Source organism: Pinus tabuliformis, chromosome 6 (genome assembly GCF_031772625.1).
Source record: "Pinus tabuliformis cultivar Carrire ecotype Pingquan chromosome 6, CPIR1, whole genome shotgun sequence".
In the NCBI taxonomy this organism is placed as follows: domain Eukaryota; kingdom Viridiplantae; phylum Streptophyta; class Pinopsida; order Pinales; family Pinaceae; genus Pinus; species Pinus tabuliformis.
Genome location: NC_142292.1, coordinates 1,396,060,984 through 1,396,133,072, shown reverse-complemented (window position 1 = coordinate 1,396,133,072; position 72,089 = coordinate 1,396,060,984). Strand labels below are relative to the sequence as shown.

The 72,089-nt window shown below is 38.1% G+C and overlaps 3 pseudogenes; all 3 read left to right on the top strand.

Moving 5' to 3' along the window:
- Nucleotides 1–32,916: 32,916 nt before the first annotated feature.
- LOC149263863 (DExH-box ATP-dependent RNA helicase DExH10 pseudogene) lies at nucleotides 32,917–33,357 on the top strand (annotated as a pseudogene).
- Nucleotides 33,358–33,516: 159 nt separating this feature from the next.
- Nucleotides 33,517–35,297, top strand: LOC149263862 (putative potassium transporter 2 pseudogene; annotated as a pseudogene).
- A 4,276-nt stretch (nucleotides 35,298–39,573) lies between these two features.
- Nucleotides 39,574–42,207, top strand: LOC149263861 (potassium transporter 7 pseudogene; annotated as a pseudogene).
- Nucleotides 42,208–72,089: the final 29,882 nt, after the last annotated feature.

Genomic DNA, 72,089 nt, shown 5'->3' with positions numbered 1-72,089 from the left:
TCAGATTTTAGTACACCCAGATGATCAAGACAAAACTACTTTTACAACACCTTTGGGAACCTTCAAATATGTGAAAATGCCTTTTGGGCTTAAAAATGCAGGGGCCACTTTTCAAAGAGCAATGGACATAGCCTTTGCCAAAGAAATTCATGATTTCCTAGTATTCTACCTTGATGATCTTACTGCCTTTTCAAAATCAGACCAAGAACACTTAGAACATTTGAGGCAAGTTTTCCTAATTTGCAGAAAATATGGCATATTATTGAATCCAAAGAAATCACTGTTTGGCCTAGAGGAAGGCAAGATCCTAGGTCATATCATTTCAAAAGATGGCATTAGGATCAACCCGGATAGAATTCAAGCTATCCTTCAAGTGCCTCATCCAAGAAACATCAAAGAACTACAAGCTTTTCTAGGGAAGATTAACTTTTTGAGAAGATTCATTCCTAATTTGGCCGAGCTCATAAGACTGTTAAACAATATGCTGAAGAAAGATTCTAAAGTCAAGTGGACTATGGAAGCCAAACAAGCCTTTGAGGACATCAAAAGAGCTTTGAAAAATACACCAGTCCTCACAAGTCCCAGGTTTGATAAAGACTTCATCATTCTTTCCTTTGCCTCTGAGCATACAATTGCTACTGTCCTATAGCAGAAAGATGACCAAGGGTGTGAGAAGCCCATTGCCTTTTTCAGCAAAGCTCTTAGAGATGTTACCTTAAAATATCAGATCATTGAAAAACAAGCTTATGCCCTGGTAAAGGCCATCAAGGATTTCAGAATTTACATTCTATACTCTCATGTGATTGCCTATGTCCCAAACGCTATGGTTAAAGACATCTTAACTCAAGAAGGAATTGAAGGCAAAAGGGGCAAATGGATTGCCAATATCTTAGAATATGACATTGAAATCAAGCCTACGAAACTGATAAAAGGACAAGGGCTAGCCAAACTGATGACGGAAACCAATTTCCAAGCCCTTGATATCAATGAACTGGACAACGAACAGGAGATGGCGACTCCACAGATCAATCAAGCCTTTTTACAATCCCCTTGGTATGCTGATATATGTTTTGTATTGCTAAACCTGCAAGCTTCTCCAGGGTTGTCCAGAACTAAGAAATGATTCCTAAAAATGAAAGCATCAAAGTTTTGTATCATAGACAATGTTTTGTTTTGGAAAAATCATGAAGGGATTTTACTCAATTGCCTAAAATTGGATGAAACTGACAATGTCATCAAGGAATTTCATGCAAGTGACTGTGGAGGACACTTATACCGGAAATCAATAGCTGATAAGATATTAAGGGCTAAATTTTATTGGCCCTCCCTGTTTGCTGATGTGAAAAAATTTGTAATGTCTTGCCAGAAATGTCATATCTTTGAAGGCAAGAGAAAGATGTTACCTTTACCACTCAAACCTATTTGAACTGAAATACCATTTCAGCAATGGGGTTTAGACTTCATTGGAGAAATGCACCCTTCATCCTCTGGCCAACATAGGTGGATTTTGACTGCCATAGACTACTTTACCAAATGGATAGAAGCCATCCCTTGTAGGCAAGCCAATGACTCAATCATTATGCAATTTTTAGAAACCAACATCTTGTCAAGGTTTGGCTGTCCAGAAAAGATCATTACAGACAATGTTGCTACTTTCAAATCCAAAAGAATGATCAGCTTTTGCCACAAGTACCACATTACCTTGGGCCATTCCACAGCCTATTACCCTCAAGGCAATGGCCTAGCTGAGTCCTCCAACAAAAGCCTCATCAACATCATCAAAAAGGTCTATGAGGAGAAGAAAAAGAATTGGCATAAGAAGCTGGTAAATGCACTATGGGTAGACAGATTGACCACCAAAAGATCCATTAGCACAAGTCCATATGAACTAGTATATGGTCTAGAAGCTGTTTTCCCTTCATCTTTGGGAATCCCTATGATCAAGTTGCTGCAAGAAATACAGGCAGAGCCCAATGATATTCAAAGAAGGATCAATCAAACCATCCACTTGCAGCAAACAAGAGAAGAAGTATATCAGAGAACCCAACTCCTACAAGATAAACTCAAGAAGATATTTGACAAAAGAACCAAGGCTGAAGATTTATTCATAGGAAACAAAGTGTTGAGATGGGATTCTAGGAGAGAGGACAAAGGGAAACATGGCAAATTTGATTTCCTATGGAAGGGACCTTATGTCATTCATGTTGTACAAGGTAATAACACATATTTTCTGAGGAGTTTGGATGGCACAAATACTGAGGAAGGCCCAGTCAATGGGAGAATTCTCAAGAATTATTTTGATTCCATGCAATCAGCATAACACCACTGTGTACTTTACATAAATATTTGGATTTCCAACAGTTTTTTATTTTTTCGGCAATTAAATAAGGAACAAAATGTAGCAAATTTTGAAGAGGAATCAGGAGACTGCACCATTTTTTGATATATATTTTGATTCTATCATAAGAAATCAAGAAAGCACTTGGGAACTATGAAGATGATGATAAATAATCAGAGAAACCAGAAAATACAGAGCTGTAATTTCACAGCAGATCAGCTCATAAGGACTATATACATGATACAAAGGTTCAGATCATTGATATTCAAGAGAAGGAAATTTCAGGCTACAGCAATAGTCGAAAAACAAGGCAATCAGACCTGTTGTTCATGGCCTTTCACAAGGAAAGGCCATCCCCAAGTGTAGCCACTATTAGGTTCCTATACCAATAGCTTTCATTTTTCATGATTGACCTAGGAAGTGCCAAATATGTTCATCTTTTCGTGCTGCAAAAGGTTCCATATTTTATAAAAAAGCATTAGAGGAAAGTTAAAGAATGTAAATAGGGTATGCCCTAAAAGAAAAATCAAAGGGCAAGAAAAAGAGTGAATTGGTCAAGAAAAAAGTAATAAAAATGAACCCCAAAGAAAGACCAAGAAAGTGGCTAGCCAAAATGCCACTGCTAGCTTGATGGATGGCCCAAACAGTTTAATCTGGACCATGCCATATCTTAAATTGCTTGTTATGGACGAGAGAATGAATATCTGTACAAACAGTTCAAGCTTGGCAGATCACTAGCTAGGTAGAGAAATTAAGGAGCCCAGCTGCTTAATCTGGGCCCTTGGAAGAAATAAGGGTAGATTTAGATAGGAGGGCAGTCAAAAGAAAAGAGGATAATTAGGTTCTGCAAGCCTAAGTGCACCCATTCAAAAGGAAGAAAAAATTTTTAGGTGTAATAGGTCGGGTAAGTAGTTTGAGGTTGCAGAAGCAAAGTTTTGATCACCTCATGTATTGTCAATCAGAGCTCATCTCACCAATGAAAGAAATGTCAAAGAAGTTGTTTGATGGCAGAACTATGGAAGCATGTCTAACTCCCTTTCACACCCCCCCCCCCCCAAAGTTTCTTACTAACACCCCTTAAGGACCTTGGGATCTGCCCAACAAGTCCTTCTCTCACTTCATTTTTGTCAAATACTAAGTCAAGTTTTGGGTTTTCTTAAGGAAAAGAAGCCACATTTCTTGTGTAAAATCCTCATTCCTGATTCCATTCATTTCTTTTATCTAAGTTTTCCTTCATAAACTTAGCTTAATACCCCTACACTTTCACTTCACAAGGTCATATTAACTTCTAACTCTATTATCTAGCTCCCTAGATCACTTCCTTACCCCTATTATACAAAAAACTATATAAAATTCCAAAAATATTACATAACCCACCCCATGGCATTATAGCCACATAATGTAGTCTTCGGAGATATTAGTCCATTTGGGACTAATATAAACCCTTCCACGTCTTAACCTGGAGTTAATGTAACCCCTAGTTAAATTAACAATCGTTTCCCACCTCTCCTCTCATTAAACTTTGTTACTATACCCTCCACATTCATTTTTAAAAGTTTGGTGTTTAAAAGTTTATTAAACATTAAACCCCTCCAGCGCGTATAATGCATATAAACAACTTTCCAAAGTTTTGAACCCCCGCCACATAAATAAATCAATATAATATATAGTGGGCCCTCGTACATTAACCTACCGCCAGCTTCGTGCTCCGTCGGCCCTCCGATACGCTCTCCCAGATCTGATGGCTATCGTCGATATCGGAGCGCCCTCGACATATGGGAGTTAGCATCCGATGGAGGGTGGTTTTGCCACCGTACGCGGGGACACATAGCCCGTTTTGATTACATCACGCTTGCGCTGACACTTACCACCCCCGTACCAAAGGCGGTCTGATAAAAACCACTTACTGCTTTCTGTCCGTACGCCACGTCCCCGTGACGTCACCTCCGCGTCAACCCACTGCTGCTCCGTCTCACTGCCACCGCATTTGCCTGCATCCCTACCCTGCCACCGTGTCCTCTGCCACGTTGTCACCCCAGTCAACTGCCACGTCACCGTGTCGTACCCAGGACCCGCCTATGACATCATGCTGACGTCATCGCAAAAAAGTGCCAAAATGCCGCAAAAACCCAAATTTGCGTTAAAACTCGCGAAAATGTCATTTTTGTTTGTTTTTTGTGCAACCAAACGGCGCAAGCTCTTGCATGCAACTTACATCCAGTTCGCGTTCGACGTTCCCATCAGCCACCCAGGCCTACTTGACCTGCAACCCGACCTCTTCCGCCTCCACTTAGAACTCTTCACCACAACACTCTCTCGAAATAACAGGTATTTACCCGAAAAAACACCCGTAACCCTGTTTTTCATAATATCTCTACAAAATTTGCCAATACACCTAAAAATTCACTAGAAACATGTTGGCACCTGTGACCTTCTCCCCTCTGCCCCATTGTATAACTTGATTTGTGGCCAAAACCCGGCATCTCTGTCCCCTCTGATAAAATTTCCATTTCTAGCTCGAATTCCAGCTCCAATTTGCCCGCGGAACCACTAAAGACAATTTGCTTAAGCCCTTTATTTTTCTCCCTTTCCAGTGTACTTATTACAGAGCCCTCCATACTCTTCATTCCCCTTAAGTTTTACTCCTCAATAACATCTCTGCACAGAACTTAAAACTATGAGTTCCTTGCCCAGAAAGTCATCATCAGAACTTTTTCCCTTGCTGAAATATAGGCCTAATCCAACTGTAATCACAGTCAAAACATGGAGGCCCCAGTTGCCCTCAATATTGCACCACTAAATGCACCGCATAGATAGTTAGAATGGATTCCACTGGCAGATAGAGACTATCAAATTGCTGATATGGAAGGAGACAAGCGTCATCTTCAAGATTTCTGTGGAGTAAGGAGTAAATTCAGAAACAAAACTGATCCATTGAGAATATGGGAGTCCAACATGCCCATGTACTACTTGCCCTCAGTAAATGTCCTTCCTGACCTCATCCATCAGTGTTGTCCAATTATGATCCTTCTCAAAGAGCAGTGATGGGCCCTGCTGGTAAAGTCCTCTTCTACATTACTCCTCAGTCTATCAATGAGATGTTGCAATTCAAACCAACTTAGCCTTTGGTCCCCCTTTCCATGAAAAATCTGCTAGATCAAGCCTCAAAGTTTCCCTCTGCAGAGATTGATCGAATTACTAAGTTGTTCATGCCACCAGACTGTTACTCCAGATTCACAATCCCCTATCTCCATGTTCCATTTACTGAGGAGGGAAAAATGCTCATAGATATGATCTCCTACATCCTGGGATTCAAAACAAGTGAAATTGTGGACAACACTGTCTTTGCCTTGATGTCTATCTTCACTCCAGGACATCCCCTGCTGTCCAGTATGATTATGCTACCTTCATAGCTGATAAGATTCATGAGCAATTCATGAACCTAGAAAGGGAAAGGGTATTAAAATACACCTCATACATCTATCATTTGCTGCTATATTATCAGTCTGAAAGTTTCCCAGTCGTCCTCAAAAAATTGGATGCTAGGGGGGAGAGGAGGTCAGTCATATTTTTGTCATCAGTATTCCATCATGTTAGTTACTCCCCATACACATATTGTGAGTTCATTGACCTTTTTGTTTATCTAGCTACCTACTTATTATCAACAGATCCTCCTCCTAGACTCACTGATGAGATGCAAAAGATTCTACAGCTTTCCAAAAGCTACAACATTGATGACTAGTATTTCTACCAAAACCACACAGTAATCAGGGTTTGTCGCTATGAATTAGCCCCCTACCAATTGCCAAAATATGTCCCTATGAGACTCTTTGCCTTAGAATACTTTCGGCAATTTGGTAATGCAGACATGATTCATTCCATGGCAAAAGAAAAAAGGCACAGCTGAAAATCAGACATCAATTGGGCCCCTTTATTTTCAATAAGAGAGAAGAAGCGTGGAAGGATGCTGACCAGATTCTGGAAGAGAAACTTAAGCTCAAACTAAGTTTCATCTGGTCACCATATGATCCCAATCACTTTATAAGCCTTAGAAGAATCAAATATAGGCATGCAGGATATGTACATTGCAATATCCCTCAAATTGAACAATATGCCAATCAACAAGAATGGGTAGAAGGCACCCTAATGGAAGATCTCACTAAAGAAGAAATAACAGAAAAATCAATCAAGAATCTGGAAAAATCTGTTGACTTGGAATCTTTTGGACAGGTCTTTTTTATAGCTCCTCGGCACCTTGGAGAAGGCACCTCATCTACCACGGCCCCCCATCAACCTGCCCAAGTAAGTGCCCCACCTACAGCAACAGATAAAGGAAAAGTGGTGCAGCATTCAGAAGAACAAGTGCACAATTTGGGACAGCAAGAAACAATGGCAGATCGGTCGGTTTCTATAGGTGGACAAAGTCAAGGGCAAGACCCTTTGACTCAAGCAAAAGTGACTGAAATTCTTGTATTGCAGACACCTCTTAATGAGGAAAGGGAAAAGAAGAGGGACAGACAGGAAGAGACCCCTCCAGGGACATCCACAGAGCAGCAAGGAGAAAAGACACAAAGGGTAAATCCTTTTTCGGAGGAAGAAATTCTAGAGGAGCCCACAGAACAACAAATTCCCCCAAGCATGGAGACATCGGCCAGCTCATTTCAGCAGGAGCAAGTGAGACAACAGGGGGTGGAGGTAACATCCACCAGGCAACAGGGCTGACAGGGCTCTGACATTAAAAAAGCATTCACTGATATCAAAGTTAGGAATGAGCCAGTAAGATTACAACTGCACAACCAGCTAATAAGGATGGCCCCTACCAATCAGCAAAGGCTAATGGCAGCCTATGACATCCAGGAAGGGAGAATGACCCTCGGTCACTTCAGGTCTACAACTCAGCAACCCCAATCAGTTGTTGACTACATTAGAACCAATCTAGAAGTGTTCACCAAGGATATCCATCCGATGGACTAGATTGAATTGCACAAGTAGACTGGGGAGATGGTATATTCTACTTTAGCAGATACAACATTGTTAGCCCACATATTGCAAAACTATTTGCACAATACTGTTGCTCAACTAGAGTTGGAGAAAGCTTCTTCACAGGCCAAGGACAATAGAATCAAGTCCTTGGAGGAGATCATCATAGAGCTGGGACATGATCCCACTGATCCCAAGGGTGTGCAAGCTTTGATAAAAAAGAAAGATGAAGACATAGCTGCCCTTAGAAGACAAATCAAGCTGTCACCCACATTGCATCCTCAAACTACAGAGGTGGCACAACAAAAGGAAGAGCAGGATGTCGTAGCTTTGCTTACAACCTTACATAAAAGGTTGGTAGAGACAGAGAGTGCCTTGGAGGCATCATTACAGGGAAGACAAGGAGAGTTGGCCTCTCAGCCAATTCAAACAGCTCAGATTCTCACAGCTGCTCCTCCTACGGCCACCACAACAGTCCCTCCCACTGTTACAACATCAGAAGCAGGTGCCTCAAGCTCAGCACCAATTACAGCAACTACTTCAGCACCTACAGAGCAAGGGACTAGCTTGAGAATGGACAATATGATGAAAGAAATAGAAGCCTTGGAATTGCAGATGGCAGAATTGAAAGAAACCAAGGAAAATCTGGCTAGAATTGAGGAAAAATATGACAAGTCAAAGCAGGAAGTAGTTGAGAAGACAAGGGAAGTGAAAGCCCTGGAAAGAAGAATAAAGGAGCTGGAGAAAGAGCTCACTTTTGATAAAACTCTAGCAGATATCAAGAAAATTTTGCGGGCCAAGATTAGCCAATCCATTACAGACCAATGGCAATCCATTGAAACCATTCATGAGCAAATGGATTTGCTAAGCTTGGCTTAGTTTGAAAACTAGAAGGCTAGAGCATCTTTAGGAAACATGCCCGAGCAAGCTAATAGAATGATCCAATTCCTGAATACTCGCACCAAAGGGCAGTTGGCATCATTAGGAATTAGAAACAGGACTGAAACAATCTTGCTAATAAAAAGGGTGCTAACCCTGAGGAATTTTGTGCAGACATTGGAAAGAAAATGCCAAGAGATGCAAGCAGAGGTGGATTAGTTCATAATAAAGATCACAACATTACAGAGCAGAGGGCTACCTAGCCTAGTAACCAGTGCTGGAAGACTGTTGTCACATGAGCATTATGCCAACAGGGTGAACAATTATGCTTCCAATCAAATCACAGCTTCCTCAAGCACATCAGAAGAGACAGGGCCTCCATCTGGACAGAGTGTCTTTGATAAATTAGAAAATCTATTCTACATTGCACATGAGATAAGCCATCTCTTTGAAGACTAGCCAAACTTTTACAGATACATAGAAGCTGATGAAACACTGATAAATATACAAAGGCAACAGCTACCTACAGAAGATTGGTGGAGAGGAATGATGGAGACGTCGCTCAGGTGATTTTGGTTATTAATTCTTTTTGTAAACTACAGTTCAGCATATACAGATGGCACGGTCCACCTGTCAAAGGATTAAAGTAGTGTAAAGCAGAATTGGAATGTTAACTACAGCTCATTAAATGTAAAGAAACCTAGCACCAAGGATGAAGACCAAGAAAACAACAGGCAGCGTACCAGCATCAGAAAAGCACACGCAGAATAAATGCGCAGCAGGTAGCCAACTCATTCAGCCCAAAAAGTCAAAATTTTCTGACAAAATAGACAACTACCAAGCCAATATTAATTGCAGTGTTTAATTCTTCATTTACTCCCTTGGAAGAGTTGGTGATGTAATTTATTACATGAAGACTCATCATCTAGATATTTTGTATCTTATTTTTGTATATATACCTCCCCATAGAACGTATTTGGGGTTGGTTGGTGATTCTCTCTAAGATCTAGGCTGTAAATTTTCAGACTTTTAATACAAATTGCTGGTGAAGTTGATGCTCTCTGTGCTGTCTGGATGTGAAATGAACTGCGTTCTGCTACAAAATTCCTGTGTCGTTTAATGGAACAATAAGTTATTCTAAACCGTGTTTTGTCTTTTTGTGTTTGAAAATTTCACATATGTTTCATGATCTTAGTAATAGAGAAGAAAGAATAGCTCAGGACTTGTTTGAATACACCCTCTGCTCAATCTCTATTTCTAACTGTGTTTTCTTCATAATTAGTCATAAATATGAATTCTTAGTTGCTCATGTTTGAACTGATTCTCTCATTATGGATGCTGTTTAGGAATTCTTAACTGCTCCTAGATAATATTCTCACACTTTCCCTCTATCAGCATAGTGAAAGATCCTTGACTGCCTTTCATTCCCTGATTTCATGCCATCGATTCCCAGATTTGAAGAATTGTTCCATAGGTGCCTGTCTGGCTCTGTAGCATTACCCTTTCCACAAGAAACACTTACAGTAGTATCCCATCATTGACTCCATTTCCCAATAGTCTAGACTGTTCTGAAACTGCATCCCAGTTTTGCCTGAACTCATCATCCAACCAAATTTAAAGAAAAACCATGTACATCATAACTAGCCTAAAATTACTCCACAACAAAGCTAAAATATAAAGAGAGAGCCCTCTCTGGTTGCAAGTAGGCTAGGACTTGCAGCTAAAAGATTGGTTAGTGGTTACCTCGGCCGTATTCCCTTAGGAGCCAGGGAACAACCTGAGTGATAACAACTGGTAGAACCTGTTGAACCAAAAGGTGACCCTTGTGGTCCAGAAAAACTTGGAGTTTGACCAACCCCAACTGATAAACCTCTGTAACTGGCAAAGTTTCCCCTAACGAATTATTGTAAGAGGCTGAAAACCTTTGGTAGGGGTTCCAAGAATTAGCTAATGGTGGAAAACTTTGAAATGAATTAATCGAGGAGTATGGCACATTTCCTTTTGGCCGAAAAACTGATTCCTATTTCCGATCCCACTAACCGCAGGGTTAGTCCAACTCTGAAAAGGATTAGTACCTTGACCTGTGAAAGGAAAAAGCTTAGACCCTACCATCAGATTAGAATGTGGTATATGACCACTTCCAAAAGGAAAACCTTGAAAAGATGTTGATCCACTCATCATGGATGTGGAGGCGGTTAATGGTACGCTCAATGAAACTAAAGGAGTACATTGAGAGGGCATTCCAAAAGGGAAGAATCAAAAACTAGATGGATGTGCTTTGAAACTTCCACTCATCGATGGAATGGAAGTAGACCCAAACAAGGATGTGTTGGCAGTAGGTCCAAATAATGATGTAGATGGGGACGGGAATAGTTCCTCCCCCTTGCACTGATATAGGAGTCTGCATACTCATAGCACTCGCGGTGGATTCCATGCTTCCAACAATGGTCATTGAAGGGATGCATGTGTGTGGACCTGGGCTTGAAGGTCTATGTGTTGGAGTTCTGACATATAACAATTTGTCCGGATGGTCAGAAGGGAGAGGTGAATTCAGAGCTGCAATTGACTCTAAGAGCTATTCTACCTCAATATTACCTTCCGACTGGAAGAGTACACGAGAAAGGACTATGTGTTCCTCTCTGACTCTTTGGTAGTACCAGGTCTACCTTGTACACTGATGCCCCCAAGTAGAGGATCAACCTCCGATGCGCGAGTTGCCACTGGTTGAAAACCACTGGCAGAATTGCTCCTACGCCTTCTAGGAGAAGGCTCTGGACTCACAGGTGAAAGCCCATGAAGTCTACGGGACCATCTAAGTGATCAGTCAACCACTTGAATTATATTAATAAGATCTACTTAAAGACTTAGGAAAATTGAAAGCTAGGCCTATTAGGAGCACAGAACAAACACTCAAACATGTCCCTAAAGAATTCAACAGTCAAACAAATTTCAAGTATTTCCGCTTCGAGTGATTAGGATCGGACACCAAAATACAAGAAAGTGAATATAAGGGCCTTTCAAAAATAGATTGGGGTAGTTACACCCCAAGTCTACTAGCGAAGGTATCAGAGGTAGTTATTCTGACCTCCAGACAATAGCCTTTTCCAGTGCAAGCCCCCAAGCTTCGCAAGGGTGCCCTCTAGAAGTACCATTGAATGTGATGCAATGTCAACCTCAGGTGCCTTGAGATCGCCCTCTGCAGCCACTTGTGTAGATCCCTAGGATTGGAAACTAAAGACACCAACTCATATCAGAAGCCAGGCGGAACAGTCGTGAGGTAAGATCCGACAAGTAAGAGAGGGGGTATCTCTCGTCCTTATCTTCACAAACCCTCGTGCTTAACTCCAAGTTACGGAGCTTTCCCGGTCTCCCTAATGCTATTGGATTTCACTCTTTATTCAAACTTCTATGTTTCAAAATTTAGAGTGGCCTTGGAGAGTTTACTCTCCTCTCGCCTAATCCAAGGCCCTAAATAACCTAAAACTTGTTGGTGTAACTGATTGACAATATAAAAAGTTCTAGTTTATTTTATTAAGCACTTGATTTTAAGTGGTTGTTCTTTTTAAGTCAAAGGGACAATATAGAAGTGAAACTGATGGTGTTCTTATGATGCAAAAGAAATTAATGAAAAACTAACTTATATGCAATGCACTTGTTTGTTCTTCGATCCAAAGCAACTTCTACTTGGGTTTTAAGAAACTTCTATTAAAGTAATAAACTTTTTCCTTTTCTTTTCTTGTAACAGATTTCACACTCACAAAAACTAAAAACTATTGATGCTTTAATAATGTGAAACTACCCTAATGCAAGGAGTACATGATAATGCAAAAATTATAGATTACTTTAAAAAAGAAATGAAAGCAATTTGTTTATAAGCCAACTTAAGTGCTTGAAAGGAATAAGAATTTTGAACACAAAATCTTTCCCAAAACAAGAAGGACTAATTAAAAAAAATCCCAAATTCCTCTCAAAAACCAAAAGAAACCAAACTCAAATTCAGCAAAGAAAGAAAAAACAATGTTTTTGAAGGACTTTTTTTTTTCAAAAAAGCAATAAAAACAACTTTTCAAAAGTACTCAAAATGATACCAAAGACTCAAAGACCGAAAGCAGATGACAAGGAAACTTTGCAAGTTGTGAATTCAACACGAATGAAAACTTAACAAAATAGGTGTTTCAAGATGCGCTAAATGATCCAAAAGCAGCAAAAAGAGGTTTGAGACACTAATCAAGAAATCAGGAAAGGCACACTTTCAAACTTGCCAAAAAAAACATTCGAAAAGCAAGAGGAAGTGAATGGCCACAAAATTGAAGGGAATCCAGGCAAGCAAACCATAAAAATGAAGTTTGACACAAAGATTGCAGGGAATCTTCTATTCTAGAATACCAGAACAATCAATAACCTCTACAATAAGCCTTGTGTTTTCAAACACAAATGATAAAACTCACTGTAAAGCAAATCGAGACCAAAAACTCTTCGAAGCAGGAGAGAACTCGAAATAGTAAACTCACTGAAAAACTAAAATATGAAAACAGAAACTGACTACTCAAGATTCACTCAAGCTAAGAAACAAATATTTTCAGATAAAAAGACTTGAAAAAATCATGCAAAACAAATGTATACGTGACTGTGTCTCTACACAGCTGTGTGTACATGCACTTTAGCCAAAAGAAACTCTCGTATATGTGGTTTCAGTTCAGAGAAATTAGCATGTATACACTTCTGCAACCCAACAAAGGTGTGTATATAAAGTTTCCAAGAAAAAACAAAAATTGAGACCTAATGAAAAGGCTCAGACTTGAAGTCTAACTTCCTACAGGAGCAGACAACACAGACACAATAAGCAAACTGAAAGTTGAGTCCTGATTGGCACTAAATAACCCAAACTAGGAACAACAAGATTGTTGTCCCCAGTGGAGTCACCAATTCTATTAAGGGATAAAGTTTCCTAGGGCTTTGGGTCAGAACCCTAGTAGAGTATAAGTAATCTATAGCAAGAAACAAGCATATAACTCAGGCAAAATGTTTAAATGAACAAACTATGCGAGGATGTACATACCCAGGGGTCCTTTGTTTGGGTAGTTCCAACCGGGGTCCAAATCCTCTGCAACTCCTCACGATCTTTGAACCTACAAAGAAACCAATTCAAAGACGCACAAAAACATATAGATAAAGCATTATAGTGAAATCAACTTTATAACATATAAGTAGATGGTTAGCTATAAATTGAAATAGTCATTTATATATAAACCATAACAATAAAATTAGATGCATGAACAAAGTTGATATCAGGAACAAGACATTGTTTCTTTTTATTGCAGATAACTATAATAAAAGATGGAAAGCGTTCACCTAAGTCTTCCTCTTCTGGCTCCAAGCGGAATCGTCCTCCAAGTCCATCTAGTCCTAGTCTTGAACAGGCTCCTTCCACAACCAATACCGTGATCTCTCAATGCATATGAGAGAACATCAAAACTCAAGGAAACAAGGGTTTCCTGCACTTGGGGAAGTGCTTGAAGCATAGGGATTCTTCAGACTTGATCAAGGGATAATCTCAGTATAGTAATTCTATAATTTCTCTCCTCAAGGCCTTCCCTTTGAAGTCTTTTTATACTTCTCCCAAAGTACTTTTTTAGTTGGGAATAGTTGGGCCATGGGCACTAATAGGTAATCAACAGGTAAAACCCATGATCTCTGCCCATAATTAAAGAAATTTAACTTTTTTAAGTGTTTTAAGACATATACGCGGTTTGGGTATATACTGACCCGCGTGTACACGCATTTAATACAGGGCAAAGTCGCATACAGGGAGTAAAACACTGTTTTTTAAATATTTGGACCAAGTCTGGAAGGAGGGGTTGCCCTAGGCCATAAACCAAGCATCAAAAATACCAAGGGTGACATTTGGAGCTATAACAGTATCCTTTTGTATTTGATGGTTGAGCGGATGTCTTTTGGCATACTTTGATGTCGTGTTTTGGTTATGTCTATATATGCATATGTATGTTGTAAATACCGCATCAAACTATGTTATAAAGCTCCAATAAGCAGTATGGTGTTCATGACATGTTGGTTATGTTTTAGCAAATGGATATGATTTAAATTTTGTATCGAGATATGCTATAAATATCCATAGGAAACTTGTGTTTACTAATTTATAATTGTCAATGAACACCAAGGATGACGTTCCCTCAAGGGGGAGGGTTCTGTAACAACTAAGGTTAAAAATCCATGTAATAATAGAAAAATCAGACCAAGGTCATGGGATACATATTCCAAGATTAATGTTGGGAAAAAACATAGAGATGTGGATCACTTGTGATTAATAAATGACTATGGAAATTGGAAAAGGAAAAGGCAAAGGAAAAGACCCATTAATTGGAATTTTATTTATGAAGTAATGGAAAATAGGAGAAAAGGAAAGTGAAAAGTCACAAAATTACATGTGAGGAAAATTTCAGGAAAATTAAAAGAAAATGAAGAAAGTAGAGGCCTTAATAATAAAAAGGCTTATGAGGATCAGTTCATAGTTTTTGTCAGCTCAATATTTGACATTCTCATTCTATTCTCTCTCTCCTTCATACTCTTGCACACTTAGATTTCTTTGGAGCACTCTTGGAGGATTTTGGCATACTTTGGATTTGGAGAAAGAAGGAAAATGAAAAGTAGGAAAACACAAGAGGACAGTGGGATCAACAAATACAACATGTTTCTTTGCAGGTGCCAAGTTATTATGGTTATGGGTTGAGTTATTAGTTCTCGGTTCCTTGGTTGGAAAAATGCTCTGGAAGCCCTAAAACAACTTGGGTTGAGTTACTAGTCTTGGAAGCCTTGGTTAGATAAACACTCTGGAGCCCTTCGTGGGTTGAGTAAGTAGTCCTAGAGCCTTGGTTGTACAAATTCTATAGAGTCATACATCAACTATGGGTTAACTTATTAGTCCTAATTCCAAGTTGGAACAAACACTTTGGAGCCCTATAAAACTTGGGTAGAGACTGATCTGGTGATGTTAGGGATGTTCGACCATGAGGTGGAATCACTAGTTGATAGTTGAGGTGGCTTGGCCTCTAGAATCCCTGGTTTGTTTTTTCTTGCTTTATTCCATGATATCCCACATTCATTCTTGGAATATGGCACAAGGGTGATTTTCTAAAAAATAGAATTTTGTTCACCCCAATCTATGGTTGGGTGGTACGTGGAAGTCGCCGACTTGGTTAGATTTTGCATATGTTAATAAGAGCTCGTTCATGTTACTAAGAGCTCCTTTCCTATTCTATGTTATGAGTAAATGTGCTAGCTATGATGTGGCTTTGATGGTTTCTTTATGGATGTTATTATTATGGTTATATGTTATTATAAGCATGGTTTTATGACATATTCTAGTTATGGCTCTTAACATATTTTGATTAAATGGATGGTTATTGAACGCATGACCTAATATATGTATTTGTAGTTATTATGAAATGGAAATAGACCTTATTGTTGATTCTGAGATAAGTATGATACTCCTAAGTTAAAAATGTATGTTTAAAATGTATGTGACAAAATTTTATCATGGTTAGGATGGGTTAGGTTGAGTCCTTGATCAAACTTCGAATTAAATGCTTTGCATTTGTGTCATTTATCATTTCTAAGAGTTTCATCAAGTTATGGGTAGAGGTCTAGATCGTAGCCTAAAATAGTCGCTTAGATCGCAGGGTTTCTAGCACCAAATTGAGTAATTTAGCCTGTAGTCACTCTAAAACAGGTTTATGGTAGCCACTAGAGGATTACAATCACTCGCTTGCCTTGTCATGGGAGCGACTAGGAGTCTAGGTCAGCGAAAAGGATACATAACTCAGGGCTTGGGAACCTGGAGTGCTTTTTTGGCTCCTGGGGGTCTTGTAGCTCCCACAAAAGGTTAGTATGGTTTTATTCCATTGATTTCACTTCCTTAATTGTACTTAGGAGGTTAAGGCACATCATAGTACCTCTTCGTCACATATTTACCCCAGTGGACTGGTAAACTAGGTAAGTGTGGGAGGAGGGTGTTACACATTCTCCTTATCTTATGCATCCTTATCTCGTCCTCGCTTATTAACCCTCCTTTAGTCTTCCCATTTACTTTCCAATCCTGCTTAGGCTCATAATTACACTTAGACTATTCATAACAATGCTTCAACTTCCCAATTACTTCCTCCAATGTCCGAGACTCATAATACTCTATCTGATCTTTAAATTCTAAAGGAAGTCCACTAATGAACCTTTCAAATTTCACCTTCTCATCCTTAACATATGGAACATACCTCAAAAACTTCAAAATCTTGTTCGTATACTTTTCATTTGTCATAGAACCCATGTTAAGCTCATATAACTCCTTAGCCTTTCCATCGTAATATCTCTTCGACAAGTACTTCTTTTTGAAGAGTATTTTAAAATCATGCCAACTAAACTTCATTGCCTTCATGCCTCTGACATGATTCACATATTTCCACCATGTATCCACTTTTCCCTTGAGACTGAACATAACTATCATGGCTTTCGTATCCTTTTTACATTAATGCAATTCGAAGAACTTCTTCATCCCAAGTAGCCATGCTTCTGCATCTTCTAGTTTCTTCATCTCTCCATCAAATGTAGGAGGATAAACTTTGTTGAACTCATATAGTAATTACTCATTCTCACTCGTCCTATAAAGATGATAGCAGTGATGACCATGATGTCTGTCTAAACTAGAACTAGAATAGAACCCATAAGCACTACCTATCTTGTTATGTGTATCCAACCATTTTTCATCTCTCACTCTATAATCCCTATCAAACCTTCATCCTAATTGAGACCTGCTACCGCATGCCACATTAGTCCTTTCCTATTTTCCATGACTAATTCTTGGTTGTCCCTGTCTCTGCAAATATGATAATATTTGAATGATCACTTCATTAACATTTACTTTATTTTCCTGAGCTCTCAAAAATCTTTCATGTGACTTATTTATCATGTCATTATGTGCCTTACAAATTCTTATTTATACCTTCAAATTTCTTACTATATCTTCTATATCAGGAGAGTTCTCATCTCCTTGCTTCTCAGTCAATCTACAAGGAGATTTACATGAATTGGAATCCACCATTTTCCTCGTCATCTCTAATCTTGTTCTTCTTGCAAACATGCCATGTTAGACAAACCAAATATAGACATAAAAATAATACCTTTGTGAAGTTTAGGGGAGGTTATCCCATCCACACAAATCAATCCAGATTAGCATGATATACATGTATATACATATAATGACATTAGTCTATCAACATCTCACATCATGCATAATAACACAAAATGTAATGGCAACTTGTTGTAGCAATTTCCAAACCCTGCAAAAAAAATTCTTACATCCAATTTCGGAGCCTTCCTTAATTTTTCCTTGATGATTGCAAACACTTGGGCTAATCCCATGAGCTCTTGTCAAGTCTTTACACTCTCTTTGCTTGACCGATCACTGGTTTTTTTTAGCATGTTGTTTGTAATTTCATGCTTGTGGCGTTGTTCTACCTATGTTGAAGGTCTGTCTTTGTGTGTATGAGTTGTGTTTTCTATGTAAATATTTTTTGTGCTCACACACAAACTTTTAAACAATGTCACACAAGTGTCATCACGGTTGTTCAATGATCTATCTCAAGTGTTGCACTTGTCTCTTTCACCATTTATTCAGTCACAGTAAGCATATGTTGTCTTCTGGTTTGAGGTGTGTTGTCGTCAAATCATGTTGAGTGTGTGTTCACAAAGTCATGTATACACGAGTTCACTCACTCACACACTTAACCATTTTTTCTTAAGATCTATTTATCGGACCACCCTCCATCATCCAGAACTCCACTAAGCTGCACTACGCAGTCTTAGCCCTCAGTGACCAGGCATTGTTGCCCAGAAATACGCAGAGCTTGACGTTTCCCTCCAAGCTATCTACACTGCACAATTATAGAATCAACTTGGCTGACTGTCACCTTGAACAATGCAGAAGTTTCCCAAGAAGCCATCTCAGTCCATGCTCCTCGCAAGCCTATCCATCACGATGATGGCTTGCCAACTGGAAAATTTGACTTGAGCAGTGACATAGGGCTCCACTCATATCCAAAACTATGCAGAAGTTTTCCGACATGCCTTCCTGCACTTCCTGAAGAAATTGTGTAGACATGAGGGACAAGCACCCGCTACTTATCACTGCACTGTTCCTAGAAATTGCATAGTTTTGTCAAAAAGTCCCCCTGCTGGCCTATTCTCTACTCCTCCTGAAACTGCATAATTTTCATTAACAATCCACCTGTTGTCTGACACCCCACTCAATCCAGAAACTACGCAGTCTGTCCTGCTTGACTGCCTCCTAAAACTGGGCATTTCTAACTAGTAAGCTCTCGTAGCCTGATATCAACTTCCTTTATAAAACTGCATTTTTCACTGCTAGTGCCTCCTACTGCCCACACTGCCTTCCCCGGGAAAAATTCACAATTCTGCCTCCCAGCTGAGCCATATCCCACACATGTCAATACTATCCCAGACTACTCAACCAAGCCTCTCAATGACCTCTGTCTAGTTTGTCACGACAGTGCTATGGAGCCTCTCATCCCGGCCTAAAATGTTCTCTGCATAGTTTCAAAGCCTTTTCCTCTCTCCTAGTCACCTACACCTAGAAACAAAAGATGGTGCATCATGGTAGACTAGTGGATTTATGGATTTCACATCATCTTGTCATGAGTTATTGCAGAAACATGTACATCAATGAGACATGGCATGATGGCGAATGGGATGAATAAGGACTGCATGCTACGAGACTTGTTCACGAACAGATGAACACATGAAGCATACCAAATAGCGAACAAAGGGGATACATGCACATGTAACATCAAGCGAACACCAAGACCATTGAAGACTCTACACACCTTGTCATGCAGAGGTGAAGCTATGATACACCAAGAGCACACTCATTACTTAGCAACACAACATCACAACATAAACACAACCATTAGCATGAACATACCAATAGTGACATGTTGAGTAATTTCATGAGTCATCTAGGCCACATCATACTATGGGCCATACTTGTTGAAATCAATGTAATGTAATGTGGAAGTCTACGAGACCCACATATGAAGATGAAGAGTCATTTCAGTTGAAGATTCATGCAAGTCAAATAGTCATGAGGTAATTCAAAGAGTCACAAGGGTCAAGTTCACCCTTGCCTATATATGCCCCTCATTCGTACATGCAAAGGAATTTTTACCTTTGCTCCTCCCACCAAGGAAAATTTTAAGGATGGAAAATTTTCTTGAAGTTTAAAACATTGGCGAATCTCACTAATCCCTAATATGCAAATTATAAATGTTTATTGATATATTTGTAAAATTAATCAAATTTATAATTATTTTATATATAGTCTCTCTATAATGTTGGCGATTTTTAAGGTAAAATAATTTTATATTCTAAAATTTGGGCGAATCGTCTTTTATAAAATTGGAAATTGGCGAGTCTTTTTTGTGGAAAAATCATGGAAAATTAGCCCACTGGGCGAACATTAGCCCCTAAAATTTTCCATGCCTCCCACATACCCTTGAGAGTCTATTGTCTTTTCTTTGAGGAGTGAGCAGTGTCTCTAAAGCCCCATTACTGGGGTTAGTCATGTATGGTGTACGAATGTGTCTTGGAACTTTTTCTTAATTTATAATCCTATTAACAAGCCAGCACATTTTCACACATGTACTGTATTCATTTGTAAGACTATTCTTCAATCACTTGTAATGCATGTTTCTTTAACATGTACTAAGATAGTTGAATTATTTCGATTTTTAATGCATACACTATTGGAACTGTGTTGTATCAGTTGTTATCGGTGTCCTGCCCATGTGGAATACTACGTCGGACATTAGACAAACTCATTCTTGTAAAATTATTATAATGACCATCGCACTCATGTGGGCTACTCCACTAGGTGTTGTACATGCTATCTGTTCACTTTTTGTTTGTGACTCCTGCATCCGTGTGGACTACTCCACTAGAAGCTGTGAAAATCTTGTTGTGTTGTGTGTCTCTACCTGAGTTAGGACTATTCTCTCTTGACTTGAGACTCATTCTCACCCTCTCCCTTTATAGTGAAATAACTTAGACACAAGTTACACTAAGCTCTCACCAGGCACATGAACCTCGCTTTTTGAAGACTAAGTGAACCACGCTCATGTGTTAATAAGAAAGAGCTAAGGCATAGATTTAAGATAATGGAAACTGAGCCATCATACCCGATGGGAATCCGACACCAAATTGTGTGAGGTCTAGTTGGGACTTCATACCGAGGAGATCCCCTGAATGTTGGCAGGTCCAACACCATCAACATTTCTGGTACAAGAAGGAGGGTGCCAATAGTTTATGGTTGAATGTCCTCTCAACCCCACTCATCAATCATCTAGTCAAGGAAGTAACTCGTACTCCCTCTCACAATGTGCAACTCTGAGGTTGGCCAATCCTCACCTCCCAGACGTGAGAAAGAAATTTCATAACAGCACCTCTGCTCTGTCCATTCCATCATCTGTCAGTTTTCCAAAGAAGTCAGATTGATCTAGGAATACAATATTTTCCATATGCATCAAAGAATCCAAATATCACACCCATGGGAGTTGTTGTCTCATTAGTGGAAGAAGAAGTTCTTGGCACTCTCAAAGGTCTCACAAAGTTGTTGATAACAGAGAGGAACCTCCAATCTGTATACAGGGAGAAGAGGACACCCTCGTGGTCTTGGGTTCAAGGTTCGGTACAAGAGGTGGAGAGGAAGAGAATGGAAGAGTTGGAGGTAGAGACAAACCAACTGACGCAAAGGTAGTATCATTGAATTCTGAAGAAGATGAGGAGTACAAAGAAGAATAAGACATGACTGATAAAAAATTGGAATGGATGACTGAGGGACCATTGGTTCTCCCAGGTGCTTTGCACAAGATGCCAAAGCGTTCAGAGAGGATGTTGACAAAGTTTGAACACAATAGAATGGTGAAGGAACATGACCACTTGGACATATTCTACATTCATCCGCAGACACTTGAGGTACATTACGATGATGTTACATGCAAATTGTTTCTATGTACCTTAGATGAATGGGAAGAGGTATGGTATCATAGCCTTCCTATCAACTCCATCCAGAACTGGGGTATGTTCAAGAGAATTTTTCTCGAAAAATTTGTTGATGACAAAACCCCTACCATGTTGCTCAAAGAGTTAGGCAGTCCATAGATGGAGTCGATAGAGAAATTGAAAGACATTAAATAGAGGTTTTCATGCATCTTGAATAAGTTTGCAGAAAACACAAAACCTCATGACTCCATCACTATTCATTACTACATGTCTACACTGCCGACCAACATTGCACAGTTTGTTAAGCAAGCTATGAAACCAACATTACTAGAAAATTGCAAAGAGGCGATTAATGTGGAAAAGGAATTGCACGCAATTGGAGTCATAAAGGATGATGAACCACCGAAAGACTCCAAAGATGCGAGCAAGAGGCCCTAGGATGCTGCGAGTATGGGGAAGACAAGGAAGCAAGTGACATTGAGACCCTTACTTGTCCAATGTCTGGTCAAGACATTGACAACAAAAGTGTATGAATTGAATCAACGAATGTTCAAGACATATGCCAATACCTGGCCTCCCAGAAAACTGAAGAGAAGCATGTCATCAGGAAGCGACAACTACTTGACTAAAACTGCGCAAAGCTCCAAAATAGTGTTTCAAACAAAAATGTGTGCAAAGCCCAATTTTTTATCATTCCATGAAGACCATCATGCAGAAAGGACTTGTCTGGATTGGAACCGAATTGCAAGCTCAGTGTACGACGACATGAGAAACATTGGAAACAATGTGTAGTCTTAGCCAGAAGACAAATATGATGAAGAAGATGTTGCATCTGATGAAGCACCAATTGCTAGGCAGGTGATCATCATGTATCAATGTGCATGCACGACATGGAAAACAAACACCTAGAAGCAACCCCTAAAGCAAGATAATCGATACAATCTCAAAATTCAAGGGGCTCCCCTTACTATTGGGGAGGTACAAGAAAATCTTAAACTAACGAGGAAGGTTAATCCACCAGCCATCCCAAAGAAGAAAAAACAAAGAAAGACTAGGAAGACAGCTACAAACAAGAGTACGTCCATGAGTAGTAAAATTCAGAACACGCGTCAAGACTGTACATACATGAGTCTAACCCCGGACACCTCGGTGAGTTTACCCACTCTTGACTACAATATTGTTGAATATATGAAGAAAACACATTCAAACACCTCTTTGTTCGAGTTGGCTAAGAGGAAGAGTCAGTGTGATATTTTGCTGCACAGTTTGGAGAAAACATCCACAGATAACACAACCTCTGCCGTTAAGGGAGCAAGCACAACTCCTGGTCTACATACAACTGTGCTCAATACACTCTGGAAGGAAGAAGAAAAATCTCTTTTCCCTCCATTCTTGCTCTCATTTGAAATCTCTAACTACAATGTTCACAACTATTTGGTCGTCTCTGGTGCATTAGCTAACGTCATGCCACTCTCCATTGCCAAGAGGATCAACATGCAATGGAGCAAGACATCTACGCAGATCATCCAACAAGATCGAACATGTGTAACAAACATTGGTGAACTATGGGATGTGATCATCTAGTTATCTCATGACAGCCGAGTTCACCAATGCATCAACATTGTCATTGTGGACATACTAGAAGCATATGGTTTACTTCTTAGCATATATTGGTCCAGCAAGTTGAAGGGATACATTGCCATAGACTGGTCATACTTATGGCTTATGTACAAGGGCAAGAGAAATCAGATCGACGTGTTATTAGAGAGATACATGAAACATAATGTCACTCCCATCAATGGTGAGAATTAACCATTGGCTTTCGCAGAACTCATGCTTGAAAACAACCTCCTAGAAACACAGTTGGGGTGTTATCTCACATATCCAGCTCCAACCCCACCAAACACGAAGTTGGGTCTCCTTCCTTACCCAACCGGTGGAAATGAAACATGTGCAACACATTGTAACAGTAGGAGCAATAGAAGTAGTAGTACTATCACATGAATTAGTCTGTGTGCAGACCAATTGTGGACTGTGTATTTTAATGGATCAAAGACATGGGATGGCTCTAGACCTGGGTGTGTCTTGATAGACCCAGTGCATATAAAACACTTGATCTCAACCCTCTTGGAGTTCAAGTGCATGAACAACACTATTGAATATGAAGCACTCATAGTGGGCTTGCACAAAGCCATTAGCCTCAATGTTGTTGTGATCAAAGTGGTAGGTGATTCAAAAATCGTGGTATGATAGGTAGATAACACCATACACTTTTTTTCACCTCATCTCATACATTATCAACAAGATTTATGGTGACTAATCTCTAACTTATAAGTTTTCAATATCATTGTTGTGCCAAGAATGTGTAATGCACCTACTGATGCCTTAGCTAACACAACTGCTAGAATGACATGTTAGGATATTCCGACACATAGGAAATAGTTAAGTACAACTTGGTCTAGTATAGAGTTAGGTAAAGTGTGTTTCTTTATCGTTGTACATTTTGTAACTTACAATCCGACGGTCACAATATGTAGTGATCCGACGGTTCATTCTCTCCTCGATATTACCGACACTTGATCCGTGGCTTGACACCCGATTGGTCCATGATTTCTATTTAAAGTGCATGGAGGGTCATTTGTAGGGTAATCCATGCATGAGAGAAACATATGTAAATTTTCATTCTTTTATTGATAAATTGCCTGAAGTGGCCGCGTTGGCTCAGGCCGTGGACTGTTTCCCTCTTTGAGGGTTTTAACCACGTCAAAAATACTGGTGTATTGATCTGCGATCTGGTTGTGAGCGGTGTCCTTTGGTGTTCTGTCTCAGGAACTTACCCTGTAAATTCCTACATGGTATCAGAGCTATTTGAGGGCCGCGTCCATTGGTGATCCAAATCTGAAGCCGGTAGAACTGCATCCGATTGCCGTTTCCTATATCTGCTGTTTCTGACTACTTTCGGGCCGAGAGGACTGCTCTGTTGTGTTGGGAGCATCTTTTCCAGTGAAGAACCCCTTTCGTTTCACGTGAAAAGGTTTCCGGTAGCCCTAGCTGCGTCATTTTTAATATCTAGAGGTATACAGTGTTTATTTGCAGTTTACAGTTATTTTCTCTCCGTTTATTTCGGTTTCGGTTTATTTAACTTTTTTTATTACCGGATCTATACCTTTCATTTCTGCGTATGCTCTTTGCCTTACGACTCTGTGCGAGCTGGGCAAATCAGAAACAGAAAGGAAGGATTTTTCTCATGCGTATGCTCTTTTCCCTGCGCCTTAGGGTGATCTCGGAAAATCAGAAACATTGAGAAAAATATTTAGTTTCCGGCTAAAGCTAACTTTGAGCCGCAAGGTTCATTTTTTAAAATATTTAGTTTTTCAGCTAAAGCTAACTTCGAGCCGTAAGGTTCGTTTTCTTTGCATGTCCGTGTTGGGTTTTGTGTTTTTTGTTTTGTAGGGAAAAAGAGCTTTCTCAAAGCAAGCACGCAACCCAAAGCACCCCGCCCCCTCTCTCTCTCTCTCAAATTTTTTGTATAGCTCAATTGGTTCAAAGCTATTTTAAGAGAGTAGAGGTCTTGGGTTCAAGTCTCCATTTTGTGGGGGCGGACTTTTTCATTTCCACACATTCCCGCACTTCGTCGGCAACTTCATCAACTATTTTTCAAAAAGCCATAACATCTTCATCCGGAAGCCGTTTTCACAGCCGTTTTTTTTAAACCAACCTAATTTTTCGAGATCTCTCCATTGGAACACTTAGTTTCAGCACCTCTAGCTTCAGTTTCCGTTGAAATGGAAAGTCAATACCAAGATACCCTTGATAGCACCAACTACTTCCAATGGTTGTCCTACATTGAGGATTTACTTAGAAGTAAAGGTCTCTACAGAATAGCCTCAGGCCAAGAAAAGAAACCGAAGGATGAAGATAAGGCTGCTAAATAGGAAAATAGGCAAGATCAAGCACGTGGATTGATAGGGATGTCTATTTCTCCAGATCTTAGATTCCATATTACAGAACTTGGTACTCGTTATGAAGCAATGAAACAAATCAATAATGTTTTTGGGATTAAAAATGAACTTAGAGCCCATCAACTTGAAAATGAGTTGCTTACATTGGACCCTAAATAAATTTTCTTGCATTGAAGATTTCTTGTCCAAGTTCAAGACCCTTAGATATCTCTTGGAAGGTGTTAAAGTTAAGAAAGAAGATAGTAACCTTATCTATTCCATTCTTACTAAGTTGGGACCAGCCTACTCTGTGTTTGTTTCCACCTTCCATTCTGCAAGAGAAGCCTTCATTTCTCAAGGAACGGACTACAAGTCCCCTTCCTTTGACTCATTTTGTGATTCTTTAATAAGAGAACAAGAAAAACTCTTACACCTTGGTCCTCTTAATCATGGAAACTCTTCCAAGAAAGCGTTAGCCACCCAGCAGCAACCAAATTCAAAGAATCCTAAGAAGTCATATCCTAAAAAGAATGGTCCTAAACCAAACAAGGGTCCTAAGCAATCTCAGCCTCAAAATGAAAAATCATTTCAACAAAAGGATAAGACAAATAAAAACAAATGGAAGAAGACTGATAGACATTGCAACTTTTGTAATCGAGATGGCCACTTAGAATCCAAAGCTTTAAGAATATGGAATCCTTGGAAGCAGCGATGAAGAAACATAACATCCATTTGGAGCATTCTTCACCTTCAACTTCATCTTCAGGAATGGCACTTTCTGCATGTGGTTGTCAATCATCTCGGTCTGGTTATGCATTAAATGTATCTTCTTCTCCTCATTCTCATGAGTGTCTCATTGATTCTGGAGATTCTTATAACATGGCCAAAAACAAAGCCATGTTTTCTTCTTTAAATGATTGTAACACCAAAAATATATATGTTGGTGATGATAGATCTCTTAGTGTTGTATGGACTGGAACTGTTCATCTAGACAATGGTAAATTTAATGATGTATTATGTGTTCCAACCTTATCCTGCAACCTTCTATCTGTATATCAGATAACTCATTCAGGTGAAGGAAAAATCGTTGAATTTTCACCTCATGATGTTGTAATCAAGGACTTAAGAGATCCTAAAAAGATTTTGGCTACTGGCATTGCTGATGATTCTACAAGGTTGTATAAGTTTCACAATTTTGGGTCATCAAATCTTTCCTAAGTATTTGTTGCTCATAATGATGAAGTGAGCAAACTTTGGCATGAGCGATATGGTCACTTAAACTATCGCTCCCTTCAGCATCTATGTAAAGAAAATATAGTGACAGGTCTTCCTATGGTATCTTGCAGAGATGGTGTTTGTTCCGGATGTGTACTCGGAAAACATCATCGGGACAGTTTTGAAAAACGTGCCTCTTGGCACGCCTTAGCCCCTTTACAGCTTGTGCATAGTGATTTGTGTGGTCCTCTTCCTATTGTGTCATTCTCTCGCTGCAAGTATTTCTTAACTTTCATTGATGATTTCTCTAGACGCACTTGGGTATACTTCTTAAAACTCAAGAGTGAAGTGTTTAACACATTTTTGGCCTTCAAGGCCTTTGTTGAAAAACAATCTGGACATCAAATTCTTAAGCTAACATCTGATAATGGCGGAGAATATGTTAAAAACACATTCATCAACTTTTTCACTGAGAATGGAATTCAAATGCAACATACTGTTCCATATACTCCACAACAAAATGGTGTAGCTGAAAGGAAGAATCGCACCTTAAAGGAAATGGCTAATTGTATGCTACAATCTAAAGGACTTGGTCTTAGTTTTTCGGCAGAAGCAATTAACTGTACAAATTACATAATAAATCGCACTCCTACTAAGGCTTTAAAGAATATCACTCCAGAAGAAGCATGGAGCTCAATCAAACCAGATGTAAGTCACTTTCGTGTTTTTGGAAGTGAAGCGTGGGCCCATATTCCAGATGAAAAGCATAAAGCTTTAGAACCTAAGAGTGAAAGATGTACTTTTGTTGGATATTCTGAAGATGTCAAAGGCTATATACTTATTCCATTTAAGTCCAAAAATGTTATCATTAGAAGAGATGTAAAATTTGATGAAAATATATCGGCTTGCGAGCCTAGTCCGGTGGATGTGACACCTCTCCCTATCTCTTCTACTTTTGAAAACATTTCTTCTTCAGATGATGAAAGTGAGGATGAAAATCCTCCCCCACCATCTCAGGATCCTCCTTCAGCTCCTCAGCTTCCAAAATGGGTTCGTGCTACTCGAGATGCAGCAGATGATCTTGTCGTTGATCCTACAGATCAGCGACGAACACGTTCTCAGTTTGAGAGAGCCTCTTCTTTACTGGCTCAAGCTCCAGTAAATTATGATCCTGACACCTTTACAGAAGCTTCAGGCCATCCAGATTGGGAAGCAGCTATGAATGAAGAGTATCATTCATTATTGGCAAATGATACATGGGATCTTGTTCCTCTACCAAAGGGATGAAAACTTGTTAGATGCAAATGGGTTTACAGAACCAAGTACGGACCAGATGGGAAAGTTGATAAACATAAAGCTCGTCTTGTTGCTAAAGGCTTTTCATAGGTTGAAGGCATTGACTACACTGAAACCTTCTCCCCTGTTGCCAAAATGAACTCTATCCGCCTTGTTCTTTCCCTTGCTGCCTCGTTCAAATGGGAAGTCCATCAGATGGTTGTTAAATCTGCCTTCTTGCATGGGGACTTGCATGAAGAAATCTACATGGAACAACCTATTGGCTTCATGAAAACAAACTCCAACCTTGTATGTCGGCTTAAGAAATCCCTTTATGGTCTCAAGCAAGCTCCTAGGTGTCATTCTGACAATACTGTCTACACCAAGCAAGTGGGCAAGTCTCTTATAATTCTTGTTCTTTATGTTGATGATCTTATCCTTACCGGTAGTGATCCCAACCTTGTAAACCATGTGAAGTCCAATCTTAAAAAGAAATTTGAAATGACAGACTTAAGACACTTACATTATTTTCTCGGTCTTCAAGTCTTGCAATCCAAGGAGGGTATTTCTCTTTCCCAGTCCAAGTATGCCTGTGATATTCTAAGCCATTTTCACATGGAAGACTGTAAGCCAGCCCCTTCTCCCTTTCGGTCTGGAGTCAGACTTTCAGTCACTTGTACTTCTCCTAAAGTTGATGCTACCTTATACCGTCAACTTGTAGGAAAACTTTTGTATCTAACCCATACTCGTCCTGACCTTTCCTTTGATGTTGGCCTTGTTGCTCCATTCATGCAAAACCCCCGTGAAAGTCATTGGAAAGCAGCTAAAAGAATACTTCGTTATGTTCGAGGTACAATTCAGTTTTGGATTCATTACAGTGCCGAAGCATCTCCTCTATTGGTTGGTTTCACTGATTCCGATTGGCCTGGTGACCCTGATGATCGGAAGTCTACTGCCGGTTATGTGTTCACTCTTGGTTCAGGACCTATTACATGGGCTTGCAAGAAACAAGGTGCCATTTCTCTTTCATCAGCAGAAGCAGAGTATCGTGGTGCCATACAAGCTAGTAAGGAAGCCTTGTGGCTTCGTCAGATCCTGTCAGAGTTTGGCTTTCAGTAGCAGCATCCGACTACACTTTGGTGTGATAATCAAAGTGCCATTCAGCTATGCAAAGATCCAGTCCAACATCAGCGCAACAAACACATTGAACTGCACATGCACTTCATCAGAAAGCTCATTCATGACCATGTTCTTGAAGTGCAATATTGTTCAACAGATGATCAAGTTGCAGACATCTTTACAAAGGCTCTCACAGAGGCGAAGTTCACTAAACTTCGATTTATGGTTGGAGTTTAGGAAGTTGTCACTAAGGGGGGATAGGCTCTAGTGCCTCCTTCCTTATCCTATTGTGTCATATTTGTAAATCCTTCAATCCTATCCCAAGTTGTTCTTAAGGGGAGATGTTAGGATATTCCGACACATAGGAAATAGTTAAGTACAACTTGGTCTAGTATAGAGTTAGGTATAGAGTTAGGTAAAGTGTGTTTCTTTACTGTTGTACATTTTGTAACTTACAATCCGACGGTCACGATATGTAGTGATCCGACGGTTCATTCTCTCCTCGGTATTACCGACACTTGATCCATGGCTTGACACCCGATTGGTCCATGATTTATATTTAAGGCGCATGGAGGGTCATTTGTAGTGTAATCCATGCATGAGAGAAACATATGTAAATTTTCATTCTTTTATTGATAAATTGCCTGAAGTGGCCACGTTGGCTCAGGCCGTGGACTGTTTCCCTCTTTGAGGGTTTTAACCACGTCAAAAATACTGGTATATTGATCTATGATCTGGTTGTGAGCAGTGTCCTTTGGTGTTCTGTCTCAGGAACTTACCCTGTAAATTCCTACATGACACTGCTTAGGGATAGGTTCATTGTTGAAATTTTGTATAAGCCTTTTATCCCTGACAACATAACTAATTTATGAAATTTTTATGATGATCAATAGATACTACACTTCATGGCCAATGTTTATGTCTTAAAGGATGCAACGATTGATGAAATTGAGCACGAGCAGTCTCTACAAGCCACAACTGATGACATGAAAGGAAACCTCATCTCAAAGGGTTTGATATCTCTTGAAAAGATCTATGACTTGCAAAACCATTTTCAAGGGCCAAGAAACAAAAAAACCCATAGCTCCACCATGATGCATGAACAGATCAACTTGGGAACAAAACAAGATCCAAATATTGTCAATCTCAGTACATGTTGGACATTGTAGGAGTGACAAGTCCTTGTCCACTTGTTCAAATAGTACCAAGATGTGTTCGTGCGGCCATACCATGATTTGAAAACATATGACATGTGAATAATCCGACATGTGATCCTGATCAAAGAAGGGTTCAAGCCATTTCAGTAGAAGTTGAGAAAAGTATGTTCGTCACTTAAACCCCTCATACAGAAAGAACTGACTAACTTGTTGGATGCTCAGCTCATTTACAGGGTTCATCATTCTACGTTGGTTTCTAACTTGGTTCCTTTACGTAAGAAGTTTGGGGAGATCCACTTATGCGTTGATTTTCGAAATCTGAACCGCGTCTCAGACAAGGAAAGCTACCACGTGTCATCGATGGAACATATTCTACAGATAGTATCTGGAGCAGAAATGTTTTCTCCGCTCAATGGTTTTTCAGGATACAACTAGTTTCTGGTAGCATTACTAGATAGATTTAAAACTACCTTCCATACCAAGTGGGGTACATTCGCTTATAGAAGAATTCCATTTGGGCTCGTGAATGTAGGCACAACCTTTCAGCACATCATGGACAGTGCCTTCTATGGACTAATCAGACAGAGCGTAGTGGTTTACCTTAACAATGTGACAGTCTTTCCTAGAAGATGGTCAAACCACATATTCCATCTAAAGAAGATATTTGAGCAATGTCGAAAATACAAGATATCCTTGAATCCCAAGAAGAGTGTATTTTCAGTGTCTGAGGGGAACCTCCTTGGGAACATCATCACCAGAAGTGGGATCAAGGTTGAATCAGACTGAGCTTGGATGATCACACAAATTCCTCACCTAGTCAACAAGAAATCCATGTAGGCCTTCTTGGGGAAGATCAACTTCCTCTAGAAGTTCATCTCAGATTATGCACAGGCGGTGAAACCAATGTAAGACATGATCAAGAAGGATGAAGTCTAAAGTTGGGGTAAGAAGGAAAAGGACGCATTCACCCATATCAAGGATGCTATAGCAGATGCACCTGCACTTTACAGCCCAAAAATTAACAGGATTTCTTGCTATACACCTTCTCCTCAGACACTTCACTTGCTGCAATACTCACTCAGAAGGACAAGCCAAAGAATGAACCTCCCATCTCTTTAATGAGTGCTATTAGAATCGGTCTTTGTAGCCCTCCATCAGAGATCAAAACTCTTTTTTCATTTCATTTTCAGGTGTCCCATTCTGCTCGATCACCTGCATTCCATTTAGGAGCATGCCATAATTTGATGGAAGGACTTTGTCATTTATTCTCCTCATGTCTTGTACCTGTTGGCTTAGGTCTTTTCATCAATGTTTATTAAAATCCATGACATTCAAGGTTTGATCTATTAATGGGTAAAGAGTCATGTCAATCATAGGTCTAGGGTTTCATAATTTGTGTCTTCAAAGTGCCCAATCATGCCAGCAGGCCAGAGGGAGGATCAATAAGTTTTCATTTCAAGATTACCATCATCAATAATGCTCAAAGTTGATTCCTCTTCAAAACTCTGTTTTGAAGAGGAAATCGTGAAATAAATGTTTTGTAATAAGTGTATTTTTAAAGTTTTTCGCCATGAAGAATTTCAAATGCAGGCCTTGGTCACCATATTATCTTCAGCAGCTTCAGCAACCCTGCAACAGATAGACGAGATTCATCATTCACTCCAAAAATTCAAAGATAGGTAAAATAGAGTCATTTCAAAATGAGAGAGTGCCAAAAGTTCTACAACATTGGCAGGACAGTTTCTGTTGAAGTGCCTATTGACTAAGTTGTGGAAATTAAGGATACAAAATTCTTGTTGCACAAGTTTCCACTGCCTTCAAATTCTGGTCGACTGCAGAAACTAGCTGTTGAAGCTCATGAATCCATGAATGATAATCTATCCCTTAATGATATTCCAGGAGGTGCGGAGGCATTTGAGTTTTGTGCGAAGTTTGGCTGTGGGATCATAGTCACTGTAAGTGTCCAGAACATCGTGTCTACACATTGTGCTGCAGACTATCTTGAAATGATTGACGGAATAGAGAAAACAAACTTAACATTGAAATTGGATACCTTTCTCAATTCAAGCCTCCTTAATGGCCGGAAAGATTCTATCATTACATTGCATACTACAAAATCATTCTTGCTCTAGTCTGAAAATCTGAAGATTAATGGTCGATGCATTGATGTTGTAGCTTGGAAAGCATTGACAGATCCAGTAAATGTAGGTTGGTCGTTTACTTATACAAGAACTTCTATGATGCAAGATCAAAAATATTTCAGAAGCATATTGAACCCTACATTGAATGAAATTCATAGCCAGCATTATCACCTTGTACCTAAAGATTGGTGGGTTGAAGACATCATTGAAGTCATGACACATTGTGGAGGAAACAAAAGTCAATGTGAAAATCGAAATTGTTGGTGAAATTGCAGGCGCGGCGCATAGAAGGGAGGTCGCGGCACATAGAGATGTATATAGTAGTGTAAATTTGGCCATGCGTCGCACATCCATCCTGCGCGGCGCGTTGGGCTGGGGCGCGGCGCACAGGGTCGAAAAACTAGAAAAAATCATCATCAGTGTTCCAAAATCAAATATTTCATCACAGATCGTGGGCACAAGAAGCAAACGGAGGAGGATATTATTGTTTGCAAATATGTACCTGATGATCCAGAGAGTCTGTGTGGAGAAAGATGCCTAAATTTATTGATAAATACAGAGCACACACCTGAGTATTCCCTTTATGGAGATCGCCACAAAAACCAACGATTCCAGTGATACGTGAAGACAAAAGTATTCCAGACAGATGGACATGCAATTTGTATTATTATGATTGATGAACAACTAGACATGAAGACTTGAGCAGTACCTTCAGGTTGAGCTATTTGAAATTTAATGAGTCGTGCCAAGGGACAATTTGAAATTGAATGGTTTCCATTAGTTTCAACATGATAAGGCACTACCAAAAGTTGAAAGCATTGGAGAAAAAGTTTCTTGCTCATCCCTGTCATAAGTCTGAACAGGATGAAAACCAGTTGAGGTCAATTCAAAGAAAAGCAGAATTAAATAGTGCAGCTCAACAACTTCGAATGAAAATGCATGACTCTCAGCTTCACAAATTTAGGGAACAGTTAAAAAATCGCTCAAGAGTTCTTAAGCGCCTTGGACTCATTGATTCTGATGGTGTGGTGCAAGTGAAAGGTCGGGCTAAATGTCTCATTGACACAGGGGATGAACTTCTTGTGACAGAGTTGATGTTCAATGGCACATTCAATGAGATGGATCATCATCAAACAACAACACTTGCAAGCTGTTTCATTCCATACAATAAATCATCTGAACAAATACATTTGACTAATGAGCTTGTGAATCCATTACGCCAACATTAGGATAGTGCACGGTGGATTGCACACGTGTAGCGTGAGTGTAGGTTAGAGGTTGATATAGAGTAGTATGTTGAGTCAACAACCCATCCATTGGTCCAAGGGTGCCTCATTTTCAGAGGTTATCAATCGAGCCAGATATATTTGTTCCAAGTTTCTCAGGTGATGTACTACAAATCAACTTTGCTATTGGCATATGAAAGCTTTGGGGTGGTTTATGGTGATTTGAGCACATCCCCACTATATGTCTATAAAAGTACTTTTGATGGAAAGTTGGGTAACTATATGAGTGAAGATACAATCTTTGGGGTCTTTTCATTAATCTTTTGGATGTTGACCTTAATCCCTGTTGTTAAGAATGTTGTCATAGTTTTAAGTGCAAGAGACAATGTTGAAGGGGGAAAATTTGCATTGTATTCACTTCTTTGTAGACATGCAAAGTTGAGTTTGATTCCAAATCAGCAAGCAGTTGATGAGGAAGTTTCTACATATTATAATACACGGTAGACAACTCAGAATACAGGAACCTCTCATTTGAAGAGATTTCTGGAAAATCATAGAAGACTGCGCACAGGTTTACTGGTTGTGGTTTTACTAGGCACTTCCATGGTAATAGGTGATGGTGTTCTCACACCTGCAATATCTGTTCTCTCATCAGTATCTAGACTTCAAGTACACACTTCAAAGCTTCCTAACAGTGTGGTGGTGGTTCTTGCCTGCATTATATTGATTGGCCTTTTTTCTTTGCAGCATTTTGGCACTCATAGGGTGGCCTTTACATTTGGACCTATTGTAATTGCTTAGCTATTCTGCATCTGCGCAGTTGGCATATACAATGTTGTTTATTGGAATCCTAGTATATTACGTGCCCTCTCTCCTTATTATGCATACAAGTTTCCTCGGGATAATGGTAAAGATAAATGGATTTCTCTCAGAGGGATACTCCTATGTATACTGGTATAGAGGCGATGTTTGCATATCTTGGACACTTCACTCCTCTTTCCATCTGGATTGCCTTCACAGGAGTTGTCTATCCATGTTTGATACTCTCTTACATGGGACAAGCCGCCTTTCCTTCGAAAAAATTTCATTCTGTTGACAAAAATTTCTACGATTCAATACCTGAGCATGTTTTTTGGCCTCTGTTTGTAATGGCCACCCTTGCTGCTATTGTTGGAAGCCAGGCTTTTATTTCAACGACCTTTTCAATCGTCAAGCAATGCCATGCTTTGGGTTGTTTTCCACATATCAAGATAGTCCACACTTCAAGGAATATCTGCGGTCGAATTTACATACCAGAAATAAATTGGATTCTCTTGGTTCTATGCCTTGCCGTCACTGTAGGATTTAGAGATACCACCTTAATTGGGAATGCTTATGGCATTGTTGCTATCACTGTTGTGTTTGTGACAACATGCCTTATGTCACTTGTTATAATCATTGTATGGCGAAAGAATTTTGTATGGTTTATTGCTTTTCTTCTCTTCTTTGGATGGATTGAAGGATCCTACCTCTCAGACTCTGTTATGAAGGTGCCACAGGGAGGCTGGGCTCCTCTTGCTTTGGCAGCAATATTTATGGTTGTCATGTATGTATGGCATTATGGTACATGAAGAAAATACACGTTTGACTTATAAAACAAGGTTTCTATGAAATGGATTCTCACACTTGGACCAAGCCTTGGAATTCTGCGGGTTCCTAGTATTGGATTAATCTATACCGAATTGGTCATAGGGGTTCCTGCTATATTCTCACTTTTTGTCACAAATCTTCCTGCATTTCATCGAGTACTTGTGTTTGTGTGCATCAAATCAGTTCCTGTTCCATTTGTCCCTGGTGAAGAACGTTATCTTATTGGTCACATTGGCCTGAAAGTATACCATATGTACAGATGTATTGTGAGGTATGGGTATAAAGATATCCCGAAAGATGATAATGATTTTTAGAATTGAATTATTCTCAGTATTTCTAAATTTATACAGATGGAAGCTAAAGAATCACAGTCTATAGCTACAAAAATACTTTTCTCAGGATGGCTGTGATTTGACAAACCAATCGGCACAACTGCAGTTACAAAGAAATGAAGTGTTCCATGTTCCCCGTATTAACAAGATGCTTTTGTGTGTCGGAGCCTAAAGGTTTCAAACTGACAGTTTTTATTCAAACGGCAAAAAGGAAATGAATGGTCGAAGACCGAATCTCCTAAATCTAAAAAAAAGAACATCGACCGTATGCAGTGAAATAAGCTACGCAGTATACTTTTGTTTTCAGTTGCGAATTAAAGGGAGTTATAGCTACATTTTTCGCCTTCCCAGTGGTCATCAACAGAATAGAGTGAAAAATGTAACACTGATCCTTTAGCGATTGTTGGTTTTTCATCTTCAGTTAGTAATGATTAAACAATCCCCTGTTTTGGGTCGATCCATTTCCTGAGGGTAGAGTTATTTATTGTATGAAAAATCATTTTGTAAGGGTTGGAATTTCTGGATGAACGGGGAAGAAATCAGTGCTTCACTGTACAGTTTTAGCAGAGAATTAATAAAATGATACAACTCTGATTCAAGAGACTCATGTGGTGTGAGTTTAGCAATTTGTTCTTCTTTTTGTTTCATATGTACCATGTTATGTTTTACCATCCATTTCATGATTATTTCTATTTGAATGCTTTTAAGTATGAGAGGTAGAATCCTGTTATTTGCTCTACGTTGGGAAAGCATTCATGTTCTGTGTTCCTCATCTGTCTGAAAAGGATTCATCACCTATGCCCTTTTCAGCTTCTCAAACAATCTTTCCACTCCATACTATTCAAATTTGATTGCTAAACTTCTTTCCTATCATGCCTCAAGAAACAATCCATGTATTTGATTTAATTTCTCAGCTCCTGTTGTCCTTTGGTCCCCTACAGCCCAGAAAATTCAGTCACTCAATCAATTACCTCTTTCATATCTATTTACTAGCCTAAAATCAGTTCTCATTTTAAGTCATCTCAGATCCTATTGATTACTTTTACTGAGTTGACCCGGAGAAATCCCTCTCCTGTCCTCGTAGGGCTAGCTACGAGGTTGAACGTGGTTTGATGTTGAACCTAGAAGCTTGCCTTTTTAGCCTGAGTCAAATCTAGGTGCTAACATAGTGGCGACCGTACTGGGGAGGAAATTGGTTTTCTTGTAGATTGTCTTGCCCTAGTACATATCTCAAGTTCAGAGCTGATTGTTGATGGTGGACAATGATCAGACATAAGCAGGCTAACATCATTCACCTAGCGACTCCATTCACTGAAGAATCTGGCAATCGGTGCTTCATGGTGACTCCACTGCAGAGAGATCAGTATCTTTGACATTTTCAAGATGGAACAGGTTGCAAGAAGATACGCTCCCATGAGCCGAGATCACATCCCAGGTTTTCCAAATAAAATGCCCAAGGTGAATTGGCCTCATAATTTTCCTATGTTCAGAAATGTGGAAGGTAATGACGTTGCTCTTCATCTGGTGAAATTTCACATTCATGTGCATAAATTAAAGATCAATTTTCCTGAAGACTGTTTGATGAAAATGTTTATGGCTACTCTGGAAGACGAAGCCCAATCTTGGTATGAAAGTTTGCCACCTGCTTCTATTTATTGTTTAAAGGATTTTTATGCAATATTCTCTGAAAGGTATAAAGAATCATATCCATCCTTGGCTTTAGTTCAGGACTGTTGTAGCCATGTTCATAGTTTTATTGAAGATATTGAGAATTTTTATGGGCATGATGACTTGGTGGACAGAGAAATCATGGAAGCATTGTATGAAAATTCATTTCAGCAGCATAAAGACGATCATGAAAATTTGCAGCAGGATCAAGATCTTAGTACGGTGGAAGATGAAGGAATTTTGCATCTTGACAATCATCAAGAATTAAATGAAATGGATCAGCTGTATGAGGAAAATTTGTATACTCCTTCACTTGAAATTAATGAAGACAATCACTGTTTGAGCAAGAGAAAACAAAAAGTATTATCTCCTTTGTCTGAAGATGAGATAGATCAACTCTTGAACAGTCAGGTTATAGCTCAAGTTAACGCAAATCTGTAGTATGCACATGGTCAAGAAGGTGATGATGGAACTTCTTCCTCTTCTGAAAAGGATGACAGTCCTGCAAACAACTTTATAGATCAGCAGGTTGAAGATGTCCATATGGCTAAAATTGATGAAAGAAAAAGTGTCGTTTCAGATCTGTCCATAGAAGAAAATAACATGCAAAGAAGTCCAGTTCTAATTCCAGAATGTGATAATGTCAAGACAGCTATTTCAAATACAGATTTAGATTTTGATGACCAAGAATACAGTGTGTTGAATCTCATAAAGGAGAACTCTGCTGTTGAAATCATCTGGAATAAAGAAGACAGAGTTATGAATCTGAAAAGCACGCCTAGAACAAAGCACCCATACCTCCAACCTAAAACCCCACAAGAAAAGCTATTAATCCAGGCTATTAATCGAACTATACCTCGAACCTCGATATCACTTAACGGAACTCCCAGTTACTCAATTTGATTGATAATGCGTTACTTATGATGCACCTGTCAAGGAGGATCACGTGACTGACACAGAGTTCTAGTCTCTGGTACTGACAGTATGCGAGGTGAGCTTGGTGATGTTTCGGAATGTTCTTGATTGATAGCCCACATCCTTTGAGAGAGGGCCCCTTTCACACATACCCGCATTCTCATGTCATCAAAACGAAGCCTTCATAAAGAGGTAATCCAGTCAGTTCATGAACATCAAGATGAGATCTTTGTTCAAGTAAGTGAAACAGTTTCTCTGGATGAATTTATGGTAGATGATATAAATGTTAGTGTCAGGTTTCAAGAATCATCTAAAGTTGCTTTTCTCATGATTGATGAATGTGATGAATGTAATGAGAATCTGGCTGTAATATCATATGAAGATGACCTACAATATATTTAGACTACCGAAGACCAGATCATTCAGGATTCCATTTCAGATTCTTCTTCCTATGTTTCATGTTTTTAAATGTTCTTTGAAATGGAAATCTGCTCATCTACTTGCTCAGAATTTTTTGAGGACCAGGAACTTACTCTTATTGAAGTACATTATGAAGAAAGACTAGAATCAAGAGAAAAGGATACCTTGTTTTTCCAGCAGGAGGTCAATCTTCATGCTTTTCAGGATCCAATGGCAAATCTGTTGCAGTCAGCAGTGAAGGTGATTATTGCAGTATTCAGTGATGAAGGAGATCATGGTCAATTATGTTTTTGGATACACAGTTACCAGCGTCTGTTGTTGACTAGAATATCTGATCAGGAGAATTAGTCAGCAAGGTATCTACTTGATTGGTTACAATGGCATTTTGATATAGTTTGATCATATATTTCCTTGTAAGAAACAAAGGTGGTCATGTACTACCACCAAGCTTTAAGTTTTAAGTTCAGGTCTTAGTATTTTGAGTTAGTGTTTTAGAGTCAAGTTTTTTCAATCATTCCAGTTTGCATCAAGCTAGTTTGAGTGAAATTTTCAGTCAGTAAAGTAGTTAACGGTATGGTGTTGATTTGGACTCCATTGCCCAATGGATAAGGCACTGGTCTGCTCTCCCAAAGCTCTGCGGTTCTTGGCACCTCCAAGGAGCTACCATCCCCATTCGAGCCAATGTTAGAGTTGGTCTTTGTAGCCCTCTGTCAGAGATCAAAACTCTTTTTGCATTTCATTTTCAGGTGTCCCATTCTGCTCGATCACCTGCATTCCATTTAGGAGCATGCCATAATCTGACGGGAGGACTTTGTTATTTATTCCCCTCATGTCTTGTACCTACTGGCTTAGGTCTTTTCATCAATGTTTATTAAAATCCATGCAAGTCAATGTTTGACATTTTAATGGGTAAAGAGTAATGCAATCATAGGTCTAGGGTTTCATAAGTTGTGTCTTCAAAGTGCCCAAGCATGCCAGCAGGCCAGAGGAAGGATCAATAAGTTTTCATTTGAAGATTGCCATCATCAGTAATGCTCAAAGTTGATTCCTCTTCAAAACTCCATTTTGAAGAGGAAATCGTCAAATCAATGGTTTGTAATAAGTGTATTTTTAAAGTTTTCCACCTTGAAGAATTTCAAATGCAGGACTTAGTCACCTTATTATCTTCAGCAGCTTCGGCAACCCTGCAACAGATAGACGAGATTCATCATTCACTCCAAAAATTCAAAGATAGGTAAAATAGAGTCATTTCAAAATGAGAGAGTGCCAAAAGTTCTGCAGCATTGGCAGGACAATTTATGTTGAAGTGCCTACTGACTATGTTGTGGAAATTAAGGATACAAAATTCTTGTTGCACAAGTTTCCATTGCCTTCAAAGTCTGGTCGAATGCAGAAACTAGCTGCTAAAGCTCATGAATCCATGAATGAAAATGTGTCCCTTAATGATATTCTAGGAGGTGCGGAGGCATTTTAGTTTTGTGCCAGGTTTGGCTGTGGGATCATAGTCACTGTAAGTGTCTAGAACATCATGTCTACATGTTGTGTTGCAGACTATCTTGAAATGATTGACAAAATAGAGAAAAGAAACTTAACATTGAAATTGGATACCTTTCTCAATTCAAGCCTCCTTAATGGCTGGAAAGATTCTATCATTACATTTCATCCTACAAAATCATTCTTGCTCTAGTCTGAAAATTTGAAGATTAATGGTCGATGCATTGATGTTGTAGCTTGGAAAGCATTAACAGATCCAGTAAATGTAGGATGGTTGTTTACTTCTACAAAAACTTATATGATGCAAGATCAAAAATCTTTCAGAAGCATATTGAACCCTACATTTAATGAAATTCATATCCAGCATTATCACCTTGTACCTAAAGATTGGTGGGTTGAAGACATCACTGAAGTCATGACACATTGTGGAGGAAACAAAAGTCAATGTGAAAATCAAAATTGTTGGTGAAATTTCAGGCGCGGAGCATAGAAGGGAGGTCGCGGCGCATAGAGCCGTATATAGCAGTGCAAATTTGGTCGTGCGCGACGCATTGGGCTGGGGCGCGGCGCACGGGGTCGACACACTAGAAAAAATCATCATCAGTGTTCCAAAATCAAATAGTTCATCATAGATCGTGGGAACAAGAAGCAGACGGAGGAGGATATTATTGTTTTCAAATATGTACTTGATGATCCAGAGAGTCTATGTGGAGAAATATGCCTAAATTTATTGACAAATATAGAGCGCACACCTGAGTATTGCCTTTGTGGAGATCGCCGCAAAAACTAGTGATTCCAGTTTGATTCCAAATTAGCAAGCAGCTGATGGGGAAGTCTCTACATATTATAATACACGACAGACAGCTCAGAATACAGGAACCTCTCTTTTGAAGAGATTTCTGGATAAGCATAGAAGATTGTGCACAAGTTTACTGGTTGTGGTTTTACTAGGCACTTCCATGGTAATAGGTGATGGTGTTCTCACGCCTACAATATCTGTTCTCTCATCAGTATCTGGAATTCAAGTACGCACTTCAAAGCTTCTTGACAGTGTGGTGGTGGTTCTTGCCTGCACTATATTGATTGGCCTTTTTGCTCTGCAACATTTTGGCACTCATAGGGTGGCCTTTACATTTGCACCTATTGTGATTACTTAGCTATTCTGCATCTACGCAGTTGGCATATATAATGTTTTTTATTGGAATCCTCGTATATTACGTGCCCTCTCTCCTTATTATGCATACAAGTTTTTTCGGAATAATGGTAAAGATAAATGGATTTCTCTCGGAGGGATACTCCTATGTATTACGGGTATAGGGTCGATTTTTGCAGATCTTGGACACTTCACTCCTTTTTCCATCCGGATTACCTTTGAAGGAGTTGTCTATCCATGTATCATACTCTCTTACATGGGACAAGTCGCCTTTCTTTCGAAAATTTTTCATTCTGTTGACAGAACTTTCTATGACTCAATACCCGAGCGTGTTTTTTGGGATGTGTTTGTAATGGCCACCCTTGACGCTATTGTTGGAAGCCAGGCAGATATTTCAGCGACCTTTTCAACCGTCAAGCAATGCCATGCTTTGGGTTGTTTTCCATGTATCAAGATAGTCCAAATTCGAGGCATATCTGTGGTCGAATTTACATACCAGAAATAAATTGGAATCTCTTGGTTCTATGCCTTGCCGTCACTGTAGGAATCAGGGATACCACCTTAATTGGGAATGCTTATGGAATTTTTGTTATCATTGTTGTGTTTTTGATAACATGCCTTATGTCACTTCTTATAATCATTGTATGGCGAAAGAATTTTGTATGGGCTATTACTTTTCTTCTCTTATTTGGATGGATTGAAGGATCCTACCTCTCAGCCTCTGTTATGAAGGTGCCACAGGGAGGCTGGGCTCCTCTTGCTTTGGCAGCAATATTTATGGTTGTCATATATCTATGGCATTATGGTACACGGAGAAAATACACGTTTGACTTACAAAACAAGGTTTCTATGAAATGGATTCTCACACTTAGACCAAGCCTTGGAATTGTCTGGGTTCCTAGTACTGGATTAATCTCTATCGAATTGGTCACAGGGGTTCCTATTATATTCTCACATTTTGTCACCAATCGTCATGCATTTCATCGAGTACTTGTGTTTGTGTTCATCAAATCAGTTCCTGTTCCATTTGTCCCTACTGAAGAACATTATCTTATTGGTCACATTGGCACAAAAGTATACCATATGTACATATGTATTGTGAGGTATGGGTATAAATATATCCTGAAAGATGATAATGATTTTGAGAATCGACTTATTCTCAGTATTGCTGAATTTATACAGATGGACATTGAAGAATCACTGTCTACAGCTATGAAAATACTTTTCTCAAGATGGTCGTGATTTACAAACCAATCGGCATAGCTGTAGTTACAAAGAAATCAAGTGTTCCATGTTCCCGTATTAACAAGATGCTTTTGTGTGCCGAAACCTAAAGGTTTCAAACTGACAGTTGTTATTCAAACGACAAAAAGGAAATGAACGGTCGAAGACCGAAACTCCTAAATCTAAAACGAAGAACATCAATTGTATGCAGTGAAATAAGCTACGCGGTCTACTTTTGTTTTTCAGTTGTGAATTAAAGGGAGTTACAACTACAGTTTTTGCCTTCCTAGTGGTCATCAATAGAATAGAGTAAAAAATGTAACGCTGCTCCTTTAACGATGGTTGGTTTCTCATCTTCAGTTAGTAATGATTAAACAATCCCCTATTTTGTGTCGATCCATTTCCTGAGGGTAGAGCTATTTATTTTATGAAAAATCATTTTGTAAGGGTTTGAATTTCTGGATGAACGGGGAAGAAATCAGCACTTCACTGTACAGTTTTAGCAGAGAATTAATGAAATGATACAACGCTGATTCAAGAGACTCATGCGGTGTGAGTTTAGCAATTTGTTCTTCTTTCTGTTTCATAGGCAGGAGTACATATGAAACTTCCTGCCTATCATGCCTCAAGAAACAATCTGTGTCTTTGATTTAATTTCCCAGCTTCTGCTTTCCTTTGGTCCCCTACAGCCCAGAAAATTCAGTCACTCAATCAATTACCTCTTTCTTATCTATTTACTAGCCTAAAATCAGTTCTCATTTTAAGTCATCTCAAATCCTATTGAGTACTTTTACTGAGTTGACCCAGAGAGAGCCCTCTCCTGTCCTCGTAGGGCTAGCTACGAGGCTGAGCGTGGTTTGATGTTGAACCTAGAAGCTTGCCTTTTCAGCCTGAGGCAAATCTAGGCACGAACAAGTGAAAGCATGCAGAAATCTAGAATCAACTACCTTTCTTTCAATAAATAAGGATATTCAATATACAAGGTGGTGAAACACTCAAGATCCTACCTGTTGAAGAACCATTTCATAGTATTTGCGCCACACCCAACAGTCAAATCACTGCTTGTACAACAAGAGTTGGGTAAAATATGTGCGAACTGGATGTCAAGATTGCAAGAGTATGATCTTAACATCAAGCTAGTTCACACTAAAAAGGTTCATGGTCTCTGCATACTCGCAGCCGAAGCAGTCCATGTAGAGGAGGAAGAAAAGGAGTTCGCTGGTTTGGAGAAAGAAATTGAAATGTATGATGTAGATTGAGCACCACTCACTTCAAATGAAGACTCTTGGTACAAATATGTGTGCCAATACCTTGAGCATGGAACCATACAATATCACTTCTCCATGAGATAGAAGAGGGCACTTTTCCTCAAAACTTTGCCTTACCAGTCGGTGCACAGAGTGCTTTATATAAAGCATAGCAACACAATTTTTCTCAAGTGCCTGGAGTAACATGATTCAGAGAAGGTCTTGCATGATCTACATGATGGACTAGCCGGGGGTCACTTCGTGGGAAACACCACTACGCACAAATTCATGCAAGCCAGTTTCTACTGGCCCACATTAATCAAGGATATACATGTTTATGCTCGTAAGTGCCCTGTCTGTCATCGATATGTTGATAGAGCATGAAGGTCAACAACCCCACTGCACCCTATTATAGTGAGTGAACCATTTCAATAGTGGGGCTTAGGTATCATTGGGGAAATATTCTTGCACTCATCAAAGCAACACCACTACATCTTGACAATTATAGATTACTTCATGCGGTGGACAAAAGTAGTTCCTCTTAAGCTAGTGAACGGCCACGAAGTCATCAGCTTCCTTCAACAAAACATCATCTCAAGATTTGGTGTTTTGGTATCACTTGTTTTTGAAAATGCAACTTACTTTTCGTCTTCAAATATTTATTATTTTGCATTGCAATATGCTATCGTGCTTAAACACTCAACTAATTACTACCTGAAGGGAAATGGTCTCGCCGAATCCATAAATAAAAAACTTATTCTCATTATCAAGAATACCATTTACTCTGAAAATAGGAACTCACACTCTGCTTTAACGAATGCCTTATGGCATGACCTTGTAACACCCAAACCCTCTCTGAACACTTCACCATACTTCCTAGTTTATGGGAAAGAAGTCATCCTCATGCGAAACATCTACTTGCCTGCTCTCCAATTGTCCTGAGAATCTCAAGGCAAGTCATGTCTGTTAGTTTAATGTAGGATGGATACACTTTGTAAGATGTAGGAAGAACAGATGAAAGAAAAAAGAAAAATTCACACTCCACCACAACTGTATCAAGATATTGCTTGAAAAGATGTCTACAGGGAATGATAACTTCGATGTGGGTGACTTAGTCTTGAAATGGGACAAACCCCATGAACACAAAGGAAAACATATGAAGTTCAAGTCCCTATGGATTGGTCCATACATTGTTCAAGAAAATCTTGTCCAACAGACACTTTGTTGGCAATCACTTTATGGGAGGATTGACGATGTTCCTGTCAATTGCTAAGACTTAAAGCACCATTTTTAGTACCCCAGGATCGCACCCGGTGCTATGTACATAGTATTTTTACTTCTTTTCTTTGCGCTTTTCTTTTCAATTTTTTATTCACTTTTTTTGTTTTCTTAATATCATGATATTTTTGGTTTTTCCAATAAGTGCTTCCCTCTGCTAATTTCTGGCTTTTGAATGAGTATGTGGCTGAGATCTAAAGAGTCTAGTGACACTACAAAAATTGACCAGTCCTGTGTCTATCTTATTTGTGCTTGGTTATAACCTTCGACCAATGATGTCTTGATGGAAGATATGAGCCATATGTAAGGGAATCTATGGTCCAACCATGAACTTATGTCCACATAGGAAAACCCCAGGCCTGCACTCAGTCTTCTACTCTATGTGTTCAAGCTCATCCAACTAGTAGAAACAGAGAAGGGGAAAATCTAAATGAGCAAACCTAAATCATAGGTCTTATGTGATTCTCTGAAGGAACAACTTCTTTTTCTCTCAATAAGTCTGGATTCCTCTTCTTCCCCAAAAATAAATAGGTTCCTATGCATAGTCCTCTTTTCAAAAATACAAAGGAGAAAGAAGAGAAAGGCTTCCCGCGCAGAGAAGTGAAGCATGCAACTCCACCGAGGTACTGACGAGACTCACTAGAAGTGGAGAAAAGTGTGTGTTCCTGCTTGACTCTACCAAGGTATTGTCCAAGCCTACTAGCAGCAGAGCAACACCAGAGATGAAAAATTATACTCTAAAAATTTTAAACTTGCGAGCTAAACTACCCTTCCTGATTTTTAAACATTGTGATCAAGTTGAAACTTGTTTTTTTATGACTAAGATGGAAAAATGTGAACCATGTCTATCCATGGGGTAAGTGTTGAACCGAAGTAACCCACATAGTGATTCAATACTCTTTAATATACCAAGGCCCTATGTTGTAAATGAACTGAAATAGAGAATCTAGTATTCAACCGATGTGTTCCCAAGTGTTGTAGCGACTGCAACACCCTCCAAAATTTTTCACTTCATCCAATTCCATAGCCTTCCTTAGTTTTTCCTTGATTGATACAAACACTTGGGCTCATCCCATGAGCTCTTCTCGAGTCTTCACACCCTCTTTTCTTGAATAATCACCACTCATATTTTAGCATGTTGGTTGTAATGTCATCCTTGTGGCCTTGTTATGGCTATGTTGAAGGTCTATCTTTGTGTGCATGATTTGTGTTTTCTATGTAAACATCTTTCGCACTCACACATGAAGTTGTAAGAAATCTCGCACAAGTGTTTTCACAGTAACTCAATGATCTATCTCAAGTGTCACACTTGCCACTTTCACCCTTTAGTCAGTCACAGTAAGCATATGTTGTCTGGTGGTTTTTGGTGTCTTGTTGTCAAGTCATGTTGAATGTGTGTTTGTAAGGTCATGTATACATGAATTCGCTCACTCACACACTTAACCATTTTTTCTGAAGATATGTTGACTGAACCACTCTCCATCAACCGGAACTCCACTGAACTTCACTGTGCAGTCTCAACCCTCAGTGACTAAGCAGTGTTGTCCAGAGCTGCGCAGAGCTTGAGGCTTCCCTCTAGGTAGTCTGCACTATGCCATTCTAGAATCAACATGGCTGATTGTCACCTAGAACAACACAAAAGTTTCCAAAGAAGTTGTCTCAGTCTACGCCCCCCGCAAGTCTATCCATCAAACCTCCCACTAGTCAACCGGAAAATTTGACTACAGCAGTGACCCATGGCTACAGTCAACTCCAAAATTGCATAGAAGTTGTTCAACCTACCTACTTGCATTGCCTGAAGAAATTGCATGGACATGGGGCACATGCACCCGCTTCCTGCCATTGTACTGTCCATGGAAATTACGTACTTTTGTCATATAGTCACCCTGTTGGCCTGCTCTCCACTCTTCCTGAAAACTACACAGTTTTCATTGATAGTCCAATTGTTTCTTGACACCCTGCTCAACCTGAAAATTGCGCAGTCATGTCCTACTTGACTACCTCCCAGAACTTCACAATTCTAACCAGTAGGCTTCTATAGCTCGATCCTGACCTCCTCTGGAAAACTTCACAGTTTTCACTACCAGTGCCTCATGTTGCCCACATTGCCTTCCTTGGAAAAAATGTACAATTCTGCTTCCTAGCCGAGCCACATCCCGCAGATGTCACTGCTATCCCAAACTGCTCAACCCAGCCTCTCAATGACCTCTCCGCAGTTTTTCCCAACCTAAAATTTGCTCTGCGTATTTTGAGAGTCGTGTCCTCTCTCCCGGTCACCGACACCAGGAAATGAAATTTGATGCATCATGGTAGACTAGGGGATTTATGGATTTGATTTCGTCTCATCATGAGTGATTTTATAAATAGGTACATGAATGAGATATGGCGTGATGATGAATGGGATGAACAAGGAGCACATGGTAGGAGACTTTTTCGCTAACTGATGAACACTTGAAGCATACCAGGTAGCCAATGAAGGGGATACATGCACATGCAACATCAAGCAAACACGAGGACCATCGAAGACTTTGCACACCTTTTCATGGAGAGGTCAAGCTATGATACACCAAGAGCACACTCATTACTTAGCAATATAATAGCTCGACATTGACACCACGATCACCATGAACATACCAATAGTGTCATGTTGAGTCATGTCATGAGTCGTCTCGACCACATCAATACTATGGGCCATACCTATTGAAATCAAAGTAATGTAATGTGGAATTCCAAGAGACCCACATATGAAGTTGAAGAGTCATGTCAGTTGAAGAGTCATGTAAGTTAAACAGTCTTGAGGGAAGTCGAAGAGTCACAAGGGTCAAGTTCATCCTTGGCTATATATACCCCTCATTTGTTATTGCAAAGGAATTTTCACCTTGGCTCCTCCCACATAGCCTTGAGAGTCTGTAATCTTTTCGTTGAGGAGCGAGCAATGGCTCCAATGCCCCACTACTTGAGTTAGTGATGTATGGTGTACAGATGTGTCTTGGATCTTTAACTTAATACAAAAGCATGTTAACAAGCTAGAATGTTTTCACACATGTACTGTATTCGTTGGTGATACTATTCTTTGGACGCTTATAATGCATGTTGCTTTAACTTATACTAAGATAGTTGAACTATTTTGGTTATTTTAATGCATACACTATTGGAAATGTGTTGTGTTAGTTGTTATCGCTGTCTCACCCATGTGACTACTATGTCGGACACTGGATAGACTCATTCTTGTAAACTTGTTATAATGACTGTCGCACTCGTGTGGACTAATATATTGCATGTTGTATGTGTTATCTGTTCACTTTGTGTTTGTGACTACTGCATCCATGTGGACTACTCCACCAGAAGTTGTGCAAATATTGTTGTGTTCTGTGTCTCTACCTGAGTTGGAACTATTCCCTCTCACCTTGGGACTGACTCTCACCCTCTCTCTCTCTGCAGTGAAATAAATTAGACAGAAGTTACACTAAGCACTCACTAGGCACATGAACCTTGCTTTTTGAAGGCTAAGCGAACCACTCCCATGTACTGACAAGGAAGAGCTAAGGCATATCTTTAAGATAATGGAAACCAGGCCATCATACCAGATGAGACTCCTACACCAAATGATGTGAGGTCTAGTTGGGACTTCATACCGGGGAGATCGCCTGAATTTTGGTGGGTCCAACACTGTTAACACAACTACATGAAAACCATAGCTACTACAATGCATGTGTAACAATCACATCTAGCCCAAACATTCTAAATGTTTGAACCTGGGAGCTCTGATACCACCCTGTAACACCACCTCCCAAATGCATAAGCTTGCTAGGGTAAACATGAGATGAGTGTCACTATGACATGAACCGACCTCCACATTATAGTTAAGGAAGTGGCACCTACAAACTTAACAGTTACTGACATCCCATGGGGACTACATATCAGTTAGGATATGTACAACAACCCCACGTGATCAATCCCTAAGATGGAACCATTTTTCTCTAACCTAGCCCGATAACTACACCCTTGACACTGCATCCATGTGGTTGGAAGCCTATATTCATACTCATAGGCTTGTCTCAATGTAGTTATGACCCAAATCATCTAATTTTGTGCATGCGTTTCTGGGATCTAAGGCACTTTTTTAGGCTAGCCTCCAAAACACTACCCAAAATTTCCTATCACGTTCTAGAAGCATAGAAAATACAATAACGATGGTAATCATTAAAACTCAAGCAACAACTTGACCTAGACATGCCTAATCCACATCAGAAATTTCGTTAAACATATGGTAAATGTGTGAGCTACAGGTCATGAATGCATATTTTGTCATACATTTATAATTTTCATCTAAGAGACAACAAGAAGGCTCACAACCCTCTCCAGCAAGTTGTAATAACACTTGTTATCCCATGCATTCATTGTCCATTCAATAACTTATCAAAACATGTTCGGAGCCATATATAGAATACATTATATAACCACCATATAACTAGTATATAAACCGAATGGTAACCATAAGAAGTCAGCGATAATGTCAACATGATAACCAACACAAGTGCTGATAGATCACAATAGGAAAATAGATCTTATTAACATATGAAAAGGCTAACAAATTCAGGGACTTCCATGTACCACCCGATCATATATTGGGCTGAACCAAATATATATTTCATCCAATCAACCCCACGCCATATTCCAATCATGAATGTGGGATCTCATGAGATAAACCAAGACAAAACCAACCAGGACTTCTAGAGGCCAAACCACCTCAACCCTCAACCGTAGTGATCTGACCTATATGATCTAGAAATCACTAACATCAACCATATCAGTCTCTACCCAAGCTATCTAGGGCTCTAGGAACTAATAGCTCAACCCATAACCTTTCAGGGCTCTAGAGTATTTGTTCCAACCATGGCTCTAGGAACTAATAGCTTAACCCATGAAGGGCTCTGGAGAGTTTGTCTCAACCTACGATTATTGCAGGTGGAAACACCTTAAGGTCTTAGGCTGAAAAACCCAATAGAATGGAGGGCATACATCATAAATAAACACACAAACAAACATTCTAAATGATTAAAATATTGAAGAAGGAAGAAGAGGTATTACCTGGAGGTCTGATGTTCGAGGTCGATCCCATAAGGTCCAAGTTCTATGCTCCTTCTAATGCCTTTACAACATGTAACTTATCCAAGCAAAGCATATACAACAGCAATAATAGAAAGCATTTTCATGATATAGGTGTTAAATAATAAAAGTATGTGAGCAAAATGAGCATTAACATAAGATTTCATATGTAAATCATAACATAGATTAATGCACAAGTACAATAAATATCAGGAACAAAACATCATTCCTTTATTGATTTAAGCAAAATGAAATGTGAAAAACTACAACTTGAGTCTTTCCCCAGCTCCATGCGGAATCGTCCTCTAAATCTGTCCTGCCCAGATCTCAGCAATATTCCTACATCAATATACACAAGGATATCATGAAAGGGATGAAGGACATCTCAAATAAGGAAACAAACGTTTACTATAACTTGGGAGTGCAAGAGGCATATGGATTTCTTCAGACTTGATCAAGGATGTAATCAACAATAATATCAATATCTCATCTCTCCTCCCTTTAGGCCTTCCCATGGAGGTTTATTTATACTTCTCCAAATTAGTTTTTTCAGTTGGGAAACAGTTGGGCCACGGGCTATCATAGGTGAGTAATAGATAAAACCCATAAAATCCACCCGAATTTAAGGAGATTATATATTTTTTAGTGTTTTAACACATATACGTAGGTTGGATATAGACTGACCCATGTGTACACACTTTTTATATAGGGAGAAATAGCGTTTGAGAATTAAAACACTATTTTTTAGAATTTGGACCAAGTTTGGAAAGGAAGGGCTGCCCTAGGCCATAACTTGATAATCAAATCTACCAAGAGTGGTAAATGGTGTTATAACAAATGCCCCCTAATATATGAGGTCAGAAGGGGCACATGATGGCCAAAATGTATAAAGTTTATAGAAGGAACCATGTTGAGAACTGAGAGGAGTTCACCAAAATTTAGCTTGCCAAGCCAGTGAAAGAGATCAAAAAGAAAACTGATACCTGAGGCGGGCATACCCATGCTTAGATATAATAAAGCATGTCCACATGTCAAGTACAAAAGCAGATCCAATATGCATACAAGTACAAAGGAACTGAAAATACATAGTGGATCATCTGATCATACCCATAGAAGTACATGTCTCAATATTACATATGAAGAAGTGATCAATGATGCTGAAGTAGAAAGTTGATCACTAAAGTCATAAAGTTGATCCAAAAAGTACCAAGTCAAATACATGTCTCAATATTACATATAAAGAAGTGATCAATGATGTTGAAGTAGAAATTTGATCACTGAAGTCATAAAGCTGATCCAAAAAGTACCAAGTCAAATGGTGGAACAAATGGTACTACACACAACTTGGGTGCCAACCTATAATATGTCGCTATAATGAAATGAAACATATAAGGTGGATGGTGTCATTGGCAGAAATAGGAGGGACTGATAAGAGATCCAAGAAATGCTAATGCAAACTGAAGGTTTTCGCTGACCGTTGTGGTACATTTCTATACGATGGGAATAAATGATCTGAGGTCAACCATGTGATAGATCGTTTGATTACTGACCATTGATGTATACTATTAACAAATGTAGGACTACTCATCGATAATGATGATGAGAGCCAAGGTACCAAGTACAATATAACAAGTGCGAATAAATGAACTGATGTCAAAAACTTAGAAGAATCTATCAATCAAGAGACATCGATGTTTTCCCACTTTCGATAGTGAAGGAGTCTACCACTGATGACTGCAAACCCTAAGGTACTTCCAAATGGACTCTAGACCTTGTTCTCAGAGTAATGAGTTGAAGTTGATGGGAAAATATCTTCTGGAAGGAAGGCATTAAGGAATCCTTCATCAATCTAGCATGAGTGTAACCTGCATGCTAATAATGTGGAAGGAATCAGATGAAGAAAGATATAGTAACCCAACCGAATCACATTTCCCATGTACACAAGATGTGGCTAGCACATGATAGAAATCCTCTTAACCAACCAATAATGAAAGTTGACATGGAGGCAAGGAATCCACCAATAGGGTCAAATGGAAACCAAGGTATTGCATGAATCCCAATGTGTGATAATGAACATGACTGTGACATCCAGGGATGGCCAACTGAAAAATAGGTCAAGAGACACTGAGAAAGTCTGAATCAGGTTTACTTCCCTTAAACAAGAAAATGACTCAAGTGTGACTACATGGTAGCATATAATAACTTTGTATAGGTTTGTCATGCATGAGGCATAAGAAAACTTTCCATATGATTGGAAGAGATAACCAATCCGAGGAGTACTAACTCAATAACAAGGTTAAGGGTCTCCTAAGTCAAACTAAAGCCCATCCCAATGAAGGAAAGACTTATTTTTAAGTGCCTTTTTCAAGGGTGACACAACTGAATCTAGCTACGATCAATCATGGAAGTTATGTCCAGTTCTCACTCTTTTTAGAATATATAATTTTCTTGTATTTTCCATATTTATGAAGCCTAAAAAAGAATAAAAGAATGCCTATGCTATAGTGGAAAGAACGAGTGTCCAAATACAAATGTGCTAGTTCCTAGGAGGGGAACATTCCTATGTTTAATGCAAAGTGGCGAAACTGGTCAGTGACACTGAAAGGAATGATCTTTCCACCAGTGAAAAGGTGTCAAGTTGCAAAGGCTAAGGGATTGCAAGATTGATTTTACAAAAGACTTAGTTAAAAGGTGGCTTAAACACAATTCCAAGTGAATTCGGCTTAAGGCCAGAAGGTACAGATGGTCAACATGAAATGTAGCAGTAAAACTCAACACAAAGGAGCCTCTAGGGTATAAAGCCAGAAAAATAACAAACAAGTAGGAGAATGAGTCTTCAATGCACATGTCATGGTGGGACTAAAGAGGAATCCCGGCCTACATAATATAGCAATATGGGCAACATATGCTAGCGAGGATCTAACTAAGATGCCCATGTAAAAGTTGGCTCTACCATCATATCATGATTTTACAAGTCGGCGAGTGAAAATGGTTTTAGAACCAAGACATGATGGGGTCGACTCTATGGAAAAATTATCGCAGTGAGGAGGCTAGTATGTAAAATACAGTGGAAAATGTTATCCCTAACCTATATGCTAGTGAAAATTGATGTGTCATGACGGGTTTGTAGTCATGGAACCGAAGTAATCTCTCCAAAGTATCTTGTAAAAACAACCCATCCCAACACTCTAAGCCAAAAAGGTCAAAAATCCCACAAAAAAAAATTTAATAAACTTTAGAAAAATTAATTTTCATATGTCAACTTATATGAGGACTTTTTGACTCACAATTCTTCATTTGTGTTTTGAGAAATTCGGTGAAGGAGCTGTCGAGAAAAAACCAAGAAAGCTTACTCCATCAAATTCATCCGTTCAAACAACCTCCAATCTTCCAGGTAACCTTCTAACTGAGCTTTTAATAAGTTTTGATGCTTTTTAAATGTTTTGTCATAAATTTGACGGTGGGAATTTATTTTAAAAATTTTGCTCTGCATACACGCAAGTTTGACACATGTGAACTGTGTATAGGAAATCGCTATACACGTATGTGTTGATATTGAACCTTCCTATGCGTGAATTCAAAATTTGAAACATGGTTTTAATGGTTCAAAACATCATTTTTTTACAAAATGTCGATTACTTGGCGTGAAAGAGAGCATAGTGTAATTGATAATGAAGTAATGAAAGATCATAATGCATTATATGCCTTACAAGGATGTGGATTGTTATAAATTTTCAAAATTCCGAATATGAAGGCATGTACCATGTTGCTTGGGATATCAATCCACTACTAGAATCTAGAAGAAAATTCTTTTATTATTGATCATATTCTCCTTAGGATTGAAATAGATGATATCTATTTCATCACAGGTCTTTCCTAGAGAGGAGAGACGGTCCACTGAACAGGAAGAACAAGAGTTAGTCTTAGTGTGGAAGACCATGTACACAAACTTTTCAATCCATGTAATTGACACATCCCCTATGTTAAAGTCCTCATTTGTTTTATAGACATATAAATTTTCATAAAAAAAACTATTAATATTTAGTGTGATTTTTTTAGTACTTTTAAATTATTTAGATGATGTTTATATCTCTTACCAAAAACATGTTGTGTTGCTACAAAATTGTTTTGCTTATTAGGCATTCATTAAAAAAACAATGGAAGGTTTATTTATAAAAAATATCTTCACCTTGCCATATGCATTCTATTATATCCCTTTGAGGTATCGTCCTATAATTTCCAAGTGCTTGTTACATTGGAATTGATGGATATGAAACTTTACATTATAATCTCTCCTATCCATAAATGGTACTCAAAATTAAGTAAAATTTTGAAATTTTAAAGATAAGTATTTATGTGTTTATGATATATTGGTATAGTTACCTAGCTAAAAACATCCCAAAGATACAACTGATACTTAGATCATAAAAAAGCATTATGTGTTATTGCTTCATCTAAAAACAATAAAGGACAATCTACAATTGCTTTTTCATTAACAAAAATAAAATATACAGCTTGCTTTGTGCAAAATATGGACACACTCTATATGATTCATGACATGTTATTTCTTTAAGTACATGTTGTTTCAGTAATATAGATTTTGTTCTCAAAGCTAGAATTAATGAGAGTTTTAGAAAATGCTGAAAAAGGTAGAGTCCTGGTTAGGTTGAACGAGAGGAGAACATATTAAAATCCAATATCATTCTGGGAAAAAAGGACTTAAAATGAAGGTCGGAGTGCATATTATGAATAAATAAAACAGAGCATTGAATAACGAAAAAAGTGTCGAGCTCCTCGTAACAAAGTGTGTTAAAGTAATGAAGAGGCGCTATTATGCATGTAAACCTCCCTTAAAGTTGGTGACAGACTGTATATGTGGATGAAATATCGTAGGCAAAAATACTGTGAAATCTATAAATGTGACCCAGAGTAAACATAGCGCAAATTTCTCATATTCAGACTGTATATGTGAATGAAATATCGTAGGCAAAAATGCTGTGAAATCTACAAATATGACAGAGTAAACATAGCGCAAATTTCTCATATTCTGTATTGTATTCATTATGCTCTCCCTTATATTGTCTGTGTTCAGATTCTGGGATCGAAAAACTCAGTGATTTAATTACGATTACACTATCGAGAGGACTCGATGATCAGTCCCAGCCAAACCTGAAAGAGGATTGACCAATATACTAGAACTAATGAAGAAAAGGTGTTCATATTAAATCAAATGGTAGGTTAAGCTGTCACAATATTCAATGAAGAGAAGGAAATCGAGATCGCAACAAGGCTTTCCCAATATAAATTACGCTAACACATTTAAGCAAGTTCATTGTAAAGGATCATTATTCTTTGACACCGAATTAATTTCCCATTAACTTGAGAGTTCAACGAAATTTACTTTATTTGGATGAAACCAAAACAATTACCTCGTTTGACCTTTGTATTTTGTGCTAATGAGTTTCTGCAGGTTTTGAAAATCAGAGACATCACAGGGAATATTGATGACCCCTTGGTGATCAAAACCATATTCGTCCTCCACCTCTTTCAGAAGTTCTGCAAATAGAGGATCGTTGAAATGCAGCACAGGAATCCAGAAGCGCTGGCTCTCTTCCCCACGTCCCACGCAGACCACCAGAAAGCCCTTGGGAACCTGAACGCGCTTCGAAGAACCAATTTCACGGCTCAAGTACTGCAATATCACCTTCCTACTACCTTGCGAGATATGAGACAGCCGAAACTGAGTCACCAGGATCAACCTCTGCAGGAAGCGTGGAATTTGCAGGTGAGGAAGACGAGAACTATCGTCAGAAGTAGATTTTACAGAACTGACTGTGAAATCAACGGGTCTTGAATCACGGGAATTCTCTCGAGAGTTGACTGATCTCATGCATAATCTGTGACTGAGGCGTCCTCGATAGGGTTCTCTACTATTTTCTGACTGCAAATGGACGGAGGATCTCGATTTTTTTGACACCCTAAACCAATTTGAGATCCTAACGATTACCCTGTACCCTAATCTCTGACCCATAGTCTTTATATTACAATATCTAAGAACTAGGGTTTTAATATAAAAACCCTAGTTGATAAAACATCTAAGGAGGGTTTTAATATAAAAACCCTAGTTGATGGAGTTGCAGGGAAAATGGAGTAGAATCGCCAGGAAGTCATTCACGCAGGCGTTACACACATACAATCTCGCTCTAGTATTCGACATTGTATACACACCCGCAGCTTGACAAACTGTAAAATCAGCAGCAATTATCTCATCAGCCTTCTCAAACACAATGATAAAAAGAATAAGAAACCTAAAATTGGCATAATTCAAAAGTGTACAGGGATGAACTAATCCCCAGATGTCAATAATCATGCACATAAATACAGATTTTGAATACATATTTTGCTTGAGAAATCTAAAGTTAGTGGTTGATAACAGAAAAATGGCTCGCAATTTCTATTACCTCTGTGCAGGCGTGAATAGAACGCCCGAACAGGGTGGATAATCATGCACATATTTATCAAGAGCTTGAGAATTCCGAAGTTCGTGAGAAATAATGGAACGGAGGTAGAATAGGCGATATACATGCAACATGCAGATTTAGAACGGATTACAGGGAGAACCGTCGAATAAACCGTTAGAGAATATTCCAACCTTTTGACTGGAAATATTATGAGAATCGATAAGAAGTGTTGAGATTGTGTGATTGCAGATTTCAATAATATTTAGGAATTTGGTGGTTAGGAAAGAGATTTTTTTGACTCTGAAATCTTATGAAAACTAATGAACTTATATGATCCCATATTTTGGAAATATTTTGGTGACTAGAAATTTTATGAAAAATAAATAGTAAGTGCTGAATATATGTGATAGCAAATTCTAAAAATATTTCAGAATCTAAAAATAAAAATGTCTCTCTTTACGATCGCCATGGTAGGAATAACCATATTCCGTCACCATGAGCTATATTAGTTTGGTTTATGTTGAGCTTAATTCTCATTAGGTTTGGGATTCAACGTTTATGGAAGGAATAGTCATATTAGTTGGGTTAGGTTGAGCTTAATTTTTCTATTCAAAATTCATACCAAAGAATAGAAATGATACATTTATAAAATTATAAACCAAATAAGTTTAGATGAGTAAAAATTTATGAATTATAAAATATATATTAATTGATATGCATGAAATTTAATCTCTACCGATGCATGAAATTTAATCTCTACCGAGTCCGTCAAAAGAAACTAAACACAACATTTAAAAAAATTATAACTATTACAAAAATATCGAGACTTTACCGAGCATCGCAAAATCTTTATCATAACCTATCTTACCATTCATGAATCAGTGGATCGTTCCTCGATTAGTGCATTAAACGGCGGCCTGGTTTAAAACAATAACAAACCACTAATTTTACCGACCTTGGTCTTTTCACACCAAACAAGCACGGCCTTGCTTGACGTTGTGGCCGCTTGTGCGTTTGCGGAGGGGGCCACTTTGTTTCTCATGAACCACGAGAGCACTGGAAAATCCCTACCCTCGGGCCTCCGGTGCCATCTGTTCCTGGTCCACCGCATGATATCATGTTTTAGCCTCTGCAATATTTGAAGTATTATAAATACATCACTACACGTCAATATACAATATAATGTAGCATGCCACGTCGAGGTACACTGCTATATTTCAGCCGAACATTCAAAGAGGCCGTTAGGATGATACATTTACGGCTTAAGAATGGAAACAAACTTGAACTCATATATCCGGCCGCTCGAAAACCTATGAAATGGAGGTGCGAATTTGTTGGAGTTTCGCCTGGATTTTTGATAGAAATTTGGAAAAAATTATGGTAAACTATGGTGAAATTTGGTCTTGTTTAAATTGGTTTTTTATAATATATATGGTTTTTGTGTTCAAGTTTTTGTAATCTATAATGAATTAAATAAAGTTTTTTCAGTAGAAATCACATGAAAAAATTGGCCAACACAATTCGAATCAATAAGTGTGGTTCATCATGAGGAAGTGTGGTTCATCATATGAATCACACTTGTTGGTTCGAAACGCGTAGGCCAAAAAATTCTCTCATGTGATTTCTACCAAAAAAACTTTGTTTAATATATATGGTTTTAGGACTCTAAAAAACCTCGGGATCCCTTCAATTGTGTAAAGTTTATTCATCAAACTTGTGATATCAATCAGTATAGATTCATTTTAAGTACAGTTCTAACATGAGCCAATGATCAAATTTCTTCACGTGTAAATTTCTTTATAGTGTAAAATACAATGTGTTATTTTTCATGATTTAAATTGTATTTTTAATGTAAAATAGATTATATATAACAAGCAAATATATTTTGTTAATAACCAAACAAATTATTAGATTTCAACAAATTAATCACACACTTTTTTTACTTTTAATTACTTCAAAACATATTCATTGTTTTACTATACACTACATTATTTTTCTATTTAAAACATAATAATTATTTTTTATTTTTATTTTAAGGAGAACTGATTAACTGACACATCCCCTCATAATGAGTTGTAGAATGAAACTCTAACCTCAATAAATTTTTACAAAATTTTAAACAAATTAAATAAAAAAAAAACACTATAAAATTAAGAAAATAATATAATCATGCTAAACTTTATAAAAAATTATGTGAAAAAAATTTTAAAATGAAAATTCTTTGAAAATAGAATTTTTATGCGTTTTAATGTCGATAATTAAAATATCCTAGGAGTTTTAGGGTGAACTTCGATAATTAAAGTTCCTAGGAATTTTATGGTAAATTCGGTGAAAATTATTTGAAAACGGAATTTTTGAACGCTCTAATATTGATAATGAAAGTGTCCTAAAAGTTTTATAGTGAACATTTTAAACAGCGAAAAACTACGATCTTGCAAAAGAAATTATTTAAAAGCAAATTAAAACATCAACCTATACACATTAACGTAATCAAGTTCACATAGTTTAGGGAGCCATAGAATTATTATTATTAAACATTTTTGTTATTTATTTAAAATTTTTATGGGATAAGATTGTGAATCTTATTTATTTATAATATATTTTCAAAATTTTAAAATACTAATAAATACATATATGATATAAAAAAATTAATGTAGTTTAATGAAATTATAATTTTGTTTGGAAAATAATAGAATTTTTTATAAGATTTTGAAAAAATCTTCTAGAATTTTTTGGAAATTTTGTTTACAATATCAAATTGCAAAGTTTTGGATGTGTCTTAAAGAATTAGATTTCTTGAAATTATTTTCACCAGATTCCGGTAAGAATTTTATAGTCCAAGCCAAATTGTGGTGTCCTTAAACAAGGGAAAAAAATATACCTGGAAAAAAATGTCTTAACAGTTTGATTATAAGCAAGTTTATAATATCAACACAGTTTTTGATTGTTTTATTAGAAAATCCTTGAAAGTACACATCGCAGAGAAGTTCACTATAGTGTAGTTTGATTACGGGCAAGTTATAATATCAACATAGTTTTTTATTGTTTTATTAGAAAACTTTTGACTGTTCTATTAAAAAATCCTTGAAAGTACACATGGTAGAAGTTCACTACAGTCCTTGGGCACCTGAAAATTTGAAAGAGTTCTTTTGACCTTGAGTTAGACCATTAACTTCAAAAATGCATCTCTTCAGTAAAAACAAAGAGGACAATATTACTAAAAGTAGTGTTATTATCATAAAATAACTTACAAAACAAACACTTGTTGAATACATTTTAACTACAATTATTTATACATAAACCCAATTAGAGAATCTATAGGGATTTCACTCTCATTTATTTTCTACCTAAAATTGCGGACTATCACGGATCAACACTTCATCACTATCACATGAGTAAAGTTCATGATTATTATTGTGATGCCTCTCCTTCATCACGGTCTATAACTCAAATATTTCATTTTGAATTTCTTTGGTACAGGATGAAACTTTTTCTTGAATTTGTTGCTCAATTTTTTTTTCTTCTTCTTATCCCAAATCATGAACACTAGATATTGCTCCTTGTTACAACTAGGATGTTGCCAATTCATTTCAACTCCTTTTTAAACACGTTCACTTCCATCACTGAAAGCTTTTAAGTATTGTTCAATTGACTCGTTCATGTTGTTTTTAACAAAATCAAAGTTTTGATTGTAGACTGAGTTATATTCTTCTCTTTTTGTTGCTTCTTCCTTGCTACTACCAATACTTGCACACTCATAAACATTAGTGAGATTTAAAAAATCATGATTTGGGTTATTTCTAACTAATCTTTGTCTTCCTCTGTCAAATATTTATACTCAGTTTCATCTTACTCATCCAATTGATTTGTAAACAGAGCTATCCTTCCACTTAACAAATCATCCACAAATTTATTCTCCTGCAACATTTGTAAACACCCTTCACTTGAAAAATTTTCATCATCATATAGTGGTTCATAAATTGTTGCAACTTTTGTTGGAATGACAGAGAAGCTAAAACACAAAATTCACCCAAAACACACAAGTTGCAGTTGTTCTATTGATCACACAATACTTGATACTTACAATGAACCTGATGAAGGGTATTTAACCTTTTCCAACTAGCGACTTGCCTAAAATAACTTGACATGCAACCACACACTAAAATTAGTCTATCACTTAACTCAACTTGACTCAACCCTTCAATACTCAACGCTCAATGATTAGTTAATTGTCTCTCTAAGTTTAGCCAGCTCCTCAAGTGGGAATAATTAGCTTAGTTTAACACTCCTCCTTAATTACGACCGCTAAACTAAGACTGAATCATAACAAATCAAACATGCCTACTGGTCTATGTCTAAGCTAGGGTTAAAACACCCAATCTTCTTCTATGAAACTCAAACACATATTTTACTAATGATTTAGTAAATATATCAGCCAATTTATCACTAGATTTACAAGGCTTCAAGTGAAATTTTCCATTGCTCACAAGTTCTCTAATAAAGTGATATCTAGTATCAATATGCTTGCTCTTTTGATGAAACACTATTTTTGGATAGTGCAATCGCTGAGGTGTTGTCACAATATATTGTTGTTGATCCTTATTTTTTTTACTTGAGTCCATCATTTACTCTTCTTAACCAGACTGCTTGACATGTTGCTGATGTTCTGCTAACGTAAGTGTCACAATGGCCAGCTTCTCAGATGCACATGAAATCACACCTGAACCAAGATGGAACACATAACTATAAGTGTTCTTCCTATCATCCAAACTTCCTGCAAAATCACTATCTATGTATCCAATCAAATCCTTCTTTTTTGTGCTTGCATACATTATGTCACAATCTCTAGTTCCTTCTATGTACCTCTGAATTCATTTACACTCCAACGTGTGTCTTTTGGAGTCTTCATAAATCTTGAAATCAAACTTACTCCTTGAATGATATCACGTCTTGTAGTTGTGAGATACATGAGGCTACCAACCAATCTTTTGAATAGATTTGGATTGACATCTGATCCTACATCATCCTTGCTTAACTTTGTACTTGTTGCAACTAGTGTAGGGACAGGTTTGCAATTTTCCGTCTTGAATATTTTCAACAAATCTTTGGCATATTTATTTTGACAAATAAAAATTCCTTTTTTCAAATTCCTCGAATTCTATGCCAAGAAAATATTTTATGAGGCCAAGATCTGTCATTTCAAATTCTTTCATCATGGATACTTTAAATTCATCTAACAAAAAATTGATTCACCTATAAAAATCATGTCATCGACATATAAGCAAACAATCAAAATATGTCCATACTCATTTACCTTTGTGTACAAGGTAGTCTCAATGTTGCTTCTACAAAAACCCATTCTTAATTATGTAGTTGTTGATTCTGCTATACCAAGCTCTAGGCGCTTGCTTCAGTCCATAGAGCACTTTCTTCAACCTGTAAACTTTATCTTCATTACCTTCAGCTTTATAACCTAGAGGCTGCTACACATAAATTTCTTCTTCTAGAATTCCATTCAAGAAGGTTGATTTCACATCCATCTATTATACTTTCCACTTGTTCTGAGCTATTGTAGGTAGAACTACTCTTACAGTATCAAATCTGGCTACCAAAGTAAATCTTTCTCCAAAGTCTACCCTTGGTTGCTGTGAGAATCCTTTTGCTACAAGTCTTGCTTTAAATCTATCAATTTCACCTTTCTCATCCAACTTTGTCTTATACACCCACTTCACACCAATGCGATTTTTGTCCTTTGGTAAATCAATCAAATCTCATGTATCTTTCTTTGCAATAGCTTCAATTTATTCATCCATGGCTTGCACCCAATTTTCATCTTTGATTTCTTCTTCAAACAAAGAATATTGGAATGACAACGATGCAAAATTTGAAATAACATCCAAATCATCATAAATATCTTTTAGAATTCTCATATTTCTCTTACCATTGCTTGATTCATCACCTGATTGACTGTTAAGAGAACCTTGATCTGTTGATCTGCTTGAAGATCCATGCTACTCAAAAAATCTTGGATTCCTTGTTGGTGTGTCTCTATTTGGTGTCTTCACCTGTGATTCTTTCTGCTTCTATTCTGCTACATCATCTTCTTCCATCAGTGGCACTTGTGCATCAACTTTTTTTCCTACACTACCACTCCACAACTCATGTTCTTTGAACACAACATTACTGCTAATTACGATCTTCTTGGTAACAGGGTTATACAGCTTCTAAGCTTTTGACTACTCACTATAACCAATAAATATGAATTTTCCATTTTTATCATCCAATTTTCATCTTCGCTCTTTAGGCACATGTGCATAAGCTGCACATCCAAATACTTTGAGATGAGAAACGTTGTAAGATATACTTGACTATGCTTGTTCTAGTACTCAATTCATCACACTCCTTGTAGGAGATCTGATGATCACATAAATAGCACATGCAACTGCTTCTTCCCAATACTCATTACAAAAGTTTCTTCCTTTCAACATGCTTCTTACCATGTTCATAACTGTCATGTTCTTTCTCTCTGCTACTGTTGGGTCCCTATAATACTAGTGATTACCCCATTACTATTGTAGTTGTATCCCTTATTAATATTTTTGTGCCCCTATTGTCCCCATATTGTTATTACTGTGCCCCATAGAATCCCTCTATTTTTTATTTTTGTGGCTTTATATTATTATTGTTAGGTCGGCTGGGGTATATTGTGACTCCTTAGACTCCTATATATAGAAAGGATGTTCTGTCATTTGAATCATCCAAGAATTGTTCATTTATGTAATGTAAAGGAGGTTGCCCTCTCCAAGAGGCTGAATTCTAAGTCATTGATCTATCTTTTCTATCTTTTTGTGAGCTGGTTTCATAACATTTGGTATCAGAGCTTTGGATTTTAGGGTTTCACTACTCCAAACAGGTCATCATGGCATTTTCACTATAACTTTTTTTTTTGCGATGTTTCAGAAGCTAAGAAAAAACCATTTGAGAAGAATCGCGTTGAATCTTGGGTCCGAATTTTAGAGCTTTTCGCGCTATATTTGTAGAGAGATGATCCAAGGAAGTTGGTCTTTTTGTAGACTCCTGAATTAGATTCCAAACAGGTGACCTGGGGAAAATCGTCATAACTTTCTCTCTGAGCATCGAATTGAAATTTCATAAGGTACCAAAAGAGGACGGATTGTAGTTTATTGTATATATTTTTCAGAGCCAAAGGTAGAAATAGTAACTCACGGCACGTCGTACAAGTTCGCTCTACTGAACTAGTCTATAATCAGGTCACTGTGGGAGATTTCGCATAACTCTTCCTTGGAGAATCCAATTTGGATCAAACTGGTGGCATTGGAAAGAGGACATAGAGGGCTACTGCAGGACATAATTTCAGAATTGGATGATCTGAAAGTACAGAGATACATCAGAGGCAATATCGAGCTCCTACAAAGTGAAAAGAGTTGTGCAGATTTTTTAAATTTTTGCTTAAGCTTGGTTTGAAAATTTATTTTGAAGGAATTCAAAGGTCATAGTAGAGCATTATTATCGGTAACTGATGCCCCAAGGAAAGAAAATGCAAACACCTAGTAAGCAACCTGAAATCTTTAACATGACTCATGAAGAAGAGGAAGAAATGCTACATGATATATCAAAATTACAAGACCAAGTGAAACAAATGTCACTCTCACAAAAGCTAATAGAAGCTAAGATAAAGGGCGTGGAAGCTAAGATGGATGATTTGAAGATAGATTTGAAGACAAATTTGAAGAGAGACATGGCAGATTTGAAGACAGTTTTGACAAATTTTCTACAAGAAATACTTACTAATGGTGAAAAGGTAGTAAAGGAAACTCATGATGTGAACAAAAGAAATGTTAATCATGATTTCATAGACTCTAATGTGGGATCGAAGACCCACCATATTCAAAAAAATTGATATGAGGAAGTTTGATGGCAAGGATCCTGCAACATGGATATTACAGATAGAGCAATTTTTCGATCTCAATAATGTGCAAAACACACAGAAGGTACATATTGCAACTTTATATTTGGAACCAAATTAGTTTGTATGGTATCAATGGCTTTGCTCTCATAAACAAATTATCACTTAGGAAATTTTTACGGAAGAATTGATAGCACATTATGAGGATACAAAAAGCAACACTTTTTTTAGCCAATTGACAAGTCTCAAACAAAAGGGTTCAATAATGGAGTATATTGAGGAGTTCCAAAAATTGAAAATAAAGGTAAAAAATATTCCAGAGGAGCATAGGATTGATGTGTTCATAGGGACTTTAAAGGATAATATCCAACATGATGTTTGCCTTTGGGAACCTGATTCATTAGAGAAGGCATTTAGGTTAGCAAGAAAAATGGAAAGCAAAATTATGGCAACCATGAAGCATACCACTCACAACTATAAAGATTGAAGTGTTGGTGCGCCTAGTCTTCCACAACCTATAAGGTTGAAACCACAACAATTGGAAGAAAAAAGAGAAAAAGGGCTTTGTTACAGCTATGATAGCAAATACACTAAAGGTCATAAGTGTGCTGAGAAGAAATTATTCTACATGGATTGTGAAGAGGAAGAAGAAAATGAGCAAGAAAGGTCAAAAGAAGAGGATATACTCCAAGAACAAAGCCTAGATAAAGAAGAAATGAATCCGACCATATCTTGTAATGCATTGGCGGGAATTACCACTCCTCAAACCATCAAGATAAAAGGACAAATCAAGAAGAAAAAGGTAATAGTGTTGATTGATTCAGGAAGTACCCACAATTTTATTCATTGTAAGGTAGCAAAAGAATTGAATTCCTTCTTCTACCCAGCACCAAAGTGTGAAGTGATGGTTGCAAATGGAGGAACAACAAATTGCTCTGGAAAGTGCCATAATATCAAGCTATCCATGGGATAATATGTATTGACTAGCCCAATGCTTTCCATTCCAATGGGAGGTGCTGATGTTGTACTAGGAGTCCAATGGCTACAATCCTTGGGTACAATAGCTTTTAATTTTCAAGAACTTTTCATGAAATTTTTTGTGGAGGGAAAGGAAGTTGAATTAAGGGGTATTGCAGGGAAATTGGGAAAGATAATCAGCTCTAACGGTATGACAAAGCTTATAAAAAAGGAACAAAGAGGTGTAATTGCACAATTATCTTCGCTAGATGTTTCCACATTGGAATCATCTATTTCTCCAGATCTCCAAAAAGTCTAGGACAATCATTCCAAGGTATTTGAGACTCCCAGAGGTCTCCCACCTACTCGTGATCATGATCATGCTATTCATTTGATTCCAGGAAGTGTTCCTCCAAACATCAGGCCGTACAGATATCCCTATGCCCAAAAGAGGCTAGTATAATTCAACCGATTCATAGTTCTTTCTCTGCTCCAGTAGTATTGTTGCACAAGAAGGATGGATCATGGTGCATGTGTCCAGATTATATGGAGCTCAACAAGCTCACTATTAAAGATAAGTTTCCCATTCCTATCATTGATGAATTACTGGATGAATTGCATGGATCAATTTACTTCACCAAGTTGGATCTTCGTTCAGGATATCATCAAATCAGAATGAAGACTGAAGACATTCCGAAAACAACATTTAGAACTCATGAGGGTCATTATGAACTTTTGGTCATGCCTTTTGGCCTTACCAATGCATCTTCAACATTTCAAGGTTTGATGAATTCTATTTCAAACCATTCCTTAAAAAAATTGTGTTAGTATTTTTTGATGATATACTAATCTACAACATGTCTTGGAAGGATCATGTTGAACATGTTAACAGGGTGCTACAACTATTGGAGGAGAAACAATTATATGAAAACAGATCCAAATGTTTGTTTGGAGTACAAGAGGTGGACTATCTGGGTCATATTGTATCTCATGGAGTTAAGGTAGACCCTAGCAAAATTAAAGCCATTAAGGAATGGAAAATCCCCACATCCATAAAGCATCTACAAGGATTTCTTGGGTTGTCAGGGTATTATCGCAAGTTTGTTAAGAATTATGGGAGAATAGCAGCACCTCTAACAACATTATTGAAGAAAGATGCATTTTCATGGACTCCAGAAATAACAAAGGCCTTCGAACATCTTAAAGAGACAATGTGCCAAGCACCGGTCTTAGCTACGCCGGACTTCACAAAAACCTTTATTGTGGAATATGATGCTTCAGGAAATGAAATTGGTATTGTTTTGATGCAAGATGAAGGACCCATTGCTTTGAAAGTCGTCCAATCAAGGGAAAGTTTTTACACAAAGCTATTTGTGAGAAAGAAATGTTGGCAATACTCCATGCACTTAAGAAATGGCGACCCTACTTAATGGGAAGTCACTTGAAGGTAAAAATGGATCATGATAGCCTTAAATACTTTTTAGAACAAAGATTATCCTTTGAAGAGCAACAAAAGTGGGTCACAAAGATGTTGGTTTATGACTTTGAAATCATCTACAAAAAAGGGAAGAAAAATGTGGTGGCAGATGCACTCTCAAGAAAGGATGAGGATGTAGAAGCATTGTTGTGCACCATTTCTATTATCCAACCAGATTGGAAATGAAGCAAGGGAGGAATGGAAGAATGAAGAAGAAGTGTGGGCACTTATTCAAAAGTTACAACAAGATTCAGTACGTCTGATACATTTAACTCGCAAAATGATTCGTTATGGTACAAAGATCGCTTATACCTCTGTAAGAATTCCTAGCTAAAACAAAAGATTCTTATGGAATTGCACACTTCTCCCTTAGGAGGGCACTCAGGATTTTTACCGTAGGGTTAAGAAGGAATTTTCTTGGGATGACCTTAAATCAGATATTCAAAAGTTTGTGGCGGAATGTTTGGTTTGCCAAAAAAATAAAGCTGAAACAATTAAGACACCGGTTCTATTACAACATTTATCCATTCCAAGCCAACATTGGGAGGAGGTTTAAATGGATTTTATCACATATTTACCCAAGTCTGAGGGAAGATTGTCATCATGGTGGTAGTTGACATACTTACCAAGTATGCACACTTTTTTGCATTCTCACATCCATTTAAAGCCAGTATAGTTTCTACTGCATTTATGGAAACAATTCAAAAGCTACATGGAAACCCAAAGATTATTGTAAGTGACAGAGATCCCATTTTCACTAGAAATTTTTGGACAGAATTATTTTCTTGTTTTGGTACTCAGTTAGCTCATAGCTCATCTTATCATCCTCAATCTGATGGGGAAACTGAGATAGTAAATAAATGTTTGGAAGGATATCTCTATTGCTTTGAATCTGATAAACACACACAATGGGTCAAATGGTTGCCTCTGGCTGAATGGTGGTATAACACTTCCTTTCATACAGCAACAAAAATGACCCCATTTATGGCACTTTATGGATATCAGCCACCATCCAGCACATCATATTTAAGATAAAATTCTAAGGTGAAAGCAGTGAAACATCACATCGAACATCAACAACAAGTCCTCCATGTTATGAAACCAACTCACAAAAAGATAGAAAAGAGAGATCCACGCCTTAGAATTCAGCCTCTTCGAGGGGGCAACCTCCTTTACATTACATAAATGAATAATTCTTGGATGATACAAATGACAAAACCTCCTTTCTATATATAGGAGTCTAAGGAGTCACAATATAATCCAACTGACCTAACAATAATAATATAAAGCCACAAAAAAAACAATAGAGGGATTCTATGGGGCACAGAAATAACAATATGGGGGTAATAGGGGCACAACAATATAAATAGGGGGTATAACTACAATAGTAATGGGGTAATCACTAGTATTATAGGGACCCAACATGCCCCTCTCCTTCAAAAAAGTGTTGTCCTCAACGCTTGAGCAGTTCTGGATACTTCTGCATAAAATTCTCATCCTCCCATGTGGAATCTTCAGCGGATAAGTTCTTCCACTTGATAAGATACTCTGAAATTGATCGATTTCGTAGCTGTTGAGTTCTTGTTTCTGTGATTGCTTCCGGTTCCGATATAATTTTTCCTTCCTCGTCAAGTTCTGGCAATATTGTTTGAATTGGGAGCTTGTCACCTATAACCATCTTTAAACATGAAACATGGAAAACTGGGTGCAATCGAGAAGCTGCAGGAAGCTCCAATTTGTATGCCATAGTACCAATCTTTTCCAACACCTTGTACGGACCATAATACTTTGGTGATAATTTACTATCCTTCTTAGCTTGCTTTAGGGACATTTGCTTATATGGTTGTAATCGTAGGAATACCCAATCACCTACATCAAAACTTCTTTCACTGCGATGTTGATCTGCCTGTTGTTTCATTCTATTTTGTGCCAACACGAGGTTATCCTTTAAAAGTTGGAGGACTTGTTGTTGATGTTCGATGTGATGTTCCACTGCCTGAACCTTAGAATTTTCTCTTAAATATGATGTGATGGATGGTGGTTGATACCCATAAAGTGCCATAAATGGGGTCATTTTTGTTGCTGTATGGAAGGAAGTGTTATACCACCATTCAGCTAGAGGCAACCATTTGACCCATTGTGTCTGTTTATCAGATACAAAGCAACAAAGATATCCTTCCAAACATTTGTTTACTATCTCAGTTTGCCCATCATATTGAGGATGATAAGATGAGCTATGAGCTAACTAAGTACCAAGACAAGAAAATAATTTTGTCCAAAAATTTCCAGTGAAAATGGGATCTCTGTCACTTACAATAATCTTTGGGTTTCCATGTAGCTTTTGAACTGTTTCCATAAATGCAGTAGAAACTGTACTGACTTTAAATGGATGTGATAATGCACAAAAGTGTGCATACTTGGTAATTCTGTCAACTACCACCATGATGACACTCTTTCCCTCAGACTTGGGTAAAACTGTGATAAAATCCATTGAAACCTCCTCCCAACGTTGGCTTGGAATGGATAAAGGTTGTAATAGACCTGGTGTCTTAATTGTTTCAACTTTATTTTGCTGGCAAACCAAACATTCCACCACAAACTTTTGAATATCTGATTTAAGGCCATCCCAAAAAAATTCCTTCTTAACCCTGTGATAAGTTTTTAAAGATCCTGAGTGCCCTCCTAAGGGAGAAGTGTGGAATTACATAAGAATCTTTTGTTTTAGCTAGGAATTCTTACATAGGTATAAGCGATCTTTGTACCATAACGAATCATTTTGCCAGCTAAATGTATCAGAAGTACTGGAATCTTGTTGTAGTTTTTGAATAAGTGCCCACACTTCTTCGTCGTTCTTCCATTCCTCCCTTGCTTCGTTTATCCAATCTGGTTGGATAATAGAAATGGCACACAACAATGCTTCCACATCCTCATCCTTTCTTGAGAGTGCATCTGCCACCACATTTTGCTTCCCTTTTTTGTAGATGATTTCAAAGTCATAACCCAACATCTTTGTGACCCACTTTTGTTGCTCTTCAGAGGATAATCTTTGTTCTAAAAAGTATTTAAGGCTATCATGATCCGTTTTTACCTTGAAGTGTCTTCCCATTAGGTAGGGTCGCCATTTCTTAAGTGCATGGAGTATTGCCAACATTTCCTTCTCATAAATAGCTTTGTTTAAAAACTTTCCCTTGATTGGATGACTTTCAAAAGCAATGGGTCTTTCATCTTGCATTAGAACAGCACCAATTCCATTTCCTGAAGCATCACATTCCACAATAAAGGTTTTTGTGAAGTCCGGCGTAGCTAAGACCGGTGCTTGGCACATTGTCCAGGACTTTTTGGAGATCTGGAGAAATAGATGATTCCAATGTGGAAACATCTAGCGAACATAATTGTGCAATTACACCTTTTTGCTCCTTTTTTAGAAGCTTTGTCATGCCATTAGAGCTGATTATCTTTCCTGGTTTCCCTGCAATACCCCTTAATTCAACTTCCTTTCCTTCCACAGAAAATTTCATGAAAAGTTCTTGAAAATTAAAAGCTATTGTACCCAAGGATTGTAGCCATTGGACTCCTAGTACAACATCAGCACCTCCCATTGGAATGGAAAGCATTGGGCTAGTCAATACATATTCTCCCATGGATAGATTGATATTATGGCACTTTCCAGAACAATTTATTGTTCCTCCATTTGCAATCATCACTTGACACTCTGGTGTTGGATATAGGAAGCAATTCAATTCTTTTGCTACCCTACAATGAATAAATTTGTGGGTGCTTCCTGAATCAATCAACACTATTACCTTTTTCTTCTTGATTTGTCCTTCTATCTTGATGGTTTGAGGAGTGGTAATTCCCGCCAATGCATTACAAGATATGGTCGGATTTATTTGTTCTTCATCTAGGCTTTGTTCCTGGAATATATCCTCTTCTTTTGACCTTTCTTGCTCCTTTTCTTCTTCCTCTTCACAATCTATGTAGAATAATTTCTTCTCAGCACACTTATGACCTTTTGTGTATTTGCTATCACAATTGTAACAAAGCCCTTTTGCTCTTTTTTCTTCCAATTGTTGTGGTGTCAACCTTGTAGGTTGTGGAAGACTATGGGCAACAACACTTCCGTCTTTATAGTTGTGAACGGTATGCTTTCTAGTTGCCATAATTTTGCTTTCCATTTTTCTTGCTAACCTGAATGCCTTCTCTAATGAATCAGGTTCCCAAAGGCGCACATCATGTTGGATATTATCCTTTAAAGACCCTATGAACACATCAATCCTATGCTCCTCTGGAATATCTTTTACCCTTATGTTCAATTTTTGGAACTCCTCAATGTGCTCCATTATTGAACCCTTTTGTTTGAGACTTATCAATTGGCTAAAAAAAGTGTTGCTTTTTGTATCCTCATAATGTGCTATTAATTTTTCCGTAAAAATTGCCCAAGTGATAAATTGTTTACGAGAACAAAGCCATTGATACCATACAAACTGATTTGGTTCCAAATATAAAGTTTCCATACGTACCTTTTGTGTGTTTTGCACATTATTGAGATCGAAGAATTGCTCCATCTGTAATATCCATGTGGCGGGATCCTTGCCATCAAACTTCCTCATATTGATTTGTGGAACATGGTGAGTCTTCGATCCAACATTAGAGTCTATGGAATCATGATTAACATTCCTTTTATTCTCATCATGAGTTTCCTTTACTACCTTTTCATCATTAGTGACCCTTTCTTGTAGCAACTTCTTCAATTCGTCCATCTTATCATCCATGCCATCAATTTTAGCGTCCATGCCATTCACCTTAGCTTCCATGCCATCCATCTTAGCTTCCATGCCCTTTATCTTAGATTCCACGCCATTTATCTTAGATTCCACGCCACTTATCTTAGCTTCTGTTAGCTTTTGTGAGCGTGACATTTGTTGCACTTGTTCTTGTAATTTTGATATATCATGTAGCATTTCTTCCTCTTCTTCATGAGTCATGCTAGAGCTTTCAGGTTCCTTACTAGGTGTTTGCATTTTCTTTCTTCGGGGCATCAGTTACCAATAATAATGTTTTACTATGCCCTTTGAATTCGGTTAAACCAAGCTTACAAAAAATTTAAAAAAAACTACACACCTTTTTTCACTTTATAGAATCCTGATACTAAATCTGATGTATCTCTGTAATTTCGGATCCTCCAATTCTAAAATTGCTACCTGTACTAGCCTTCTGCATCCTCTTTACAATGCCACAAGTCTGAGCCAAATTGGATTCTCCAAGGAAGAGTTATGTGAAATCTCCCAAAGTGACTTGCTTTTAGACTGGTTCAATAGAGCGAACTTGTACGACGTGCCACGAGTCCCTGTTTCAACCTTTGTATCTGAAACCCACATAAAAGAAACTACAGTCCATCCTCTTTCTGTACCTTCTTACGAAATTTCAATCCGATCCCCAGAGAG